At 37.9% G+C, this 72,089-nt stretch overlaps 2 protein-coding genes and 2 non-coding genes across 4 annotated transcripts; all 4 read right to left on the reverse strand.

The window, feature by feature from the left end:
* Positions 1–26,878: 26,878 nt before the first annotated feature.
* On the reverse strand, positions 26,879–26,962 carry TRNAR-UCU (transfer RNA arginine (anticodon UCU)). The gene is given in 2 exon segments: positions 26,879–26,914; positions 26,928–26,962. It is a non-coding gene; the product is annotated as a tRNA-Arg (tRNA).
* Positions 26,963–28,783: 1,821 nt separating this feature from the next.
* LOC142143112 (serine/threonine-protein kinase SBK1-like) lies at positions 28,784–30,972 on the reverse strand. The gene is made up of 3 exons (XM_075200828.1): positions 30,882–30,972; positions 30,565–30,767; positions 28,784–29,329 (listed from the first exon to the last, which is right to left on the reverse strand). Exons 1-3 carry the CDS (start codon positions 30,970–30,972, stop codon positions 28,784–28,786), a joined length of 840 nt encoding a protein of 279 aa, XP_075056929.1.
* Positions 30,973–67,716: 36,744 nt separating this feature from the next.
* On the reverse strand, positions 67,717–67,802 carry TRNAR-UCU (transfer RNA arginine (anticodon UCU)). The gene is given in 2 exon segments: positions 67,717–67,752; positions 67,766–67,802. It is a non-coding gene; the product is annotated as a tRNA-Arg (tRNA).
* A 1,821-nt stretch (positions 67,803–69,623) lies between these two features.
* LOC142143113 (serine/threonine-protein kinase SBK1-like) lies at positions 69,624–71,812 on the reverse strand. The gene is made up of 3 exons (XM_075200829.1): positions 71,722–71,812; positions 71,405–71,607; positions 69,624–70,169 (listed from the first exon to the last, which is right to left on the reverse strand). The coding sequence occupies exons 1-3, from the start codon at positions 71,810–71,812 to the stop codon at positions 69,624–69,626; spliced, it is 840 nt and encodes a 279-aa protein (XP_075056930.1).
* Between the last annotated feature and the right edge of the window lie 277 nt (positions 71,813–72,089).

A 72,089-nucleotide genomic window follows, 5' to 3' on the forward strand; every position in this document is an offset into this window, starting at 1 on the left:
TTGCGCATGCGCACTCAGAACCGGAAGTGGGGCAACTGTACATAAGCAGATCCCATCTCCCAGCGTTAACCATTAGGCCAATAAAAATATTAACATACAAAAACATATATATTGCTCAGGCAACATTCTGCCGAGCAAGTAAAGGACTTACTTTCAAATATGCATACAAATTGTGTCTCGCTCATGCGCGCATGCGCAATGGCGGCCGGAAGCGGGGCACACAGTCCTTTAGAACTCCATTTCTATAGATAGTGCTAAGCGCCATCTTGCGCATGGGCACTCCAAACCGGAAGCGGGGCAACTGCACTATTGCGGATCACCTCTCACGGTGTTACACCGTGATCCGCAATAGTGCAGTTGCCCCGCTTCCGGTTTGGAGTGCCCATGCGCAAGATGGCGCTTAGCACTATCTATAGAAATGGAGTTCTAAAGGACTGTGTGCCCCGCTTCCGGCCGCCATTGCGCATGCGCGCATGAGCGAGACACAATTTGTATGCATATTTGAAAGTAAGTCCTTTACTTGCTCGGCAGAATGTTGCCTGAGCAATATATATGTTTTTGTATGTTAATATTTTTATTGGCCTAATGGTTAACGCTGGGAGATGGGATCTGCTTATGTACAGTTGCCCCACTTCCGGTTCTGAGTGCGCATGCGCAAAATGGCGCTCGGCACTATTTATAGAAGTGCATTTTTGGATGGTTATATCTGTGTTTGCTCCTGATGAAGTCTGTTGTACAGACGAAACGCGTTGAGTTACTGCTACTACTACCATCTTTGATCAGATAGGCTTGTCATCTGCTTCTGGATGTGTAAGTTACTACTGTTTTTAATAAACTTGAATTTTTTTGGATACTATATCTGTGTACTTCTATATTGAGGTAACCTATGGGATAGCCAAGGGTGGCTGAAGATTGAATACATCCTCACAGCCTACGTGACATCCTGCAGATAAGCCATTAAACCATTGGCTTCCGGTACGAGTACATCTATATTGGTGTGACCTGTTTTTCTACCTTCTGAATGCCATTTGGCCGTGTGTGACTCTCTAGTCTATGAGTTTTATTTATCCATCTTAGATATAGGCGTTACCCACTTGGTGGGAAGCTCTCACTCATTTCTGGTGGTTTAGTTCTTTTTCTGGTTTGGTTCACCTGGCTCCATTGACTTGCCATATTACACTATTGTGCGCCTCCTCTCATTTACTTTTAGATATATATATATATATATATATTATATATCATAAAATTTCAAGGAAGGATTGGTCTGCACACAATAATTTTCAAATCTATTAAACAGCCTACACTGCTGTGACTTAAAGTACAATACACAGTACAAGAGGCAGGTGCACTCTTTAAGCACGAAGACCATATTATACATAATTAAAGACAGATACAGTCAAACTCAGCAGTAAAATAAACTCTATAATAGAACAATGAGAATCAACATGAGGTTCTTAGTGCACAGTTTGATCAAACAGTGGGTGTCCATCTATGACATCAAGGTCACCTATTTCACACTAACAATTGATAATTTTATTATATGGGACTTGCCTCATTTAGGCCTATAAACTACAAGGTAGGTAGGATCCAGACTGCTCTAATTAACAACACCTATGGATAGATGGATAGGGTGCTGGGCCAGAAATAAGGCAGAAACAAACTTCAAAATATACAACATTGGAAGAAAGGGTGATCTGGACACCCTAACCTCTAAATAAATTAAAGCTGCTACACTACTGTGATTGAAAGTACAATGCACAATCCAATATGCATATTCATACATAATTAAAGACAGATATAACTCTGCAGGAATATAGACTCTATAATAGAACAATGAGTAGAAACTTGAGGGGCCTGATTCATTAAGGAAAGTTAAAGCAAAAAAAAAGAAGCACCTTGGTAAAACCATGTTGCATTGGAGGGGGAGGTAAATTTAAAATGTGATTGCAGATGTATAGTTGAGGTAAGGCACGTCCTAGATTAACTTTAAATTTCAGTGTAAAAATAAAGCTATCAAGTATTTGTGTGCTACATGAAAAATAACGCCAGCATTTAACTAATGTGCAAAATAATAAACTAATTGGCACCCTTTGGATTTTAAAATTGGTTTGTCCCAGAGAAAATGTATTCCTCTTTTTTTGCCTTACTTTTTCTAATGAATCAGGCCTGAGGTTCATAGTTTGATCAAAATGTGTACAAAGAACCTCATGTTTATTATAGTTTTTCTATTATAGACTTTATATCATTGCAGAGTGTAAAATATATCTGTCTTTAATTATGTATAAATTGGTCTTCTTGCTTAAAGAGTGTACCTGCATCTTGAATTGTGTATCGTATCATAAGGGAACGACATTGCCAAATCCTAGCGTTGTATATCCTTAAAGGCGAAGAGAGAATGTTTGAGGACATTCTTAACAATTCTACTAATAATCAGTAAAAAGCAAGGTTTAAATTCCTTACTATTAGCAAATTTCATACTAAGGGCTATCACAAGTCTATTGCTATCCAAGAACTACATATTACCACCTTGTACTGCACAGTGTCAATAAAGTAAGTGTACATATTTCAAAAAGTATTACCAAAAATATGATGGAGATGAAACTTTAGAGCATTAAAATTGAACTTACCTAAGCAGTAAAATGTCAGGAGAAGTTGGATATTCAGAGAAGCTGCTCCAATGACTCACAGAACAGGTTTAGTCCAAGAAGTAGGGTAAAATCTTCCTTAGATGTCCAATCTTGTACAACTTGTCCTTGGTATCACAGAGAAGTCCTTAGTGTACAGTTACAACAGATAACTGAAGTACTTAAACTACATCATGATCAGCCTTATATTGGGAGTTCAGCCAGGGCCTTGAGGTCACTCCCCATCCAGAGATAATTGAAAGTTGATGAACCTCTATTAAGATGCAAATGAATGTATCACCTAGAACTTGCCCATTTATGATGTAGCTATTGTGGTTGCATTAGTTGTGGATTGGTCACAATGGATGGCAGGGAGGGGATTATGTTGTATTATTATTTCTTCTTCAATGTAATGCATACACATGATTTAAAGACTTTGCAATTGTTAAAATCTTTCCACCCTTAACAGTTATGCCCAAAACAGAAACTTACATGGGAAAAGTTCCTTCCACGCCTAAGTATTTAACATATGTTTCTGGATGCTACAAAAGGCTGTGCATATAGATTAAGTTACAAGGTATCTTTTGTTTTGTTTGCTAACTTAATTAACATTAACCTATTCATTCTTTGCTCCCAAGAGAGCCAAACAGGGTGGGAGCCAATGCCAAATGTTTTTTTTTACAGGAGACAAGCAGTTAATTTATTCGGTTTTAAATCAAGTAATTTAATCTAGTTTGAAACATATAGTTGAAATTGTTATAATATACTGATTATATTTTAATAATGTTTTTTTTCTCTCATTTCAATTAGGATACACCAACAGGATTCAAGGACTATTACTTAAAAAAAATGCTTTTCTTGGATATTACTAGGAAATTAATTGATAAAAGCATACTGTATACTAAATTTGGACATCTTTCTGTATCAATAGAATTTATATTTATATTTTAGTCAAATTTAAATAATCACTGATATAAGTACATTTGCTAGAAATAAGTAGATATATATTAGTGGATATTTATAAATTTTTTGAAAAAATAATTTTTGTTCTAGTTAATTTTAAGGTTTGAGCACATAGATTTAAGAAATAACAAATTGTGCAGAGATACAGTATTTGTGATATGCCTGATACACATGAATATATGAGATGTATGAATGCAGTATACAAGTATGATTTTAGAGATATATTGATAGAACTATTATCTGAACAAAGCATATGGGTAAGTGTGTTAATGAGTAAAAGGAAAAGACTAATTGAATATATATAAATTTTTCTACTTTATGAAATTTGGTAATTTGTAAAAAAAAACAGGTATAGTAAGATGGTGCATATCAGTGGTATATCACAGGAAATGTCCAAATTATGTTGATTTTTTTTTTCTTCTGTTCTCTCTCCTTTCCTTTGAGTAAGTGCCGGATATGTTTTAGAATGAAGCTGCTTATGAAAATATTAAATAATTATAAATGTTTGATAATGACAGAACTTTTTTTTTATAGTTAAATTGGGAATTAAGAATTAAAATTACTCATGTTTTAATAACCTTCTGTGGTCAATAGGGGCACTCTAACAGCTCAACTGGGGTTTGATGTATATGGTTGAGGGAAATTTATTTGTAACCCCCCTACTGTGGGGACCTGGTGAATTTGATTTATCCACTGAGAGTGAATAAGGTAGGAACATATCGTTCTATACTTTTATTAAATATTGTGTTGATAAACCGAATTCCTGCTTTGAGAGTCTATCAGAGGTGCTGGAGTGTTCCTAAAGGGACAGTGGTAATATTGGTATAAATAGTCCTAATGCGATTGTTATATACAGCATTGGTTTGTTTGCTTAGCATATACATATGTGTTCCTGTGTTGCCACATGTTTAAGCAGCTGCGTTGATAGATAGTCCTGTTGTATTTTATAGTAAAATCACTTGTTAAAGCCTCTGAAACGTTTTTACTATTGTTGGGAAGTTGATTTTCTGCGCAGAAAAGGTGTATATTGTGTGACTTTGTGACTTAAATACACTGTTTTATTGTTGAATGGTCTCAGTTTCTGTCTGACGAGGCAGGTTGCCCAACTTAAGGACGGAATACGGGGCAGGTATACTGGCGGCGAAAACAAAGGAGGTTTTCGCAAAGCGCGCCCAATAGTAATCACAACGTTTACTGATAGTTAGTATCTTTAAGCGGTGCGATCGGACCACACGTTAAGGCTATGATTGTGACTTGGGAGAGCAGCTTGGAGGAATTATGTTGGCAAGGCTGGTAATTGATTTTTCCAGATGCTGCCAGTTTTAATAGACTCAACAGATTTGTTGGAGATGCAGGGTATCAAGGAGCTGATAGTCTCGTGGTCCGCATTGATATTTCTGTGATAGGGGTCCTCGTTTGGTGCAAGAGGAAGCGAGTGGATGCGGCTTGAGCAAATACATCCACGGCCGTTAAAAATCTCTAGCGGTAGATTGCGTGTGGCAAAGTGTTGAAAGTATTCGTTGGAGCGGCAGGGTATCGAGGAGCTGATAGCCCTGTGGTCTGCAAAGATATTGACATTGTTCAACATGGGTGCTAAGCATACGCTAGAGATGGTCAATGTACTGCCTGAAAAAGGGCCTATTGGTCAGCAAGATTTCTTATGTGTAAGAAATATGGTGCATGTGCAACTGCATATTGCGACAAGATGACCAAGGATTGTGTTAGGCCTTTCCCAACGATAGGTAGTTTCAATTCAGAGGTACTGAATAACGTTAGCGATAAGGTACGATTGATTTAAATCAACAAAAATGAGAATTGAAAATGATGACTGTTTAACACTGTGGAAACTTCAAAAGGGCATGTAGCAGGATAGCGTGCAAAGCGAAAGGTAGCACAGCAAAATGAAGTGAGAGCAAGCTGGAAAGTTTAAACAAAATAAAAAAAAAAACTTATATAAATCAAAGGAAGTTGAGACATCTGGGTTAAGTACACAAAGCATGGCTACAAGTAAAGAGGTGATAACAGTAATTACAATAGTGAATATTACAAAAATTGTAAATGCTGATATGTAGAATCAACTCATGCGAGTTGTAACCTAGAGAAAAAATTAATGTTTAGAAATATGGCAACATAATGAAATCGAAAACAAAATATAGTTGCGGCAGCGTTTAGTGAGTAAGGATTATTTATGAGTTATTGGAAAATGCTTAATGTTAAACTGTTTATAAAACAGATTGTAGGGAAACTGTCATTATCAAATGTTCTAAATGAAAAAAAAATCCATATATATAGTATGCATGTCCTTGGAAAATGATATTAGTGTAATGTGTAATGGAATAACGTGTATAATGAATTCTCATATTTTCTCTCTATTATATATAAATTTGTTTACACAGGTCAGCAGCAGAAATCCTTGTTTGGTTGTTTGTTTTTCTCCTCCCCAATAGATATTAGGAGAAAAAGGGGGAATTTGAAAAGTTGTGATAAGAAGATGCTAAAATCTGCGATTTTTGGACGAATGACAAGACTCCATCTTACCTTGCCAAAGATTGACATCATGATGTCACAACAATGAAAGAAAATATTCTCTTAGACGTTTTTGACAGGGATAAGATATAGCCTAATTAGGAGTTGTTCAAATCTGTGTTTCACTATCCAAAGGTTAGCCTGGTGTCAGAAGCAAAATAAGGCAGACGTTTTGTTTTATCCCTGCATAGTGGAATAAGTTTGAGGACATTTTGTCTCTTCTCCTATAGTCAAAGATTACCGTCAATTGTAAAAATGTATCTGTATTACCACAACTAATTTCAAAATTGTATTATATGTATATCGTTGAGTCAACAATAGTCAACAAAATGCACACGGACACATTATGGATGATCTATATTTATATTAGAAATTATTGAGTAGATATCTGATTGCACCTTTGTGATATTGCTTGCACAGATTACTGTATTTTAGAATTTCTCGCCATTTATGTAGGGTGTGGGATTTGTGAAAACGTATGTGTATAGTACAGTAGATTATTCTAGTTTAGTGATATATATAGTAAAGGATTAATTATGTAGACCTGATCAGGAAAATGTTTTGCTGTATAACTGATTTAGAAAATGTTAAGTGAGTTGCCATATCTTAAGATGTTCTATTACAATTTAGTTCAGAAGGTTATCATTATGTCTTTACATTATGTGATTTTATCCGGATTTATACTGGTCATTATATAACATAGTACTGGATATATATATATATATTGCGAACAGTGTAAATTAGGCGAGGGATAGAAGTAAGATTGTTTAGATGGGTTAAAGTTAGTTTATTGTTTTGGGGCGAACCTGGTGCTTTATGGCCGTTATATAGATGATCTATTTATCATCTGGGAAGGAGGCCCTCAATTGGCTTCTGAATTTGTCTCTTTCCTCAATACTAACACTTATAATTTATTTTTTACTCACCAGTTTGATTTGTTCACTGTGAACTTCCTTGATATTACTCTGACAGTAGATCAAGACAATAATAAAATTATTTCAACCAATTACAATAAACCTGTTGATTGTAGTTCATATTTACATTTTCAGAGTGGCCATTATAAACCCTGGATTCATAACATCCCTAAGGGACAACTGTGCAGAATTAGACGTAACTGCACTATGGATAATGATTTTGCACTTCAATCTGAGAAAATGTCGGCGGAATTTTCCAAAAGGGGTTACCCAATATATCTGATAGATAAAGCCAAAGACTTTGCTCGAAAGAAAAATCGTAGCGATTTGTTAATACCGAAGACTAAGAGCTCTCTAAACACTAGTTTCAACAAAAAGGATACCTGTGACTCTCTTACTTACATCTCCAAATTTAATAATAAGTCGCATCTAATCAAACGAATTATTATTAACAACCATAAAATCTTACTTCAGGATACTATCCTGAGCAACATTCTTGATAAGGTTCCTAAAGTGGTATATAAAAGAAATAATAATCTTAAAAATATGTTGGCCCCAAGTGTACTAAAAAATGATACTAGTCATACTACAACGACATTTCAGTCCTGGCTACCAAATAAGAAACCAGGCTGTTATAAGTGCAATAGAAATATTTGCCTTACATGTAGATTTATTGGACAAGCAGTTACTTTTATTAAATCAAGAGCTAATAATATAGAATATGGTATCTCCCAATACATTAACTGTGAAACTTCATTTGTTATTTACGTACTGGAGTGCCCGTGTGGCCTCCAGTACGTAGGTAGAACCACTCGTTCTTTAAAAAGCCGCTTTAGAGAACATAGACAGAATGTGATCAAAGGTTATATGAAACATAGTGTATCCCGACACTTTAGTGAGAAACATGATAATAACCCAAAGGGCTTAAAAGTTATTGGTGTAGAGAGACTAGATCCAACACTGAGAGGAGGTGACCGTTATAAGAAACTTTGTAGAAGTGAAGTGTCTTGGATATTTAAGTTGCAAACCCTTTGCCCAGATGGCTTGAACGAGACTATGGATTTTAATGATTGGCAATCCTGATCCATACCATGATTGTTTCTATTTAGGTTTCTGTGTTTATATTAACATTTTTTGTCATCTGCTATATAAATATATGGTTTTGTTCATGCTTATATAAGTCTGATCTTATATGTATGTATGTATGTATGCATGTTTGTATGTATTCATGCATATTTATATGTGCATCCATATATCTATGCATATATATATATATATGTATATTTTTGTTTATTTTTTTTTTATTTATTTTTTTATTATTTTATTTATCTTAATTTTAATTTATTTGTATAAAAACTTTTTTTCAACAATATGTGTAATGTGTATTGATTTAATTGATCTAATTTTTAATTTTTAATTTTAATTAATACTAATTTTTTATGCATTTGTTGATCTATAAGAATGGTAATTTAATTGGCCATTTACATCTAAATATACACAGATTTCTTTTAATGTAAAATATATGTATATATTTGGGTTCCATATGAAAGCTGAATTAGCAGGTCTTATACACATGCATTAGTTAGCTTCAGTATCCAGACATGTGTTCTTAATTATGCTTGATGAGATTTCCTCTTTAAAAGGCAGCTCCCTAGTTAGGGTTCTACTGCTTGAGAAAGTCTGTATATCAGACGAAACGCGTCGCCTTATGTTTGCTGCCTGAATTGTAAATTAGACACTGTTCGTGCACTGATGGGAAAGAATTGTTCTCTGCTTGTGATGGAACTTCTATCTATTTGAGTTGCTATTTTTGCTATGCTTATATCACCTGAGTTATCGTGAGCCTAACAAAGGGATAAGTTAGTTTGTATCATAAACCGAACCCTTGGTCACGTGACTTGAAAAGCTTATCCGGATTGGTGCGCACCGAAGAGGACCTTTAACCTGTCTCCGGATTGTTCCATTAAACAGTGGCTTAATATAGCATTGTTCCTTGATGTGAGGACATTATCCGCTGGGGGTAAGAATACACTTATATCTATATATCTTATGTGGAGGGACGCAATGTCTGCCGATGTTTAGCCGTCCAGATGGTAAGAAGCTTTCATCTACCACAGTTCCTTACTACTCTTAAACCCCAGCTGCACGGATATTACTTGTATACGGACATATGAATATACAATTACCTTTGTAACATTGAAGTTATTGTATTCCTCTTCACTAAAAGAGTCAACATCGCAATATTAAAGTTACTGTACTCCTCTTTATCAAAAGAGACAACTTCTGTTTCTACAGATGATTTATTGGAATTGACATTCTATTGGTTTTCTCCACGACTGCTTAGGATCTTCTAAGGGTTACTAGCACCTGCAAATGTTATTGATTCAGCTGTTGGATACCCTTATCTAACTGGATACTGTCTAATAAGGGTTAATTATATATTGATAGCAATGTTTTTCTCTTTTGAAAGCCATGTAATATGATTGTTTTATGTCTTGCTTTTTATAAGCATAATTTTTATCTATATCTTTATATATTCTATATGCTATTACTGTTATAAGATCACTATTTAATGATCTATGAAAGCTTTACATTGGTTGCTCTCACATGATCTGATTTAATAAATGTTTTATCAGGCAATTCCTGCGCAACTCTCTGTTTGTTATTGTTTTATTACCTTAAAAAAAAGGTATTGATTTCATTGTTTTAAGAAAGATAGCATGCACCTTAGTTTAATGAAGGACAAGGGAATTGTGATCAATTATTGACTATATATATTAGGTACTGCTGTTAGAATTGAGCAAAGTAATGACTGAGCCAAGCTGTGGCCAGAGGGTTATCTTTTGGTTTTGCACAGCATCATAATCACTTTCAGACCTCTATCTAACTTTTCATTTTTTAAAACATTTTTGTTTAGGGAAGCAGCCACATGTAATGACATTTGAACTGTAACAATGAGTAACTGTCAAATATTTGATTAACATAAGTCTAACAACTGAAAGAAAAAAAAAAAGGAGTTTGAAGATCATCTCCCCAGACTTGTGAAACACTGACTGTTACAGGTAGAAATTTACTATGTTCTTGTTGTGTAATAAAGCAATAGGAAGGATATTACCAAGTGTTGAAGACTGCTGCCACATTACTGAAGGTTGTGAAAAGAGACACTTGGATCCACTCTACCATTTGTAGGAAGAACACCAAGCCATCAAAAGACCAAGCAGAAGAGGGAGAAATACTTCCACAGCTTGAGAATGTGTTCCAGGAAATGAAAGATTGATTGGTGCAAGAAAAACGAATCAGCGAAGAAGAATGAGCCGTACATGGTGGCCACCACCTGTTTGTTTTTCTCCTCATTGATTTCTATATGTTCCAGCATCATCTATTTTCAACTACAGAATGGGGGTTTTGAGAGTGATTCTTAAAATGCTGTTAAGGTTTTAGAAAGGTAACAAGTGAAGTCCAGTTCATTTCGTTGTTCAATCCTCAAATTTATTAGTTTAGAGATTAGATTTGGGATGATATATTGAGCATATTTCACTGGTTGAACAGATGAACAAAACAAGAAATTGATCAAAGAGAAAATATGTTTACATTGGGGAAACTTTTATTAGTGGTTCTAACTGAGCTGTTCGTGAAATATGTAGTAATATATATATAAATATTATATATAAATATATATATATATATATAATAAATAAATATATATAAATATACAAAAATAAAAAAAGGGAAATTGATAGAATAATCAATGTTAAAAATACATACTAGTAGAAACATCTGGTACAGGGGAAGGGTCATAATTAGGTTAGGATAAATTGAGTTAAGCACTACATGGTCAAATCAAAGGAAGATTTTTTTTTTATTATTATTATTATTAATACACTTTTTAAAATTATTGTAGTTTTGAGTACTACAAGAGAGTGGACTGTTAAAGTTGTATATATAATAATAATAACATTTATTGCCAGCAATCTGATCTGCAATATTATTATATATTATTGCTATAGTACATATTATTATTTTGAGGAATTGCTGGTACAATACTTTGAAAAGGCTAGGAACTATATCTTGAGCAAATATCTCTTCTAAGAAAGTAGATCCATGAAGTTAATCCTGATTGATTGTGAGCCATCCATGTGACCTCTGTGATGGCATCATTTTGTAAACACACCCACGTTTTTAAATTGACCTGCAGCCAACTGAGCGGACACTCTCTCTGCTAAGAAATCATGGTCTACAGGCTGTATGGTAAATTAACTCTGTCTTTGGTAACTATGTAACTTAAGATCTAAAACTGAAGTAAATCTCTTTTTATTGCAAAATCTACAATTGGACTGGATAATATTGATTTATTCTGGAAATTAATTCAACAGGTCATACTGAAGAGCTCCTTGACTTTCAATGTAACAATGTCATATGATACCACCTTTCCAATAAGCCAGTTTGTCACATATCTGCCCGGCTACGTCTGCCCCAGCCACATGTTATTGTAAAGTGGAAACATCTAAGAGCAAGAACAGCTCAGCCGTGAAGTGGCAGGCCACAAAAGATCACAAAATGCTGTGAGTTTGTCATTAACATATAGTGCCACGATGTCCCTTGATTTCTCGTTTTTAGAAACAAATATGACAATCCCTCTTAATTATGTACCCTTGTTTCCGGAATGGGCTATTCTAGTTATAATTACCATGCCCTCTAGAATGACCAACAGGAGGAGAAAACTTTTTGCTGATCTCCACTGTGGTCAAAAAAGACATCCTATACGTGTGGATTAACAACGAGTCTCCTACCATGTCCCTTTTCATAATTATCTATTCCATGCAATGCGCCTGGATTGGGTGGAATCCTCCATAAATAAGGAATTATGTACAAAGAACTTCTTGGAAATATGGAAAAGCTTTATTGATATAATGCTATGTATACACTCAACATATGTTCACATCTGCTTCATATACTGTACTTGGCATGAAACCAGAACATTATTAGATGATCCTCCAGTCTTATTGGAACACAACATTTAAAATACCTAAACGAAAATTAAAAATAAGAATTAAATTTAAATGAAAACAATTGATGAACACAATGGGTAAAACAGTGGTTTATTATAACTACAAATAGTTTGCTATATCAACAGTCAGGTAACAAGCACATCTTTTATCTGGGGATTATGGCCAGTTAAAATACTTTTACAGAACTATTCAGTGAATAATTATGGGGAACTCAATGGACCACACCTGGGAAGTGGGTATATTCCTTGTGACAATTTTTATTTACATCTTGTTATTTTATTTACGCTGTTAATTATACATATTTTCTTTGTTCTTCCTGTTAACATTTATCTACTCAGCATGATGTGATGTTCTTTCTATCGTTTTTTCTTTCTTTCTTTCTTACTCTAAAAAAAACATATTTTAACAAAAACATAAATTGGAATATATGGAACAGAGATTCCCTGCTTGGATCATAAAATATAGTTTGAAGCGCTACTAGAATAGCATTAATGGTATGTGAATATATGTGTGTGTGTGCATATATGTATATATATATATATATATATATATATATATATATATATGTATATGTGTGTGTGTGTGTGTGTGTAATAAATATATATTGTATTATGAGTGTGTCTTTAGGGTTTTACTGTCAGAGCTGAGGTTGTACCTTGCCTGTTTCAAATACAGCCAGTCCATAGCCTAAATCCTTGATGATCTATCTGTTTCATCACCCATCTCTTCCATGTATAGTTTCAGGTAGGGTTGTTTGGAAACCTATGAAGACTGCCCTCCATTGGGATCTTATATATTATCTGCAGATATACATTTAGAATATTGATCTCTGATCCAGCATAGGAAAGTCTATTGTCTGTCTAAATGCAAATTCCAACTAATGGTAAAGAGAAAACAGTCAGTCCAGGATGAGGGAAATAAAAATAAATCAGAAAGAATAGAAAGTGAGACATATGTTTGACATACAAGCAGTAAGAGCTTCTTTACTTTATGTATTACATTATATTCACACCCACAGAGATACATTTTAGACTAAACAAAGAATGCATTTCATGCACAGTTCATCAATTTACGGTTAGAGTACTGATCTGTAAGTCTGTTATTTGCAACAATTAAATTTTCAGGAGTTGTGGAATAATGTCTCTTAGTTGCAACTTATGTTCTCAATTGAGGGTGGTAACTGTCGAAGTCAGCAAATTGGATAAAGTCATTTCAATTAAAGTCTAGCAAACTTGGTTGTCTTTGTTTGAAAAGATGCGTACGGTACGCTTTGACGTACAAGGGCACGCTACGGCGTGAAAGGGCGTACGCACCCACTACACGTGGCAGCAACAGTAATTGGTCTTTTACCATACATTCGCACAAACACGCATACTTATAAAATAGTACACATTATTGGTAGTTGCAACACATAGTCAGTTATGTCGAAATATAGTAGTATTTATATGTTATATCAGAGTTACATGCATATTAGGAAAATACACAGAACGGGTTAAAGGAATAACATCATGAGTGGTATCATAATGAACCTTGTTACATATCCTACTGTTTGGTGCGCTCTGCGAGGGAATCGCAGAGTGCATACGCAAGTTATGAATGATAGGGAATTATGAACTACTTAAGACTAAGGAATTCTGGCGGGAAGAGCAGAGCATACCCCCTGCAGAGATGACCCCCTCCTTTGGATTCCTTAGGATGAACCAGCCAATGATTGACGACCCCTTGGACATTCCTGAGACCCGGACCAATAGATGCAAGCCATACCATCTTCATTGTATTACTGTACTTGATTGTGTATATAAGCAGCAGCTTGTGATCCAGAGTGCAGACTTCTTGTCCCCAGACTTCAGGATTGAATGACTGCACTGGATCCAGAGCGCCTGCGATAAGTAACGGCTGTATTTACTATTACATCGCTTGAGCATATTTTTTCCACTTATTGCGAATAAATCTTTGTGTGTTGGAAACACAAATCGAGGTTCGACAATCGTTATTGGTTAGCGACAATACGCACATTACAATTTGGGGGCTCGTGAGCTTTGGAGGTTTCGTTGCCGATGATACGCAAGACCAACGGATTTCGGTTCCTCAACAAAGGGTGGAGACGCGTCATAAACGGGTAAGAACGCATGGTGTTCAAAACCTGAATTTTACTCTGTGTTGCGAAACCGAATGTCCGTTTTGCATTATCTAGGGCACGCTAACTAGAACCTAGGGACAAAAGAGAAAACTGTTTCTTTTTTCTGTCATTGTGCGTTTTAACTGTATTGCATTGTTTAGCGTATGTGTACTTCCTGCTGTGCGTACGCGAACTTCCGGTAAACTTGCCACGTGGTTAAACAATCGTGTTGATAGTTATTATACATGCATAGTATAATTACTTGTGAAAGCCTCTGAGACATTATTACTATTGTTGGGAACTTTTGATTTTCTGCGCAGAAAAGGTGTATAGTGTGTGATGTTGTAACGTAGATACACTGTTTTATTGTTGAGGTGCTCAGTTGCTGTCTGACGAGGCGGATTGCCCAACTGAAGGACGGTATACAGGGCAGGTATACCGAATGCGAAAACTGGGTTTTCGCAAAGCGCTACCAATAGATCGCAAGGTTTGCTAATAATTAGTATTGGTAGGCAGTGCGATCCGGTCGCACCGTTAGTGCGAATTGGTGAAGCAGCTAGGAGGAATTATACTGGAAAGGCAGGTTGATTGTATCGACTTTGCGCTCCCAGCGATAATAAACTCAGCAGATTTTGTAGTTTAGCCAGGGTATCGAGGAGCTGATAGCCCTTGGGGCCCACAGTGATATTTCTGTATTAGGGATCCTCGCCAGGGGCGAGAAAAGCGAGTGAACGCGGCTAAAGGAAATACGTTCACCGAGGATTATAGATCTCTAGCGGTGAGTATAGCAACAGAGTTGAAATTATTAGGTGGAAAGAACAGAGCATTGCGGTGTGTCTGTATTTCACATTTGGCCGGAAGGAACAGAGCATTGCGGTGTGTCTGTGTTCCGGGTAGAAAGTATATTGTTCAACATGGGTGCTAAGCATACGCTAGAGATGGTCAGTGTACTGCCTAAGGAAGGCCCTATTGGTTCAGCGAGGTTTCTCATGTGTAAGAAGTATGGTGCATATGCAACTGTGTATTGTGACACGTGGGTCGGGATGACCAAAGCTTGTGATAGGCCTTTCCCAACAATAGGGAGTTTTAATGCAGAGGTACTGAATACTGTAAAAGATAAAATATGGTTGATCAAGTCAACGAAAAAGAGAAATAGACATAATGATTGTTTAAAATTGTGGCAAATGGAAGGTAACACGTGGCAGAGCAGCGAATACAAACCGGAAATAGGCGTGGCAAAAAGCGCGCGCAAGGCGGATGTAACCATTGAGAAGCGTGGCGAACTCAGCGCAAGCGCGCCCCCGCCACCTTATGTGGCGGGAGGGGTAAGTACAGCCGTTGTTAAAACTGAAAATAGAAAAATTACTAAGTTGTACCCTGTTTTAAATCAGTTTCAATCAAGTGTATCTGAAAATGAAGATGAACCCACTGTGATTTCGGCCATTGCCCATGCTGTTAATGTACTAGAGGCTCAGCGCAAGTATGAGAAAATGGCTGAGATAGGTGAGAGTAGCGTGATCACTAGGAGTGAAAGTGTTCTAAATCTAGGGCCTGTAAATCCTGTAGCGTCCCCTGAAGTTAGTGTACCAGAGGGTGTGTTCCCGGTCCGCACAATATCAGTTCCCAATGGGAAACCGGATAAGGATGGTGTAGTTCCTTTAAGAAATGTTACAATGCATTGTCCCTGGACTAGATCAGAATTACGTTCCATTATGACTGAATTCCCAGATCCTAGAAAAGAGTTAGCTAAATGTCAAAAATTTGTTAAAGACTTAGGGAATGCTCATGAACCAACCAGTAAGGATTGGCGGGTAGTGTTGAGGGCGTGTCTTCCTCCCAATACTAACATACAAAAATTTATTGGAGATTGTTTGTTGGAGGAAGATGACACCCTGACTGATGAGATTAACCAACGGAATATAGAACAAATTGTCAAACACTTAGCCATCTGTTTTCCAGTAGTAGTAAATTGGAGTAAGATTTTCACCATCAAACAAAAAGATAGTGAAACTGCCTCAGATTACTTTGCTAGAGCTATAACAGCGATTGCACGATTTACTGGGATATCCAACATAAGTGAGGACCCACATCACAGAGAGGTAGCTGTAGGGGTACTGATGGATGGCCTTAGGGAAAATTTAAAGACGAGAGTACAAACCACATTACCTAATTGGAGAGGCGTCACGGTAGACTCCCTTAGGGAGTCTGCTGTGGAGCATGACAAGAACCTTTTTAAAAAAAGGGAAGAGAAAAGTGATAGGTTAATGACGGTAAGTATACAGGCTCTAGAAGGGGTGCATACACGACCACCAGCATACAACCCATATAACAGGAAACCTAAAGTGATCAGGTGTTTCAACTGTAACGAGGAAGGACATTACGTTAGAGATTGTAATAAAGAAAGACTCAATACACATAAGGGTGGGTCACATAGATATCCTCCAAGAAAGGATTCACATAGACTAGAAGACTCACATCTACCCGCGCATATTACGGCAGCAAATGCTGCGCGGGAAATCACTAGTCAGCGCTAGGGGTCAGGTCATACCTGTAGTCTACAGCCAGTGAGATTAACTGAGAGTCACAGTGAAGAACCAACAATGATAGTTGACATAGCTGGCAGGAAACAAACTTTTCTTGTAGATACAGGGGCGGCCCGATCTGTGATAACCTCTCCTTTCAATCTACAGGTGACCAGAAAAACTATTCCAGCTATGGGGGTGACGGGAAAAGTGTTACATTATCCTCTAACTAAACCCGCCAAAGTTACTATCGGGCCTCTGCATACTAAGCATTCGTTTCTCTTGGCTGCAGCGGCTCCTACTAACTTGCTAGGGAGAGACTTGTTATGTAAAATGGGATGTGTCATATACTGTACTTCAGATGGTGTGTTCCTAGATACACCCGAGAGGGTTGCACATGAGGTACAGGACATATTGGACACCCCTCCAAGGTTAATGTTACACTCTCCTGTTATAGAACAAAGTCCATCTCAAGTAAAGGGGATGTTGCTGGAAATACCAGGTTCCCTATGGACCAGAGATGGACAGGACACTGGACTGATGGCAAACGTAGCCCCTGTCATGGTCAATCTAAAAAGTGGTAGGATAGCTCCAAAAATCCCACAGTATCCATTAAAACTGGAGGTGGAACTAGGGGTATATCCTGTTATTGAGAGGCTGTTACAACAAGGGATTTTAATTCGTACAGCCAGTACAGCAAATAGTCCCATTTTCCCTGTGAAGAAGAGTGGGGGAAGGGGCTATAGATTAGTCCAGGACTTAAGGGGAATTAACAAAGTTGTTGAGAGCCAATTCCCCGTAGTGCCGAATCCAGCTGTCATCCTCATGCAGATTCCACCGTCTGCCAGTCATTTTACTGTCATTGATCTATGTTCTGCTTTCTTTTCAGTCCCTCTTCACCCTGACTGCCAATACCTTTTTGCATTCTCCTACAGGGGAGTGCAATACACATGGACCAGACTACCCCAGGGGTTCATTGACAGCCCCAGTATTTTCTCCCAAGCCTTACATGACTGTTTGCAATCCTTTCAACCCCACAATGGGTCTGTTCTAATTCAATATGTGGACGATTTGTTGTTGTGTTCTGATTCTTTTATGTCATGTTTACATGATACTAAATTGTTGTTGCTTCATCTTTCACAAACAGGGCACAAGGTGGCAAAGGATAAATTACAGCCATGTCAGACTAAGGTCAAATACTTAGGACACTGCCTCACTAAGGGGCTAAGACACCTGACAACCGACAGAATTGAGGCCATACAACACATGACCCTGCCGCAGAGCCAGAAGCAGATTCGTACTTTCTTGGGGATGTGTGGATACTGTAGGTCCTGGATCCCAGGTTTTTCTATTCTGGCATTACCATTGCAGGAGCTAGTCTCTTCCTCAAAACCAGAACGTGTCGTACACACAGAAGAGTCGGAGCAAGCGTTCTTTAATCTTAAAGATAGTCTAACAAGAGCACCTGCATTGGGAATACCTGATTATGAAAAGCCTTTTGAGCTATTTTGTACAGAAGCTGATGGCTGTGCAGCAGGTGTCCTCACACAGAAACATGGTGACGCTAGCAGACCGGTAGCATACTACAGTGCACAATTAGACAATGTGGCAAGGTCACTCCCAACATGTCTCAGAAGTGTAGCAGCAACGGCCCTTCTAGTAAGTAAGAGCGAGGATGTAGTATTAGGACATAATTCAACCATCTATACACCCCATGCTGTATCAGCTCTGTTAAATTCAGCCCAAACCAGACATGTTTCTTCAGCTAGATTCACAAAGTGGGAACTAGCCCTGATGGCACCCTCAAACATCACCATCAAACGATGTAGCACCCTAAATCCAGCTACATACCTTCCGTATGTGTCTCAAGAGACACAAAGGGTGGGAGGTGAGGAGACCCTGGTTGATGATGAGTTAGGCAAGAATACTGACACGCATGACTGTATGGAACACCTGAATCAGACCTTTACTGAAAGGCCCGACATATGTGACACCCCCTTAGAAAATGTAGATTTTACGTTTTATACAGACGGAAGTTGCCATAGACAGACAGAGACAGGAGAGCTATGTACTGGTTACGCTGTTGTAGACGATCAGGATGTGGTAGAAGCTGAACCCCTTGGTCCACCTCACTCAGCCCAGGTGGCGGAACTAGTAGCACTAAGGAGAGCGTGTGAATTGGCAGAGGGTAAATCAGCCAACATATATACTGACTCTAGGTACGCCTTCGGGGTAGTGCATGATTTTGGGGCCCTTTGGCGTCTTAGAAACTTTACGACAGCAGCAGGTACACCAGTGGCACACTCACAACACATAAAAGGACTTCTGACAGCGATACAGTTACCCAGAACAGTAGCCGTCATAAAGTGCAAAGCCCATACCTTTGAAGAAGACCCAGTGTCATTGGGCAACAACAGGGCAGACGAAGCTGCTAAATGGGCAGCAGGGCAACCTATGACTGTATCGACCGAGACTATGATGGTTTTTCAGACATTAGACACGCAGAAATTAATTGAAATGCAAGATTTGTGTTCCCTGCAGGAGAAGGCGGTCTGGAAGGCGAAGGGATGTGGTCAAGAGTCCTCAGGACTCTGGAGGGATGGACAAGGTAAGCCTGTAGCTCCCCGAACATACTATCCAAGCCTGGCTGAAGCAGCACACGGCCTGACTCACCTGGGTAAAGAAGGTATGTGCAAACTGGTGAGAGCATACTGGTGTGCTCCCGGATTTTCCTCTCAAGCTGGTAAGAAAGCAATGTCATGTCTTACTTGTTTGAGGAAAAATGTTGGGAAAACTATTCCAACTGAGCCATCCCACATCCCTCCTACAGACGGACCTTTTCAGGTAATACAAATTGACTATATCCAACTACCACCGTGCAGGAATCTGAAGTATGTGTTAGTGTGTATTGATGTGTTTTCCGGTTGGGTAGAAGCATATCCGGCAGCCACTAATACTGCTGTGTTCACTGCAAAGAAAATTGTACAAGACTTTGTGTGTAGGTTCGGTATCCCTAGAATCATTGAAAGTGATAGGGGTACCCATTTTACTGGTGATGTCTTCCAAAATATGTGTAAACTCATGGGAATCAGTAGCAGACTTCACACCCCTTACCGACCACAAGCCAGTGGTAAGGTGGAGAGAGTAAACGGTACTATCAAGAACAAACTAGGTAAGATAATGGCTGAAACTGGGTTGGCATGGCCTGAGGCTTTGCCGTTGGTCCTCCACAGCATTCGAACCACTCCTAGACCTCCTCTTAATCTGTCCCCCTTTGAGATACTGTTCGGACGACAACCTCATTTGATCGTGAGTCCACAAGACGACTTAAAGTGTAATAATGAAGTGACTGTACAATATCTTATAAGAATGAGTAGACAGCTGAAACAACAACAACAAAAACTAAAAATGCTGTCACCTGGTATGCCAGAAACGAACTGTCATGATGTTGAACCTGGAGACTATGTTATGATCCGCAATTTCTTACGTTCAGGTTGTTTAACAGACCGTTGGGAAGGCCCGTACCAAGTGCTGCTGACCAGTACTACATCACTGAAGGTTGCAGAGAGAGACACTTGGGTCCATTCCACCCACTGCAGGAGAGTCCATAATCCGGAGAAAGTGCAAGACAAGACTCAGACCGACGACATAGAGCTGTCACTTGTGAGCCTGTTCCGGGAGACCTAAAGCCTGCAGTTAAGACACCTGAACCAGAGACGTTGCCTCAGAACTATCTTTCCAGCGATGGAGTGGCGGTTTTTGTTTTTCTTTTGTTCCAGGATTTTCCTTGTTTTTACTTTTTCTAGGACATTCTATTTTTGTGAAGGAGAATGGAGGATGGAGGAGAGTTCTGGGAGTGATACGGATGAAATGGAGGCCGAAGAAAAGTTAATAGGATATCCTGAGCAGCCCATTATCAAACTTGGTCCAGGGGTTATGAAAAGGTCTGCTAGCTCAGGAACTCGGAGGCAGTGTGAGGGGCTATTGTCTGATGAGTATTGTATCTGCAAGTTCTGCAACTCCCTAGTTGACGAGAGATGCATCCAACGATGCCAGTCCCCCAGTACTCTGAATATAGGCGGGCATCCATTGGAGGATTATCACTCCCTGGTGGGTAAGGTGCTAAACCAAACTGAGTGTTGGGTGTGCTCTCACGTGCCTCAAGGGCAGCATAACATAGGACTAGTGCCATTCCCGCTAAACATATCCGAAGTACTCGAATTAAGGGGTGGGAGGCCCATAGAAGGGAGGTACAATAACACTAGGTCCCCTAGTCTGACGCTTCGACAATACTCCATAGGCAGATCGTTGCTGTGCCTAAACATATCTCATGCAAAGCGCCTGGAGAATTGGGAGGCTGACCTATCAGATCAGACAATGGCTCGCCACACTCATTTAAGAGAGAGACCCACAAGGTCACTACTATGCAGGAATGCTGATGGAAGTCACAAGTTAGGGCGTATAACCAAACATAAGAAGGTATCTATTGGAAAAGTCTCTACAGATAAATGTGAAAATATCATTAATGCCGACACGTGTCTAGAGCAGATGGAGACACTAGGCATGGGTAGTTTTATCAAAACTCTGTGTGATATAATTCATGGGCATACTGTTCCTTATGTTCTCCCTGATGATGTGTATTTTGTTTGTGGGAGGAAAGCTTATTCCTGGGTGACTCCGAGTTCCAAGGGCTTGTGTTTCTTAGCTAAACTGGTTCCTGAAATCATGACTATTACTCATGAAGAAATGGTAGATATTCACAAGACTACATCACCACCATACATACACACACAGTATGAACACCGTGGCAAGAGAAATATGATTCCTGGTGAGGAACCCATAGCTACAAAATTGATTAGTGAAACTGCTGGTTTCCAAGTTATGGTTGCTCTAGATCTCACCAGGACCGCTCGGGGAACATTAAACTTTAAATATATCCAAGACCTAGCTAAATTAATAGATAATATCACCGAGATGTATGATGACACTTTCAGGTATACTGGAAGGGAGCTACAAGCGTACAAGAAGGAGTTGGTGCAACATAGACTGGTACTAAATTATCTCACCTCCATTACTGGTGGGGACTGTGTGACACTGGCCACCCAGTTCGGTGTCAAATGTTGCACGTACATTACTAATAATACGGAAGACCCTAAAGAGGTTATAGACCGGAAGATGGATGAAATTTTGCAGCTGAAATGGGAATTTCGAAAGAGCCATAATTCTTCGTTATATGAGGTCGGGGAAAAGGTGGCGGGTTGGTTCTCATGGTTGAACCCAGCAAAATGGTTCTCCGGTCTGGGGGAGTGGGTACAGGAAATGGTTGCTAGTGTAGGTAAGCTCCTTCTCCTTATACTGGGTGTCATCTTAGCAATTGGTTTAGTTGTCAAATGTGTTCCTACTGTGTTGAAGTGTGGAAAACGGTCTCATGGGAGTAACACTAAGAAAGAGACGGAAAGGGTGGTACCAGATACCGAGATCATGGTCTGTGAAGAAGTATTGTATAATCCTGAACTTGAAACGGTGATTGGGTGATAGTTTATTACACTATCAAAGGGTGGAACTGTCGAAGTCAGCAAATTGGATAAAGTCATTTCAATTAAAGTCTAGCAAACTTGGTTGTCTTTGTTTGAAAAGATGCGTACGGTACGCTTTGACGTACAAGGGCACGCTACGGCGTGAAAGGGCGTACGCACCCACTACACGTGGCAGCAACAGTAATTGGTCTTTTACCATACATTCGCACAAACACGCATACTTATAAAATAGTACACATTATTGGTAGTTGCAACACATAGTCAGTTATGTCGAAATATAGTAGTATTTATATGTTATATCAGAGTTACATGCATATTAGGAAAATACACAGAACGGGTTAAAGGAATAACATCATGAGTGGTATCATAATGAACCTTGTTACATATCCTACTGTTTGGTGCGCTCTGCGAGGGAATCGCAGAGTGCATATGCAAGTTATGAATGATAGGGAATTATGAACTACTTAAGACTAAGGAATTCTGGCGGGAAGAGCAGAGCATACCCCCTGCAGAGATGACCCCCTCCTTTGGATTCCTTAGGATGAACCAGCCAATGATTGACGACCCCTTGGACATTCCTGAGACCCGGACCAATAGATGCAAGCCATACCATCTTCATTGTATTACTGTACTTGATTGTGTATATAAGCAGCAGCTTGTGATCCAGAGTGCAGACTTCTTGTCCCCAGACTTCAGGATTGAATGACTGCACTGGATCCAGAGCGCCTGCGATAAGTAACGGCTGTATTTACTATTACATCGCTTGAGCATATTTTTTTCCACTTATTGCGAATAAATCTTTGTGCGTTGGAAACACAAATCGAGGTTCGACAATCGTTATTGGTTAGCGACAATACGCACATTACATAACCCAAACACATGAAGAGGGCTTCAGCAAGAACTAGAGTAGGTTTCCAGCCAGGTTCATGCTGGGATAATATGGATTTGCTCTCAGTGTAAAGATTAGAAAACAACGTCGTCCATCCACATCATACACAACACAATCATATGGTCACTACATAGAAGTGTCCTGGGAGGGGAATGTATTCAGATGCTGATGTACAGGCCAAGTAACAAGAATTGTGCTGGATAGTCACAAGCCCATTGTCCTGTAACCATATGTTTTACTACTAGTGATAACTAATCCCAGGTGGGATAATGAGCTGTGAGTGACTTGCTTCCTCTATCTTTCACTTTTTGCTTTATAGGCTGTTTCTATTAAATGTATTCTTACAGTTGTTTCAAAGGTAGGATTGGTTCCTTTAGGGCATGGACTCCCAGCTCTTGTCTGGAGACAAAGGTGGACACACCTGGAGTAATGTGGAAAGGGGGCATTTTGTATTTCTGTTTTGGTATGTAAATATGCTAAAAAAAATCAGGTTTTCTATCAGACTTTTTTATACCCCAATACTTGATATTTAGAGAATGGAAATTTGAAATTAATGCATAAACACATACGGTGTAACGTGTCTATTTATGTAACAGAAAATCCCAACCCTTCTATTTAGGCTCTCATTCAATCAAGGTGAATATATTCATCTTACTTAGAGGTTATATGAATTATTACCAATTAATGTATCAAAAGTATATAATCTTAAAGCAATATATAAGAAATGCATACAGTATGTATGCAATTAAACCAAAACACAAATAAAGCAACATTGGTCAATAAAAAATTGTGAAATATAGCTAAAATAGTGCCATTTAAGCTGTTTTTACTCATGTATTACTATTTATAGCATTAGCACTCATTTCCAGTCTATTTTAACAATGGTCTCAATTTTCAACAATTTTGGCAAAAGTCTCTAGTGAGCTTTCTTAATGAAAGCTTTTCTAACTTTGGCATCATTGCATTTGCTTTCTCTGATTCAATTCAAAAATGATTAACCATACTTTATGGTTCCTTAAATCCATCACATAGCAAAAATCATTATCCATCATATCTTTCTATTGCATTGTCAAGAACACTGGCTCCTCTTGTGCCTGGTCTGTTTACCCTCCCTTAGGATGTAAGCTCGTATGAGCAGGGCCCCTCCCCTCCTGTCTCCATACCTGTTCTTCCGCTCCGTCTTTACTGCATATGACTAGCCGGAGTTTCTGAAGTATTGGTACTTTTTGTTCATTGTTCTGTATGGTTTCACCCTGTATAGTCTACTGTTAGTACTGTGTGCGGCCCTGCGGATACCTTGTGCCGCCTAACAAATAAATGATAATAATAATAATAATAATAATAATATTTTGGGCAACCAAATCTGCATCAATGTAAGTATTATACATGCATGTGTGGGAAGGGGGACTATTGGCCTATCTGAACTGTATATTTTACATATATCTTACATGTTAATAATACAATATATAAATATAATTTATATACAATCCATATTTATATACATGGGTCTAGGGAACAACCTCAGCTGCAAGTCTTGGGCAGTCCCCTTTACCCCGGGGTTGGACAAAACTTACCTCTGGGAAATGATTTTCCTCCCTCCCTCCCCCATAAGCATATATGAGTCCCATGGTTTGATTCAGAAGGGCAGCATTATGGCACAGAGCATATAAGTAAACCAAGGTATTGAAAGCCATGCTCTTGCATCCAATGAATATTGTGGCAATGTATTGTGTGGCTAATATTTGAATTTTTGTTCAATGGGTGCAGGCCACATTCATCTATTAGCAACCTTATTTATTTATATAGTGACAGCAAATTAAGTAGATCTTTACAATTTCATGCCTCTTTCCATCTAATGACAATTATTACTGCCTCTTAATTCTCCATAATGCCTGTATGATGTTTCAGATTTAGTGTGTGCGTATCATTGCAACATTTTTATCTCTTGCCCCTTATACTATTTTTTTTATTTAATTTATCCAATGGGCTTGCTTCAGTTGGTTTCATGGCAAATTACATTTTTTATGCAGCTGCTGCAATGTTCTACAAGCGGTCACTGAATTTTGAAAATTCCCGGTAAAAAACCCTCTAACAAAAAAATCCCCTTTCAAATATAGATTTCCCCGAATGACCCTTTCAAAATATACAATAGAAAAGATTAGAATATATGATCATTTTTTTTGAGAGGGGGTTGTGGGGGGGGAGTCCAGCTGCTTGCTGACCATCACAAATACCCTTCTTTAAATATAGATTTTACTTTATGACCCCTCCAAAACAGACAAGTATTGAAAAATAGAAAAGATCAAAATATATAGCCCTTTTTCGGTGGTTTAGCTGCGTGCTGACCCTTACTATCAGCTTTCTTTAAATATAGATTTCACTGAATGACCCTTCTAAAATATAAAAATATTGAAAATAGAAACAATTAGAATATATAGCTTTTTTAGGTGCGTGCAACTGCTGCTGAATCTCACACACAAACACCCATCTTTTTTCTAAATTATTTCACATGTCACTACCCCACACAAGATTGCATTTACTTAAACTTTCAATTTTAAAAGAAGGAAATCTGTTTGTTTTTGGATTCTGCTGCTAAAAGTCTGACAGCAAAAGCACTGTTTTCTCTAGAATTTGCTAGGTAGTTCCCAATGATATCTATCTAACTCAGTCTGTATATACTGTCTTTTACTATCAGATATATGGAATGCATTAAAAACAACTAGTAGCCACTAGTCTGCATAAAGTGTATTAAGATTGAAATTAAAAGCAATTGATCAGCTAACTATTGTAGCTGACTATTTTCTACAGAACTGCTTTACAATGATGACAGGATACTATTGCTTTCCTATGTCCCTGGTTCACCTTGAGCGCTATTTTCTGAGTATAACCTAACCTCCTCCCTACACACTGTCTCTTCTAAAATGGCACCTTAGAGAACGAATGCGAACTATATATACAAAAGATGGTGATCCAAAACTCGCAAGAGTTTTGCAAAAATAATCACGCAAATGACGCTTCACCTAATTTTGAAAACTTCATTTGGCGGAAGAAACCGAGTCACTATTTGGTTTCACTAGTATCCCCAACGTCAGATTTTGACGAGTTTCACATAATCTGAACCACTCATCTCTAGAAGAAATACGCTTTAAAAATTTATTTTAATTCAACACAGGTTACAGTATTGGAAATTTTCCAGGAAACACAGGACTGTGTGCTAGAGTTTGTGTTTGTTTTGCAATACAAAATGCAGACAGAAACATTTTCCAATATTTACATAGTTTTTGTCTGCTTTCAAGTGGAGATACAAGTCTTAATTCATGCTATCATTATTATCTTTTTAGAAGTGGGTGTATGCCACAGACATAGTTCTTAAATTATTATTGGTAACAATGGGTTCAAGTGGTGGATTGAAAAAATGTTTCCATTGTTCCAAATTTTTAAAAGAGTTTCAGATATTCACAAGTCTGCTAAATGGGACAAAAAGCCATGTCTGAATTTTCCAACTGCCAATTTTCCCTACAAATACTATTTCAAGTATCAGGAATTATTCCAGTATTTTGTGCTACCCAGGTTGAGGATCTTAGGTAGAAAAGCTCATTTCTTTTATCACACTGAAAAGATTTTGATCTAACAACAACCTGTTGTATATAGCAGCTATTTGAATGATTATAAGGATTTATTACTTAATACATCTTTGATAGATTTGAAACCTACAATCTGTAAGTTACATCCAGACATATGTGAATTTGAAAAGTTCACAATTGAATTTATGCATTGACTCTGGTGGGACTCGAACCCACAACCTTTGAATAATTACAACACGCTAGAAGTCCAATGCGCTATCCATTGCGCCACAGCCACTGTGGCTGGGTATTTTCCTTTTGCTTTTACTGCTTGGGGTATACAATATTGAAATAGATAAAACGATCTCTAATGTAACAATTCTCTAGTTTATATTTTTTAACACATATAGGTTGATGGCAGACATATAGCAGGAAAGAGAATCGTTGGTATTGAGTAGGAGCTTATAGAGTGTTTGCAAAATCATGTGTAGCTTTAATACAGATTAGTTATACGAAAAGTAGTGTGGAGGTTTCTGAATTTCACTAGATATCCTTCTGCTTTCTCTAACACCTGCCAGGTGACAAATGACTGGGAATCTTGGATACAAGACATTCAGCTAAGAGGTGAATGTCTGAGTTTTAAATAAAAAGGTTTATTGTATTGCAACTCTGTAGCTAGCTCTTGTCATAGATTATATATTAATGGCCAATGCAGTAAAATCTCTGGCACTGTTGGGTAAAGAGTTAAAGACAAGGTACAACAAATTTAGGTTTTCTTTACTCTGACATCCTACTGTAATCTAATAACTCACTTACTCATCACAACAAATAAAATTTACTTTTTAATACCTTTTATTCTTTCAGCAATATTCATACAGTGATGTGTAACGCCCCCTCTGATGTTGGTATTTACAGTTCCCGATGACTGAATATGTGGCCCCAGCTCCAGGCCCCATAGAAGACACACCAGCAATATAAGGTTGGTATGAGGGGAGGAGAAGTGAGTGCTGAGGGAGTGACAGCCAGGGACACGGGACAGAGGGGAGGAGGTACCGGCATCCCCCCTGTAATATGGGGAGTGGGTCCATGGCCTGCAACAATGAGGGGCCACAGAATATGATATCTGAGAGAAGATGAGTGACATGGGACAGATGTTATGGAGAAATTACCTCAGAATGTGACTGAGGAGAGCTAAGTAAGGGGGTATATACCACATTACCTCAAAATATTACAGTATGGCTGAGAGACAGCAGCCAAAGACTGATTGTGACATCTGAAGAGATAGATGGCACCAGATTAGAGAGACAGTGTTATGTGTCATACTGAGACACCCATCATACATGTGAGTGTGTGAGCAGAGCTTGAGAGTGCACCAGAGTTAATGCAATAGACAGGTAAATGCAGATATCACCCATACGTGTGTCCCCATTTAACAGCCATAGGTGTAAAACCTGCATGTGCAGGGACCCTCTGCTCATTTATGCCCACACCCAAAAGCTAGCCAGAGCTGAGGAAATTGCAAGTGAGGAAGTGCATTGACCATCTGCACTCCAGGGGGTAAATGTATCAAGCTGAGAGTTTTCTGGTGGGTTTGAAAAGTGGAGATATTGCCTATAGCTACCGAACAGATTCTAGCTTTCATATTGTAGAATGTATTAATTAAATGATAGCTAGAATCTGATTGATTTTTCAAACCTGCTAAAAAGCTCTCAGCTTGATACATTTATCTTCAGGACTGCAGATACACTGACAGGGAATTATATTTCTATGTAACAAACATATTTTCTCTGGTTTATAGAAGCATTATTTTTAAACTGCTGGTGTGCTTTTAGACAATCTGCTTAATTTAGATATTCAAGCAAAGGAAGTGACAAAAAAATAACTTTGAAGAGCATATGTTTGCTTTTATTAAACACTGAAATGTACAACTAGTTTTTGGTGTAAGAAATGACCCCAGAGTCCGTGTAATGTTTCCTTCCAGATCCATTAGGGCTGAATTGCAGGGATCCATTCTATGATATATTATGTTGGTCTCTTGTAGGATTACAGCCTGATGGTTGCCCTCATCCATTTGTGTTATCCATCTCCACTATCTCTCTTGTAGCCTTCAAATTGTCTTAGCACAGGTAATGAATATTCCAAGGACAATGAAGATAGTTTAACACACACAGAATTGATGGTCGATCAGAACAGTTCCGTGAGAGGAGCTTATTAAACATGGCTAAGGCCTCTCTTGTAAACCTTTGCCAGGAAGGTGGTGGAGGAATAAGATGGCAGTGTTTCTGCCAGTGAAGATAGACGTGGTACTCCATGTCCCACTCCACAGCGTTCATCCAGGGAAGGTATCCAGTGAGTGCAAAGTACAGTAGAACACCAAGTGCCCAGGTGTCTACACTAAAGGAGAGGACCAAGTACTCATCATTCTTCACGTCACACAACTCTGGGGACATATACGGGATGATATGTGACCTGGTGGACACAAAACTGCCAGCTTTTCGACTCAAACCAAAGTCACAAAGTTTAATGTTATAATATTCTTTGTCCATGAGAAGCACATTGTCTGGCTTTAAGTCCATGTGCACCAACCCAATGCCGTGCATGTAATCCAGAGCTTGGGACAACTGTAATGCACAGCGCTTCACCACACCCTCTGGCATGCCAACCTGCAGAAGGAGACAGATAGATGTTATGAGACATACTTGTACAGCACCCTAAAGAAGTCAGTATATTTAAGCATGTTATTCGTAATTTTTAAAAGGTTAAACTGCATGCAGATCTGAAATATAGACACACCAACATTTTTAAAGCCTTCCCATATGATTTAGCTGATGGAGCTATGTATTGCTGAGACAGTCAAAAAAGAGGCTTGAAAAAGCTGAAGGAACAACAAACAAATATATAACATATATATAGAGCATTTAAATATTAACCTGAAACACCATCAGAAACTGCTATATTTCAGTAGTAAGATGGAAAATTTAGTATGTCACGTTCCTTTATATATATACATGTTTTACTGTATATGCAACAGCAATGAGTCTCACTGTGGACACTCAATATCTGATCATTTAATAATGTGAGACTAGATACTGTCCACATATAGACCATAATAAAGATAATAAAGTGGAGAACGATCAGAACAAAACACTAAACATAATATATATAATAATAAAATATATTAAAAACTGTGCATGTTCTTTCAATAAATTAAATTGTGATGTTCAGTTATTTAACACAAAGGACACAATTCACGAACGGGGTGTGATTAAAAAAAATGGTCTTAACATGACCTGGTTGTAGAAAAGAACAACAAATAATAATAATCTTTTCAAATTATGTCAAATAAAATGTAGTTTTTCTATTTAAATATTTGTGAATTTTTTGCCCTAAAGATGTGATATTAAGATGCCTCAAAAGCTCTCTTTTTACTGGTTATTTTTATGGTAAGTAGTTATCTGTTAAAAGTAAAATTCACAAAAATAAATTTCACAATTATTCTGTAGAATATTAAGTCTCAAAAAGTTTAAAGACAATCTTTAATAATTTACAATGAAGATGGTAAAACGTTAATTTTCAAAACTGTTCCACATTGATTTACTAATTTTTGCACATTCCGCTTGCGGAATTTGGCCTTAGGTGTTCTGAGGCCGATCCCAACTACTACACTCAGCAGACTGAACTAAGTGTTATTGTCCCATTTCTAGACATAGACTAATTTCTCAGCATTCTAACATTAATGAATTTGAAGTTTGTTTTAGCCTCCATTTTTTACACCCGCAGCTTTAGTGATCGTGTCCTATATGTAAAAAATTGTGTTATAATGATAATTTAAGTGGATGTAGTGCACAATGTGAAGATGAAAAAGACCTGCAAAAAATTTCACAATGGTGCTTTTTACCTTAGGTTGGATAAGGTCCCGAAGAGTCCCTGCAGGGGCCAGCTCTTGGGGCAGGATATAGTAATCCATTGTGTTATAGAACATTGGGTATGTGGTTATAAAGCCATGGCAGCCGGAGAGAGCAATTGATATGCCAAGCTCTCGGAGGAAGTCTTTCAGCTGGGTTCTGTCCTTCCTCACCAACTTGAGCGCTACTGCTTCACCTAAAAACAAGAGGAAAGAAATTGTAATATCTTTCTAATCAGGACTTCAAGAAAGTTTATGATATAATAGTCTACATGATGTGATCTCCAGTCTCTAGTCAGATGCTTACATACCTGTTATCTTGTCCTGGGCAAGCAGAACCATTCCAAAGGTCCCTTGACCAAGAGTCTCAAAGACCTGGTAGATGTCAGAAATCGCCTCCATTTCCAGAGTTTGGCTGAATTGCAGTTTGGACACAGGTGATGGATGTCCTCTATCAGACGATACAAAATTTATATATTTAAATGCTTGTTAAATGGAGTTTTAAATGTGGTTAATTTTATCATGATTTATTTAGACACTTTCAAAACATCACAAGCTGGAACAGAGCCACCTAATGGCCAAACTGTTAAGAAAATAGTATAGTCTGTTACCAAGCATTATTTAGTGTTTTCTGAAAATATGTTGTTCTTTAGCATAAGGACCAAACATGTACAAGAGCATAGTCACAATCTACGGTTTCTATGTAGTGCAGTTACATATGACTGACAAATGGAAACTGCACTGAACAGCAATTTATAACTTGATATCATGAACACCAAGCAACAAGGTAAGAGTAAAATAACGTCAGATTGTTCTATAAAGAGGGAAATGATAGTCTGATTAATTACTAATTATATAGCATCTAATTTTAGAGCATTAAACCCTTTAAACAAACCAGAAGTTGGATAAACCATAGAAAGTGGTCTCACCTGGGCAGGAAGGAGTCCTGTGGAGATGAGGTATCAGTGGAGAAGTTGCTCCTGTGGGTCACAAAGCAGGATCAGTATAATACAGCCAGGGAAATCAGCTCCTAAGAGGTCCAATCTGCACAGCATGCTGTACGGGAATCAGTGAAGGGTCTTGAAGACAGTGTTCAGTTCACAAGGAGTGAATGTGTGAGATGCATGAGCTACAACTGTCTTTTATGGGGAGCTCAGACATAGGTTACTCCCATTCCAGGTATAATGGAAGTCCATGGACCTCTATTAAAATGCAAATTAAGGCATCACCTAGCAGTTAACTATTTGTGAAGCCTCTATTGTGATTGGACTAGGTGTGAATAGACAAAAGCAGAAGAGAGAACAAGTGTTACATTGTGGTGCACAAATACAAACAATCTGAATTTATTACATATAATTTAAAATATTTAAAAAAATACAAATTTATTTCTCTTTATTGAAATATGGACTTTTATAATGTCAGTGAAGATAATGTTTCATCGAAATTTTACATTGTAATGTGTCCTCAAGATAGAAATCAGTGCAGGCTAATTATAGCTGTAGTTAACGCCATGGTAATTGTAGATAAAGAGCTGTTAGTTATGCTCTTGGATCAGGGAGTTATTGGTTAGATGTGGATTTTTATATTAGTGTTTAGCAGATTAGTTAAAAATTATACTCTACCAACTGTGAATCACTAATTGTATAGCACCAATAGGGGAGTTGGGAAATACACTCACCTGTTTTTGGATTAATTGATCATTTTGGGTTTTCTGATAATATTACACAAAGTGGTCTCTGGTTCATGGATTAGCTGTTTCTCATAAGTAGAGAGTCACAGAATTATGAGTAGTTATATTAAGTTATCTCTTGCAGACTATGTCCCAATCTAATTCTCTGCTAAAACGTTGTTAGTGTGCGGGTATATAAGTTCAATGATACTTAATATTGCGGTGAGTAAACTATCTCGCACAGAGAGCGAATCACCAAATAACATAAAAAGTAACACAGTAACTATCCCTCACGGACCTAAGCCGTATTGTAATCCTACACTGATGTTATTTCATTTTATTAATCTGCAACATATAGGTTATTGGTCTAATTCACTTTAACATATACATTGAGGACATAAGATCCCCAGTGTACACACACAATTTATATGATAAAAGTGAATTACACAACTAATCTATATGTGTTTAGTTTACTACACTTTGCATATTTTAATACATTTGTCACTGAGATAATATAAGTCCATCTTTTAATAAAGAGAAATAGAATTGTGTGTTTTAAGTTATTCTAAACTGTATATAATATTATTCAGATTGTTTTTGCACCACAAAATAACACTTGTTCTTTCTTCTACCTTTGTGAATGTATACTCTTTCATGTGGTAGTACCAACACTTGATTATAAAGAAAATGTTTAAAATAAACTGATAGGATATTACCAATATTATGTAACTTTAAGATCTGGGAGTTAACTAAAAAACTATATTCCTTAATAGATCTAGTGGGTGGGTACCCTTTTGTTTGCCTAGGTGTGAGTAGTGTAAGGAGCCTGAGAAGTCACAGTGGTTGATAGGGAGGGGCCATGTGTGTATTGTTATTACTGATTGTAAGGTGTTAATGTAAATCAGTCAGACATGATTACATTATTTATTAACATATTCAAATTTCCCCACCTGCTACTATTCTGTCCAATACAGAATCTTCCCACAGGATGTCATCTGAATAGTGTTATTATGTTTTTCTGCTCTGTAATAAACCATTTTTTCCAGCAGATAATTCAATTAATCACAAGATCAAAATGTAAGTATTTATGCAATACAATTGGATGTTTCTTATCGATATGGCCCTAAAATATATATACATGTTGTTATTTTTTAAAATCTTCATTGTATTTATTGTTCTTTGTTTCTTTTTTTCTCTCAGGCCAACTACAATCTTTTGATACATATTGCTAACCAATGTATTACGTAATTATTATTGTGTTTCAATCTATTGTTATAGATTTTAAAGAATAATTTTCAACCATTAAAACAACTAGTGCACAAAAATTTCAACCACAAGATAATCTGCATCATGAAATTCTATTGGACCTAATTGTCTACAACTGTGTACAGACGTCTTCACCAGATCTGTCCCATCACTTTGGACATTACAGATGAAAATCCCTAACCAAGACACAACATGAAGAAACTGAGGACATTTTTAAAGCATTAAATGTATCTTATGTTATGGTGTAACACATGCTCACTACTATTGTTTGGACAGCAAATATCATATGTACTGTCTGAGTATAGTCTATAATATCTTTATGAGAAATGTAATTGAATGAAAATAAATAGGAAACTTACTGTTTAATCATTGTTGTCTTTTAATAATAAATCATTTTAAATAATATAATTTGTGTCTGCACAATACATTTATTCTAACTTTATTTCAGAAGTATATATATTAATATAGATAAATTTACCAAGTGTGTAATATAGACAGGAATAGAGAGGGGCCAGTGTACATGAACACCCCTTGTGGAAGGAAAAGATATAATATAGACAGGAATATAGAGGGGCCAGTGTACATGAACCCCACTTGTGGAAGAAAAATATATAATTTAGAAAGAAATCTAGAGGGACCAGTGTACATGAACATCCATTTTAGAAGGAAAATGTATGATATAGACAGGAATAGAGATGGCCCAGTGGACATAAACATCACTTTTAGAAAATATATGGATGGATTCCACCAAATTATCCTACCAACAACTGTAATTTATAACTGTATGGATACTTAAAATATGTATTGTGAATGTAAGTAAAGTTATCTCAATGCGCCAAACAACTAAAATATCAATATAAATAACCTTCGACCATAATGAAAGAAAATGTAACTCATGTAGACATTTTAAAGTAATAAAATTGAATAGAGTAGAAAGCATTGACAAATCAGTGAATTAAAGTAAGTTAGTTTTCTTATTGTCAAATGTATAGTGTTGCCTCAAAATGAAGACCTTTTGGAGTAATAAAAAGCAGTTTAAAATAAACTATTTTGAATATTTTAAATTTTTTACAAAACGTACATGATAGATATCTGTACATTTACAAGTAATATTCAGATGTGAAACATTGCCATGCCCCCTCCCAATCCAATGAGCATTTTCAATTTCCAAAACACAATCCAACAAATAAAATACAACGTATAATTTATTCTAAATATAAAATGTTATTTTATAAATATAACAAGATAGTGTATTTAGAATCCAATTTAGATGGACTCACGTGCATCTAACAAAAAGCATGTCATCTAATCTTGAAATATGCTAATAGACCAAAATGCGAATATTGATTGTGAAGAAGCACCATGTACAGGGCCTGATTAAGGGTTCCGGCCGCCCTAGGCTATTTCAGCTGTAGCGCCCCCCCCCCCTATCCAGCCACCTCACCTGCCACCTTTGTCCTACTCACCTGCCCATCTGCTGCCCCTCCCCCCGAGACATTAGAATGGACTTACCTGCTGTGGAGTCCTCTCTTCAGCGCTGTGTATGACAGGCAGTCTGGCAGCGCTCGCTGCTAGCCACCTGTCAGTGTGGCCGCGGGCGCTTCTTACTCTGGTAACGTGAGATGTGGAAGTCCTGATCTCACATGACCAGAGTAAGAAGCGCCTGTGGCCACACTGTACCATGTGATAGTGACAGTCGGGACCGCTCCTTTAGACCAGGGGCGGTCCCGATGAATCCGGCTGCCACATTTAGATAAAAAGCAAACAAAAAAAAACATCTTGTCATCGCTGCGCCCCCCCTGGCTCCAGCGCCCCAGGCTGCAGCCTGGTCAGCCTATTGGCTGATCAGGCACTGACCATGTATCTGTTCATTGCAGTCTGCCCGTATTCTCACACTGAAAAATTGTCACCAGCTTGACAAGGTAATAAAATTCTCGCAACATTTTCTCTCTTTAAAATTATTTCTTCTATCACACTGAAAAGATTTTGATCTAATAAAAACAGTCAAATTGTTGTATATAGCAGCTATTTTAATGTTTATCAGGATTTATTCCTTAATACATTCATACTATCATTATTATGTTTATAATAATGGGTGTATGCCCAAGACACATTTCTTAAATTATTATCGGTAACAATGGGTTCAAGTGGTGGATTGAATAAATGTTTCCATTGTTACACATTTTTAAACAAGTGTCAGATATTCACAACAAGTCAGCTAAATGGCACTAAAATCCATATCTAAATTATCCAACTGCCAATTTTGCCTACAAGCACTATTTCAAATATGAGGAATTATTCCAGTAATTTGTGCTCCCCAGGTTGAGGATCTTATGTAGAAAAGCTTATTTCTTTTATCACACTGAAAAGAGTTTGATCCAAAAACCTATAAAGACTGTCAAATTGCTGTATATAGCAGCTTTTTGAATGATTATGAGGATTTATTGCTTAATTTATCTTTCATAGATTTCAAACCTACAATCTGTAAGGTACTTCCAGACGTATGTGAATTTTAAAAGTTCACAATTGAATTGAAGAAATTAATCTGGTGGGACTGGAACCCACAACCTTTTAATAACTACAACATACTAAAAGGCCAATGCACTCTCCATTGAACCACAGAGTAACTGGGGTTTGTTTATTTCCTTTTTATCCGAGTTTATCGACAGTAAGGGGGAGGGTCAGTCAGTCCCGTCTTGAAAGCAAGTAATATAGAAATTGTTGGGAAAATGGCCTTTTTACAGAGAGAAAAATGTCACTCAGTGTGAAGAACCTGAAATGCTCTGTGATCTTTCCGCATCCTGTAATGTGACAGAGGTATGTGAGGGTGAGAAGCAGATAGGTGGCAGTGGTATTGTTTGCAATTAAGTGGATTTATGCAAAGCTCCAGATGTAACTGGGGATCATTTAGAAACCCTTAATAATAGAATGATGTGTAATGGTGTGAATGTCACCCATGGCACTGTGGTAGAATCTAAACCTGTTTTTCCACTGCCCTCTTCATGAGGTAGGGACAGGTGACAATGTTCCTGCAACTGTGTTAGAATCTGCTGAGGGTACCCCTGTTTGTACACAGATACCAGGATATGACAGTGAAAATTTAGGTTCCATTGTACATGGAATGTGTAAGCAAGGAAGTCACAGGAAAAATGTAGGTCTTAGTATACCTCATATGTGTAAACTGAAGTATCAGTGTTCACATGCCAGCAAGTAGTGCAGGCCAAGTCCTCAGATTTAACCCCTGAGGGGGAGGGAAGGGGGATGCCAGAAGGTAACACTGACCCTGAACCAGTTTCTCTAACCCCCCTTCCTCCAGCTCCTGCACTGCTAGAGGTGTCTGATGACAATATGGTAAATTGTGTTGTTTTGCAATCTAACCCCTCTTTACAGACCTCCTGTTCTGTGATAAAAGAAGCTTGTGTATTAGCTGTGTGTATTCTGCCTGACAGCGATCAGGAATTTGACCCCTTTGTGGGTGTAGCAGCTGTTGCTAAATAGGCAGGGTCCCTAGCAAACGCTCACTGCAGTGAAGAGCTGTCTGACTCTCAGATGGAGCAGCTAGCTGACATGCTACGGCCTTATCAGTCCCATTTTACAGGGAAACCTGGAAAAAACGCACTTGGTCACACAACATGTAAACACAGGCAACTTCCCTTTACAATGCAGCGCCGCTTGAAATTTAATCGCCGAACAAGCTGAACACGCAGGTGTTGAAGAACCCGCATGTTCATACATTTACCCCCTAAGGTTTTGGCTTCCTGGGATTTTTCTTATGAAATCTTTTCAACAGAGCTGGTGCATGAACATCGGAGGCTTCGATCCAAGAACGCTCCTCAGGACGGTATCCCATCCAGTCGACTAGATATTTTATTTTGCCTCGTGAGATCTTAGAATCCAATATCTGTGAAATCTCAAATTCAAATCACAAATCTCAAATTCATCTGAATGCTGCACCACCGGAGGAGATGAAGTTGCCGGAGTAGAGGAAAACCGATTAATAATAATAAGAGGTTTAATGAGAGACATATGGAACGAATTAGCAATCCGTAGTGAATCTGGTAATTTCAGCTTAACTGACACATGATTAATCACTCTGAGGATTTTAAAAGGACAGATATAATGGGCTGCAAATTTCATGGATGCAACTCGAAGGCAAATGTTCTTGGTTGATAACCAACCTCTGTCTCCCACTTTCAGTGGAGGTACGGCTCGGCATCTTCTATCTGCAAACCGTTTATATTGATGAGATGCCTTCTTAAGACATTTCAGATTCCGATCCCATATGGACAAGAAATCTCGGTGGAGTTCATTGGCAGCTCTAACTTGAGTTGGAGAAACGGTCTGGACCTGGGTAGATCAGGATGTAACCCATACATGGGGTGGATAGCGTGGATTCATGGGGTGGATAGCGTGGATTCATGATAAAGATTGTTATGGGCAAACTCGGCCCATGGTAGAAGGTCCACCCAATTGTCTTGTGAAGCAGATGAGTATAGCCAAATAAAAAAGTCTCTAGATCCTGATTTACCCTCTCGGTTTGACCATTGGACTGAAGATGATAGGATGAGGAAAAGTTTAACTGAATATCCAACAATTTACACAATGATCTCCAGAATTTCGCCGTGAATTGTACTCCCCGATCACAGACAATATCGAGAGGGCATCCATGTAGGCGGAATATCTCTTTGATAAATAATTGTGCAAGCAGCGGAGCTGAAGGCAGACCAGTCAGCAGAATAAAATGTGCCATTTTCGAAAAGCAGTCAACAATCACCCATGAAGTATTAAATTTCTTGCATGGCGGAACGTCTGGCACAAAATCCATGGAGATGTGCGCCCAAGGTTTGGAAGGAATTGGAAGCGGCACCAGAGAACCAACTGGAGACCGACGAGGAGTTTTAATGTTGCACACAGATTTGACAGGCTGCCACAAATTATTTAACATCTGCTCTAAGAGTAGGCCACCAATAGTTTCGCTATGCTGGTTAGGAGGTACAAAGCTTTTCCCCGGAGGAGGCATCGGGGGAGGAGATACTGATGAAACTTGTAAAAATTTTGGTTCCAAGATGGGACGGTTAGTGATATTGGACAGTTCTGCTTCACATGAAAAAGCTCTGGACAATGCATCTGCCTTCTTATTTTTTAATCCTGGGCGAAATGTAACATACAAGTTAAAACGTGAAAAGAAGAGAGACCAACAAGTCTGTCTGGGATTCATGCATTGAGCTGTCTGAAGGTAAAGTATATTTTTGTGGTCAGTAAAAACCATCACAGGTAACAACGCTCCTTCAAACAGATATCTCCATTCTGTCAAAGTCAATTTCATATCTAAAAGTTCCTTATCCCCAATTGAATAATTCTTCTCGGCCTGTAGAAATTTACGAGAGAAGAAGGCACATGGGTGAAGTTGTTTCTCTGGAGGAAACCGGCGGTGGAATAGTATATTGGGTGAGAAGAATTTAGGTGTCTACAACCTGATCACCTATTTCATCAAAGGACAGAACACGACAAAAGCCCATATAGAGAAGGTGACTGCCAACACTCAAAGGACACAACCACGAAGGGAGCAAAAAGCAAGGGAAACTGTTTTACAAACTTGCATCAACCAAATAAATAATGTGGACCTGATGACATTTTTAAGAGGGATAGCATACCATTTATAAATTTGTGGTACATGCTAGTCATTAACTATGGGAATATTCACAACTACAAAATTCAATGTGAGTTTGTACTACTGAAAAATGTCTGTGCATTCACAAAGATATGCACTGTTCAGAGATGTAAATTTATTTTATATTTTACAGATCTTGTCTTCACCTTAAACAAAGTAATGTGTTGGCGTGTAACTTCAAATGGGTGTGTTGAGCATCCCTCAGACAAATTGCCTTTAAGTGAGCCTTTTGAGCAATGTTGGAACATGTGCAATATTGACCGCAGTGCTACCTAAAAGGAACAACCAAGAGATGTGTTTTTTTTAAAAAAATGTGTTTTGCCTGTAGGAAATCGTGTGCCTGAGGTGGTCTTCAAACAAGTCTTGATGTCAAGATTCCCTCCCGCGAGATGCCCATAAGTGTGCCTTTTGAGCAATGTCAGAAAACTGCGCTACCACATGGTCAAAAAACTTTTTTAGGAAACTTTGACATTAACTGTGACTTTTTTCTACATAGCAAAAAAAGGACATGTTGTATGCTAAGAAGAAGGTGTTGAATGAGAATTACCTCAAGCCTATGAGCATTTCAACAATTGAAAGGACCTATAAAATATTCTGGATGGAAAGTATTTAATGACCGATTTACTTAGACTATTTTTATACTAAATTGTGTATTTTGATTTTGTAGGATATAGGGAAGAAAATATGAGACAAAGAGACAAGTTTCTTTTATATTTCATTAAAGGATTAATGAATACACATGGAGAATAATATGAACATTAAATTAATTTGGACCACAACCAGGGTGAGTATATGTATTCGAGTTGCGATTAAAAATGTAATATAATCTTTAACACATTACCATTATTAGGACATAAATTACATTGGATGGAGAATATGAGTTTTTCTTATAGGATCCAAAATAGAGTAAAGAAGAATAACATAGTTATTATAATCTCTATTCCATACAGACAAATAATACAAACACAACACGGTATCCATCACTACTATCCATGAATATAACTGGCCTATCATGGAGTGATGGCATAAGGCCTTCCATTTTTTTAAAAATAATGTAAATATTTATATATTGAAATCTATGATGATGAACTCTCATCAAATGTTTATGTTGATATTTAAAAATATGTATAAATAAGTTGTTTTTGCAAAAGCAAAATAAATTACTATGGAAGTTTTGAATTTTGTTAATATTTTTATTATAGTTATATATGGTAACAGTATCCCTTTTATGTATTCTCAATACAGTGAAAAAGATGGATGGTCAAAAAGAGATTTCACTTCACAATCAATGGATTCGATGTTGACATATATGATGTGTACATTTATTGAATTAAAACAAGAATTTAAAATCATAGAAATATTTGACATAAATAAAATCATACATTTAATATTACATGTGCCTGTGCTATGCTTACATTAGACATCTATAGAATTTATATCATACTTTGGTTAGGCATAAAACAATTAAACATTTATATAGCAGATATAACAGTAGTGAACACAAAGGTAAAATTGAACAAATTTAATAAAAATGGTGGACAAAATCCAGCAAAAAAGCATACTTTAAATGAATAATACAATGATATTCAAAGGTGTTGAAACAAATACAAAATGTATAATCATTATCACAATAAACAATAACAATTATACATCAAATACTGCAGTGTACCAAAAATATTGGTTATTAACATCACTTCCTCACAGACCATAGATGAAAGTATAACACAATAAAACTCATATACATACAACAAGACAGCATAGGCATAATTAAAATTACATCCATAACAAGTGCAGGAATTATTTGGAAGTATGGCATTAAATGGTAGAAAGAAATGCAGGTAGAGAATACAATACAATAACAAATAGACCACAAAGACCATTTAATTTTTATAAGATTATTATTATTATTATTATTATTAATTTTTATTTATAAGGTGCCACTCAGTGTCCGTAGCGCCGTACAGGGACAAACAAGTACAATACAAGGTGGGACGGCACGGTAAAGTAAACAATAAGCACAGTAACTCAGTAAGCTCAAAGCACAGCTAGAGAGAGGGGGGAGGGAAGACCAGCAGGCGCCGGAGCCCAAGAGGAAGGGCGCGGATGACCCCCAGAGGGGTGGGGGGAAAGGTAACTGGAGAGCAGAGTTAAAGGTGCAGGAAACAGGAGGAGAGATGGCCCTGCTCAAGGGAGCATACAATCTAAGGGTAGGGGTAGACAGACAGAGAGACACGGGGTGAGAGGGAGAGAAGGGGGAACGGAGGCAGATTCAGGGGAGGGGGAAGAGGGGAGTGAGGCAGAAAAAGGTAGGAAGTTAAGATACTTAAAAAATATGTTAACATTTATATATAATGTAATTTGTAATAAACCAAGTTATTAGATGAGGAAATAGGGTACATATGTAACCACATCTCAATTGATATGATTTATTTTCATATTAACAGGTAATAGATTTGGATGGTTATTACCTTGCTTCTTAAAAGTTTAGGCTTGTAAATCGTCAAGGGTTTTTAGATGTATTTTTTGTGTGCTTTTAATATTTATATGTCGAAATTTGTTCTTCTAGGTAATCTAAATATGTATCAATTTGGTGTGTTGGTAATTTAGTATTGTCGGTAGTATTGTATGTCGCAATTTATTATGCAGTTGTTTTGGATTGTTTGGAAATTACATATAACTTGGGATGTTGGGTGTAGATATTTCTGTTATATCGGAATTACTGATTGTAGGCATTTGTTTGTTGTTAGATTGGATTTGTCTGCAATTATATCTAGTCGGATTTTTTTGTTCACACATTTCTATTCTGTCAGTACTATTGATTGTAGGCATTTATTGTGTTATGAATGTCATTTTGTAAATAATGTCGGGATAGTATGTGTTGGCATATGTTGCTTTTATTTTTCATTGCATCTACTATATAGCTGTCACAATTCAGGACATGTCTTCATTCTCGCATTGTATATTATGTTGTCGGCTATTCCAGTGTCGGAAATTCCTACTCAACCCTATATTTTTTTGGTAAGATAGACAATGTGGCGTTTGACGTTCCTGCCTATATATACATGTTTTATACTATATGCAACAGCAATGAGTCTTTATGTGGATGTTCAATATCTGATCATTTAATAATGGGAGACTAAATACTGTCCACAAATAGACCAACCTAAAGAGGAGAACCATCAGAACAAAACACTAAACATAAGACATATAAAAATAAAATGTATTAAAAACTATGCATGCTTTTCTGTTAAATAAATTGTGATATTCAGTTATTTAACATAAAGGGCACAATTCACAAACATGGTGTGGTTGAAATAAAATGGTCTTAACATGACCTGATTGTAGTTATAGTGACAAAAGAACAACAAATATTTGTGAAATTATGTCTTTTCAAATAATTTAAAATATAATATATTTTTTCTCTATAAATATTTGTGAAATTGTTGCCCTAAAGATGTGACATTAATATCCATCAAAAGCTCTGTTTTTACTGGTTGTTTTTATGTTAAGTAGTTAACTGTTAAATATACTATTCACAAAAATACATTTCACAATTATTCTGGGGAATATTAAGTCTGAACAAGTTTTAACATTATATTTAACAGTTTATAATGGTATAATGTTAATTTTTGAAATTTTCAAAACTGTTACACATTGATCTGTAATTTTTTGCATATTTCGCTGGCAGAATTTGGCCTTAAGTGTTCTGAGGCCGACCCTAACTATTACACTCAGAGTACCGAACTAACTGTTATTGTCCCATTTCTAGGGATAGACTAATTTCTCAGTATTCTAACAATCATGAATTTCAAGTTTGTTTTATCCTCCATTTTCTACAACTGCAGCTTTAGAGATTGAACCCTATATGTAGAAAACATTATTTTATTGTTAATTTAATTGGATATAGTGCAGTGTGAAGATGTTGCAAACCTGCTTATAATATGACAATGGTCCTTATTACATTTTGTCGGATAAGGTCCTGAAGAGTCACTGTAGGTGCCAGCTCTTGGGGCAGGATAAAGAAATCCATAATGTTATAGAACATTGGGTAGGTGGTTATTAAACCTTTGCAACTGGAGAGGGCAAAGCTCTTTGAGAAATTCTTTCAGCTGGGCTCTGTCCTTCCTCACTAACTTGAGGGCTACTGGTTCACCTAAGTGCAAGGGCAAAAAAATATACAATATCCTTTTAGACAGGATATCAAGAAAAGTTATGATATAGTAGTCTACATGATGTGATCTCCAGTCTATAGTCTGATGATTACATACCTGTTATCTTGTCCTGGGCAAGCAGAACCATTCCAAAGGTCCATTGACCAAGCATTTTGATGACCTCATAGATGTCAAAAATCTCCTGTATTTCCAAAGTTTGACTGAATTGCAGTTTGGATATAGGTGACTGTTGTCCTCTATCTGATGATACAAAATTTATATATTCAAATGTTTGTTAAATGGAATTTTAAACGTGGTTCATTTTAACATAATTTATTTAGATACTTGTAAGACATCACAAGTTAGACCAGTCTTTGGAAAGTGATTTTCTGTATATTTGCATTCATTAACATTATTTACACTGGCAAATTAAAATAAAATGTGACCAATTGAACAGAGCAACCCAGTGGTCAAACTGTTAAGACTAATAGTATAATGTGTTACCAAGCATTATACTACAATATAATAAAGCATATTGCGGGATCTAGTACTTTAATAGAGTTTTATTTGCAATTATTAACATTATTTCCACTCGCAGGCTAAAATGAAATAGAACCAGTTGAACAGAGCCATCCATTGGCCAACTTCTTAAGAAAAAAAGTATATTGTGTTACCAAGCAGTTTACTAGAATGTAACAAAGCATATTAGGGAATCTAGTATTTTAACCAGAAAATATGTTGTTCTTCAGCATAAGGACCAAACATGCATGTGACAAAACGAGTGTCATAACCCTGTAACAATTCTGTTTCTCGTTTCTCACATAATGTGGATTATAGCAAGTACTTTTTATAGCCCTTGCTTTTGTTCCCCAGCTCACCAAACTACAACTGCATTGTCCAATTACATGTGGTTAAGGGGACATTGTAGCTCAGTGTAAATATGTATATTGTGTATTGTACATTGATGACTTGCAGTAAGGTTATTCATTGTCTTTAAAGTGAAGCCAGGGGGATTATGGGTAGGGGTCTGGTTGCAAGATGCTGGAGTGGGAGAACTAATTAGTGTCTCAGGTTCTCACCAGGCTAGTACAGACAGGCCATCTAACAGGGGAGGTTCTGTGGAAGGACAGCTCATCTTCACTCCCCTGTCCAACCGCCCCAGGGGCGGGCTGGCCCAGGGGGCATGGGGGCAACGCCCCCCCAGGCCGCTGGGTCAGACGGCTATTAGGACCGGGGGGTAGGCTGGCCGGCCGCCCCCCCGGATGCAAAAAACATAGTTTTCCCCCCGCGCCCGCATCTGATGACATCAGATGCGACCGTGTCAGCGCACAGGTGGCCGCATCATGATGACGCGGTCGCATCCCCTGTCATATGATGCGGCCGCCTGTGTGCCCCCCGACCATCCCCCCCCCATTCCAGCACAGACCAATGGTTAAGAAGAATAGACCCAGGGGTTTGCCCAGGGAGGGGAAAGACTGTGGAAATTAGACCTGAGATATAAGGAGCCACTCCAGGGGGAGGGGGTGTTCATTCTGGGATTTCATTCATGAAGACTGCAAGCTCTAGCTTTTGAGTTGTCGTTTTCTAACTAGAGTCTATATATGCAGCTGAGAGAGATCCATGGGTCGTGAAGTCTGGACAGCCAGGTGACTATTGCTCCTTAACCTATTGGGGGTGAGGTGGTAATCCTGCCTGGCATTTATTTACTGTGTGTACGTAATATTCTAGTGTTGTTTGTATGACAATAAATATACTGTTGTATTTTTATAACTGCATTTGCCTGAGTGACCATACGAATCCTAGAAGGTACTGGGTAGACTTCCCTGGCATAGGAAGGCACCCGAGGGTGGCCAGCCAGCGTGAAGTGGGTAGCATTGGGCCAGATAAACCTGGTATATTCACAATGCACAAGAGATTACTCACGTTATGGTTTCTTTGTAGTGCAGTTATATATAGCTGACAAATGGAAACTACTGAAAAATCCATTTATAACTTGATATCATGAACACAAAGCAACAAAGTAAGAGTGAAATATTGTCAGATCTTTTGGTAAAGAGATTAAATGACAGTCTGATTAGTTACTAATTATATAGCAGCAATCTATACAGCACTAATCCCATTAAACATACCAGGATCTGAATAAACCATCTCACCTGGGCAGGAAGGAGTCCGATGGAGATGAGGTATCAGTGGAAAAATTGCTCCTGTGGGTCACAGAGCAGGATTAGTACAATAAAGCCAGGGAAATCAGCTCCTAAGAGGTCCAATCTGCACAGTGTGCTGCATGGGAATCAGAGAAGGGTCTTGAAGACAGTGTTCACTTCACCAGGAGTGAATGTGTGTGAGGTGCATGAGCTACAGCTGTATTTTATGGGGAGCTCAGATAGCGGTTACTCCCATTCCATGTATAATAGAAGCCCATGGACCTCTATTAAAATGCAAGCTTCTAGAGAGAATTGCCTACACTCGCCTCACACGCTTCCTTTCCGCAAACAACCTACTGGATCCTCTTCAGTCTGGCTTTCGTTCTCAACACTCCACAGAGACTGCGTTGACTAAGGTTGTCAATGATCTGATCACTGCTAAAACTAGACGCCATTACTCTCTCCTAATTCTCCTGGATCTCTCGGCTGCATTTGACACCGTTGACCACTCTCTTCTCATACAAACGCTGCAGTCGCTAGGGCTTCAAGACACTCTTCTATCCTGGTTCTCCTCCTACCTTTCTAATCGCTCTTTCACTGTTAATTTCTCTGGGGCCACCTTTGCTCCTCTTCCTTTATCAGCTGGAGTACTGCAAGGCTCAGTGCTAGGTCCTCTGCTTTTCTCTATCTATACCGCTTCTCTTGGAAATCTAATAAGTTCCTTTGGATTTCAGTATCATCTCTATGCAGATGATACCCAAATTTATCTATCCTCTCCTGATCTCTCACCATCTGTGTTGTCCCGTGTAACTGAATGTGTTTCTGCCATTTCATCTTGGATGTCCTCTCGCCATCTCAAACTTAATCTTACTAAAACAGAGTTAATAATATTCCCACCCACCAACAAGAGCATACCTGACATTTATATCTCTGTTGATAACATGACCATAAATCCCACCCCACAATCTCACTGCCTAGGTGTAATGCTTGACTCACACCTATCCTTTGTTCCCCACATTGACTCTATATCTAAGTCATGTTACATACATCTCAAAAACATTTCCAGAATTTGCACATATCTCACACAAGACACTGCTGAAACCTTAATTCATGCACTTATTATCTCCTGCATTGACTATTGCAACTCCCTACTTACTGGCCTTCCCAAAAGCAGACTCAAACCTCTACAATCTATATTGCATGCTGCGGCAAGATTGATTTTTCCTTGCAAATCGTTATTCCTCTGTTGAATCACTCTGTATGTTTCTACACTGGTTGCCTGTTTTCTACCGAATCCAATATATAACACTCTTACTAACCTACAAGGCCATCAACAAAGCTGCACCAACATACATCTCCTCTCTTGTCTCAAAATATCTCCCAACTCGGCAACTCCATTTTGCACAAGATCTGCGTCTCTCTCATCCACACTCATTACATCCTCCCATTCCCGGTTACAGGACTTTTTCCAGGCTGCACCCACTCTATGGAATTCTCTCCCTCGCACAATAAGACTTTCCTCTAGTCTACAAGCTTTCAAGCGTTCTCTGAAAACCCACCTCTTCAGACAAGCTTATAATATTCCTCAACCACCCTCTTAAACTCACTACACTACCCTATTACCACCTGTTATACAACTACCCCTTGACCAACATTGTTGTGTGACAGGATCATTTAGCTTATGAGTCACTTTTACCTTTGCAGTCTGGCTGGGCAGAAAGTGTTGAATCTGATGTCACAGAGAATCAGTTTATTTAGATGTCATAATTAAAGACAGATAGTCTAGGGACAGATGACATGGAGATACAGATACTATGCCGAGTTAAATATTAGAGAGAAATTTCTTGTATGTGATGCTGACACATTTGGAGAATAGTTACTTTTTAGGATATTCAAACACCCACTTGTCTAAAGACTGTTGAACCTTTAGCTCGTTAATAGAAGAAAAGAACAGTGATTGCAATAAAGTATAATGTAATTGCATCAATGTTTAACAGAAGTCTATACTTTTTACATTAAAAATGCTGGAATCTATTTTATAAATCTATATAATTAAAAGTTGGAGTTTATCTTTTTTATTATTAATAAAAATGTTGGTGGGATCAGAAACCAAACTGTTATCTAAACATTAATTCTATATCTCAGCCACAATGTTAAAATCATCTTTCACCTTCCAATAACTACATTGAGTTACATTTAATATGGTAATCAAAATATATTGCATATATGCAAACCACAAAAATGAGTTAAAACAGGTGCAATGAAGAGATAACAGTAAGACAAATATAGAATATTACTTAATATTGAGAAAAATCACCCATATGACAAACTCCACCACTCTGTCACGAGCCGCGGTGGTACTCACAGCCGCTGCGGCTCGGTTCCTGTGCCCCCTGGCGTCCCGGCCGCCACCTTGACGACTGTGACATCATTTCCGCCTAGTACCCAACCATTGCCAATGCAAGGGCCGGACGCTCTTCACTGTAGCGCTGCGTCCCGTCAACAGAGGACAGCCGGGCGCGTGCGCAAAGCTAAGTAATAGCTGTAGGCTATTAAGGTTTAATTTATTAATTAGCAGGGGCCTGTGTGCAATTTCAGAGCTAGGCTCTGGTTGGCTGACTGGTGTATTTAGGGCAGTGATGTCTGCAGCCTCACTGCCGGTTAAAGCTTTCTGCCCAGTCTTGCTGACCTGCTCCTATTTGCTACTCCCTGTCCTGTGGATACTCTGTTTGATTCTCTGTGTATGACCCCTGCTTGGATTACTGGACTCTGCTTGTTTTGCCGGTGACCCTGACACTTCTTACCTGTACCTTGGACCTTGCTACCGTGCCTGTGAGCATGACCTCTGGCGTGTTTTACGATTACCCTACTTGCCTGTAACCCTTGACCTTGGCTATCGTTTTGACTACCCGCTGCCTTTTACCAGTCTCCGGCCCCGCCACTGTGGTCCTGCATTACCAACCCACACTACACTTGGAGCTAAGTTCTGGAGGCATCCGAGTACCGATGAGCGCGTCAAGCTCTAAGGGAAAGGCGGCGCTATAGGCGAAGATCTCCATCATCTAGCTCTGTGGGCTGCTCAGGGCCAGCAGCCTAACATTATAACTGGCCATACAGACATTCCGGAGACGAAATTGGGATGAATGGAAGCGGAACCAAATTGTCTCCATTTCAAGCTCTAGCGGGTCCCTGTATCAAATGATCCAGGGATTGTCCCAGCGTTTGTCCGCTCAAGAGGAGAACTCCAGGACTACACTAGCCATTTCCGGTTCCGCTAATGAACCCAAGTTAAATTTGCCAGACCGGTTCTCCGGAAATAGAGCCCTGTTCCAGAACTTTAAGGAGAGCTGTAAGCTCTACTTTCAGCTGAGACCTCGGTCTTCTGGTTCGGAACAGCAGAGGGTCAGGATTGTCATCTCCCTTCTTCAGGGTGACCCTCAGTCCTAGGCCTTCACCCTGCCTCAGACGAGTCCTATCATGCAATCTATGGAAGCCTTCTTTAATGCATTGGGTCTGCTCTACGACGACCCTGACCGAGTTGCCTCCGCTGAGGCTCATTTACACTAAAGCAAGGACAATGTTCTGCAGAGGAATACTGTGCTGAGTTCCGCCGATGGTCATCTGACAGTGAATAGAATGATCCAGCATTACACAGCCAGTTTTGTCTAGGACTGTCAGAGCAGATCAAAGATTCACTGGTGCAGTATCCTTCTCCCACCTCGTTGGAGACCCTTATGTAACTCGCCATTAAAATTGACAGGAGAATTAAGGAGAGGAAGACCGAGAAAGAGACATTTTCCTTTCCCCCTGCATATTCCCGTTCTTACGGATATTAAGAAACCCATGCAGTTAGAGGCATATCACCTCTCTCCTGAGGAAAGAAACAGAAGGCAATCACAAGGTCTCTGTCTCTACAGTGGTAATAAAGGCCACTTCTCCCATTTTTGTCCTAACAAACCTGAAAAAGGAGCATGCCTAGGGAACGAGGGGACGGTTCACTTAGGTTTGCAAATTGTTTCCTCAAAGAATGCTGTCCTTATTCCTGCATAAGTCACTTTCGATGCCTGTTCCGTGGCTCTGTCAGCCTTCATAGATAGTGGATCTGCGGGCAACTTTCTTGACATTGGGTTTGCCCGCTCTGCTGGAATTCCGACTGTGAAGCGCAAGTCTGCTATTACTGTCTGTGGCTTAGATGGGAGTTCATTGCCTAGTGGCAAGATTATCTGGGAGACCCCGCTACTGCAATTAAACATAGGAGGTCTCCATTCAGAGTCCATGACCTTCTTCCTTATCGACTGTTCGTCAGTTCCGTTGATTCTGGGCCATCCTTGGCTTTCCCGTCATAACCCTGTTGTGGATTGGGTGAAAGGAGAAATTATCCAGTGGAGCTCTTAGTGTACATAGTCTTGCTTAACTATGCCTCTGCGAATCATTCAGTCAATTCCTGAGCAGCTTCCCTCACAATATCATGAGTTCTGGGATGTGTTCTCCAAAAAGGCTGCTGACACTTTACCACCTCACCGTGACTTTGACTGTGCTATCGAGCTTATTCCTGGTTCCAAGTTACCCAAGGGACGCTTGTGCTCTCTGTCTGGTCCGGAGACCAAATCCATGCAGGAATATATTGATGAAAACTTAGAGAAAGGTTTCATCAAGCCATCTAAATCTCCAGTAGAAGCTGGATGCTTCTTCGTATCTAAAAAAGATGGAGGACTAAGACCCTGTATCGACTATCGAGGACTGAATCTCATTACAGTCAAGAACACCTATCCCCTTCCTCTCATCTCCGTACTATTCGATCATGTAAAAGGCGCTACAGTCTTCACTAAAATCGATCTTCGGGGAGCATATAAAATCATCCGTATCAAAGAAGTAGATGAATGGAAGACGGCGTTCAATACACATTCTGGCCACTATGAATATCTGGTCATGCCGTTTGGTCTTAGCAACGCACCTGCAGTGTTCCAAGATCTGTTTAACGAAGTTCTTCGGGAGTTCCTTGACTATTTTGTGGTGGTCTATTTAGACGACATCTTCATATATTAAAAATCATTATCTATACATCGGGGTTACGTCAAACAGGTTCTACAGAAGTTACGAGAACACCACCTTTACGCCAGACTTGAAAAGTGTAAGTTTGAGGTGCAGAAGGTATCCTTCCTGGGTTACATAATCTCTTCTGAGGGATTCTCCATGGATCCAACCAAGGTCCAAGCTATTCTGGATTGGGTGCAACCAAATAATCTCAAGGCGGTACAGAGGCTCCTGGGCTTCGCCAATTATTATAGAAGGTTCATTTGTGGCTTTGCTGACATTGTGCCTCCTATTGTCGCCCTGACCCGCAAAGGAATGGACCCAACTAACTGGTTGCCTCAAGCAGTATCCACATTTGAAAGCTTGAAGAAAGTCTTTGTATCCGCTCAGGTCCTTAGACACCCGGATCCTGAAAAACCATTTGTTCTTGAAGTCGATGCCTCTGACGTCGGTGCTGGTGCTATCTTATCTCAGAAGGACTCTCATACTCACCGCCTACACCCATGTGTCTACTTCTCCCGTAAGTTCTCATCAGCAGAAGCCAAATACAATGTGGGCAATAGAGAACTATTAGCAATTAAATGGGCCTTTGAGGAGAGGCGACATTGGCTGGAGGGTGCTACACATCGAATCTCTGTCATTACGGACCATAAGAATTTACAATACATACAGTCGGCCAAACGCCTGAACCCCAGACAGGGCTGTTGGTCTTTATTCTTCACCCGTTTAAATTTTGTGATCACCTACCGACCAGGTTCTAAACATGTCCGAGCTGATGCTTGGTCCCGAAGCTTCTTGGCACACGATGTTCCAGTTACAAATCCGGAGCCTATAATTCCCTCTTCCGTAATCCATGCTGGGCTAACCCAAGACCTGAGCATCACACTTCAAAAGGTTTCAAAGATTAGCTCCTGATAATATCCCGGAGGGACGTTTATTTGTTCCAGTCCATTTAAGGAAGGTAGTTCTTGCAGAAGCACATAATAGTAAAACTGTTGGACATCCTGGAATTCAGAAATCCTCGGAAATCCTCCCCCGTACCGTATGGTGGCCATCATTACCTGCTGACGTCAGGAAATATGTCCTCTCTTGCGAGGAACAAAATTCCCAGGAATCGCCCTGTAGGCCAGTTGGTTCCATTGCCCATTCCTGCAAAACCCTGGACACACTTGTCCATGGACTTTATAGTCGATCTGCGTCTCTCTGCAGGACACAACATCATATGGGTCGTGGTAGACAGATTCAGAAAGATGTCACACTTCATACCATTAACCAAGCTTCCTAGTGCTCGAGATTTGGCTATCCTGTTCATCCAGCATATTTTCTGTCTACATGGACTTCCTATTGATATCGCTTCTGATCGTGGGTCCCAATCCATAGCACTATTCTGGAGATCTTTCTGTACCCTTCTTGGAATCAAGATCAGTCTTTCATCTCCATACCACCCTCAGTTTAATGGGCAAACTGAAAGGGTTAACCAGTCCTTAGAACAGTTCTTATGATGTTATACTTCAGAATTTCACGACAACTGGTCCTCTTTGTTACTCTGGGTGGAGTTTGCCTACAATAATTCATGTCATTCATTTACTCAAACCTCCCCATTCTACTGTAATTTTGGTTTTCATCCTAGGTCCAACTCCTTGTATTCCCTCAAATCCGCTGGTATTCCGGACATTTGTTCCACAGCTGCTGGTGTTAAGGTCATCTGGAAAAAAGTTCAGTCCTCTTTTAGAAGAGCCTCGTTCATTGAAAAAAAAAATTTGGATCGCCACCGTACCACCTGCTCCCTTAAAGTGGGCCAGAAAGTGTGGCTTTCTACATGAAATATTAGGCTCAGACAGCCTTGCAGGAAACTGGGGCCTAAATTCATAGGTCCCTTCCTCATTGTCAAGCAGATTAATTCCGTAGCTTTTAGATTGCAAATTTCTGGTTCGTTGAGGATCCCCAACACATTCCATTGCTCCCTGCTTAAACCTGTGCTATACCTAAATCAATCCCAGCCTCCAAGTTCGCATGTATGGAATCGGAACAAACCTCAAAGATATATCATTCAGAAGATTCTCGATTCTAAGAAGGTGCAGGGTCAGGTGAACTTCCTAGTACAGTGGAGGAATTGCGGTTTGGAAGATCGCTCCTGGGCTCCGCGAAGACTACTTCATGCTACAAGACATCTGAAGGAGTTCTTTAAAAAATTCCCTAAGAAACCTGGGTGTCGGGGTCCCTTAACCCCTCTTCACGTGGGGGTAGGTACTGTAATGAGCCGCGGCGGTACTCACAGCCACCGCGGCTTGCTTCCTGTGCCACATGGCGTCCCGGTCATCGCCTTGATGACCGGGATGTCATTTCCGCCTAGTACCCAACCGTTGGCAAGACAACGGCCGAACGCTCTTCACTGTAGCGCCGCGTCCCGGCAATAGAGGACAAATGTTCACATGAACAATTCCAGTGATAGCAGTTACTATACTTACATTAGTAATAGGTTGCATTGGGTTTGAAATTGTCCAAAAACTTAACGTTGAGGGACTATAATTAGAGAAGGATTCTTCTGAGGTATAGGTCACAATGATATAGTCCACATCACTGGGGCTTTCAACAATAATAAATTCATCTTCTCCCTCTATTATGATGCCTTGGGCTTCGTCGTCTCTGATTTCATTATCTTCTTCTTCTATCACAATCTGAAAGACTTCCTCTGGAATATCTTCAACTCCCCATTGAAAGTCAAGATTATTCAGGACAACACCTACTGGATACCTGATGGTAGGATCTTTGGAGAGCAGAACATGGAACATATCCTGAGCCTTCCTACTGAATTTCTGCCAGGATCTTGGAGATGCAATTTGTCGTACAAGACTTTGCCAGTTGATGAACTCCTGAAAAATTGGGTCTTCATCCACAGCTCTTCTCCACGGAAAGGATCCAGTGAATGCAACAAAGAGAAGCACACCAAAAGCCCAGACATCAACACTTGGATCCAAGGCTAAGAAACTGCCATATTTCAAGTCACAGAGTTCCGGGGACATGTATGGTATGATGGGTGACATAGATGGAACAAGGGTCCCTGCACGCTGAGTTAATCCAAAGTCACTCAGCTTGATGTGGTGGCAATCTTTGTCCATTAGAAGCACATTATCTGGTTTCACGTCCCTGTGCACCAGTGATTTACTGTGCATGTACTCTAGAGCTCTGGCCAGCTGCAATGCGCATCGTTTCACCATCTCTTCTGGAATTCCAACCTGAAAAATTAGAATACATAATTTTAGAAGTGTCTCCGTTAGAGAAGATCTTATAAACTTCTTTATGAAACTTTTAGATGGCAAATATTAAGATAGTGGGGAGATAGATATTTTCTACTGTGATACATAAATGTCACTGATTATCAATGATAATAATAATATATAACCTATGAAATATTAGTGAAATTGAAGTCAGCATTTTATCCTCATATTAAAAAATATCCAATTTGTATTATATTATTCCAAAATTTTAAGGACATTTACACATGATAACATATTGGTTCATATTTATCAACCAAATATAAAAACAAATATAAATATAAAAACACAAAGGATAAATGTATCATGTAGCACTTTTCACATTAAGGAGATCTGAATTTTGCTCTACTTACACCACGCTGAATGAGAGAATGAAGGGATCCGGCAGGTGCCAGCTCCTGGGTCATAGTGTAGTGGTTATTAGTCTGAATGAAGGTGGGATGAGTAGAGATGATGCCTTCACAGCTTGACAGATAGATGGATACAAAGAGCTCATGGAAGAACGATTCCTGTGTGGTCTGGTTCTTCTTCACTTTTTTTAAAGCAACAGATTTACCTGATCAGAAAAAGTACAATGTTGTACAATGATTAATATACATTAGTTAAACAATTTCCTATCAGTAGCTTCTGCAGGAAACCATCTCATTTCTAGTATGCAATCCAAAAAAAAGCCACATTTGAGGTAACACATGCATTAGACATTTACAGAGCAAGAATTGTACTTACACTTCATAAGACAAACACATTTAGCGGTACCCACATGTTATGGATCAATTGTTATCTGTGCCCATTGCTGAACTCTTTCTAGAACCTATTTATGACTATTATCTTACCAGTTTCCCTCTCTCGAGCCATTACAACTTGACCATAAGTCCCCTGGCCCAGCTGTTTCAACACTTGAAAGTTGTCTTTTGATACCTGCTGGATCTCAAAATGTTGATTGTCCTCCATGTTAATCTAGAAGATGATTGCACAAGTCCTCAAGTTTGAGGTTAGACTCTATCTGTAACCACAAAATACAAAAATGTTTAGAGCAAATGTGTGAAAGTTTTTTATATAGATATCTATATATATATATATATATATATATATATATATATATTATATATCATAAAATTTCAAGGAAGGATTGGTCTGCACACAATAATTTTAAAAATCTATTAAACAGCCTACACTGCTGTGACTTAAAGTACAATACACAGTACAAGAGGCAGGTGCACTCTTTAAGCACGAAGACCATATTATACATAATTAAAGACAGATACAGTCAAACTCAGCAGTAAAATAAACTCTATAATAGAACAATGAGAATCAACATGAGGTTCTTAGTGCACAGTTTGATCAAACAGTGGGTGTCCATCTATGACATCAAGGTCACCTATTTCACACTAACAATTGATAATTTTATTATATGGGACTTGCCTCATTTAGGCCTATAAACTACAAGGTAGGTAGGATCCAGACTGCTCTAATTAACAACACCTATGGATAGATGGATAGGGTGCTGGGCCAGAAATAAGGCAGAAACAAACTTCAAAATATACAACATTGGAAGAAAGGGTGATCTGGACACCCTAACCTCCAAATAAATTAAAGCTGCTACACTACTGTGATTGAAAGTACAATGCACAATCCAATATGCATATTCATACATAATTAAAGACAGATATAACTCTGCAGGAATATAGACTCTATAATAGAACAATGAGAAGAAACTTGAGGGGCCTGATTCATTAAGGAAAGTTAAAGCAAAAAAAAAGAAGCACCTTGGTAAAACCATGTTGCATTGGAGGGGGAGGTAAATTTAAAATGTGATTGCAGATGTATAGTTGAGGTAAGGCACGTCCTAGATTAACTTTAAATTTCAGTGTAAAAACAAAGCTATCAAGTATTTGTGTGCTACGGGAAAAATAACGCCAGTATTTAACTAATGTGCAAAATAATAAACTAATTGGCACCCTTTGGATTTTAAAATTGGTTTGTCCCAGAGAAAATGTATTCCTCTTTTTTTGCCTTACTTTTCCTAATGAATCAGGCCTGAGGTTCATAGTTTGATCAAAATGTGTACAAAGAACCTCATGTTTATTATAGTTTTTCTATTATAGACTTTATATCATTGCAGAGTGTAAAATATATCTGTCTTTTAATTATGTATAAATTGGTCTTCTTGCTTAAAGAGTGTACCTGCATCTTGGATTGTGTATCGTATCATAAAGGAACGACATTGCCAAATCCTAGAGTTGTATATCCTTAAAGGTGAAGAGAGGATGTATGAGGACATTCTTAACAATTCTACTAATAATCAGTAAAAAGCAAGTTTTAAATTCCTTACTATTAGCAAATTTCATACTAGGGGCTATCACAAGTCTATTGCTATCCAAGAACTACATATTACCACCTTGTACTGCACAGTGTCAATAAAGTAAGTGTACATATTTCAAAACATATTACCAAAAATATGATGGAGATGAAACTTTAGAGCATTAAAATTTAACTTACCTAAGCAGTAAAATGTCAGGAGAAGTTGGATATTCAGAGAAGCTGCTCCAATGACTCACAGAACAGGTTTAGTCCAAGAAGTTGGGTAAAATCTTCTTCAGATGTCCAATCTTGTACAACTTGTCCTTGGTATCACAGAGAAGTCCTTAGTGTACAGTTACAACAGATAACTGAAGTACTTAAACTATATCATGATCAGCCTTATATTGGGAGTTCAGCCAGGGCCTTGAGGTCACTCCCCATCCAGAGATAATTGAAAGTTGATGAACCTCTATTAAGATGCAAATGAATGTATCACCTAGAACTTGCCCATTTATGATGTAGCTATTGTGATTGCATTAGTTGTGGATTGGTCACAATGGATGGCAGGGAGGGGATTATGTTGTATTATTATTTCTTCTTCAATGTAATGCATACACATGATTTAAAGACTTTGCAATTGTTAAGATCTTTCCACCCTTAACAGTTATGCCCAAAACAGAAACTTACATGGGAAAATTTCCTTCCACACCTAAGTATTTAACATATGTTTCTGGATGCTACAAAAGGCTGTGCATATAGATTAAGTTACAAGGTATCTTTTGTTTTGTTTGCTAACTTAATTAACATTAACCTATTCATTCTTTGCTCCCAAGAGAGCCAAACAGGGTGGGAGCCAATGCCAAATGTTTTTTTTTTACAGGAGACAAGCAGTTAATTTATTCGGTTTTAAATCAAGTAATTTAATCTAGTTTGAAACATATAGTTCAAATTGTTATAATATACTGATTATATTTTAATAATGTTTTTTTTCTCTCATTTCAATTAGGATACACCAACAGGATTCAAGGACTATTACTTAAAAAAAATGCTTTTCTTGGATATTACTAGGAAATTAATTGATAAAAGCATACTGTTTACTAAATTTGGACATCTTTCTGTATCAATAGAATTTATATTTTAGTCAAATTTAAATAATCACTGATATAAGTACATTTGCTAGAAATAAGTAGATATATATTAGTGGATATTTATAAATTTTTTGAAAAAATAACTTTTGTTCTAGTTAATTTTAAGGTTTGAGCACATAGATTTAAGAAATAACAAATTGTGCAGAGATACAGTATTTGTGATATGCCTGATACACATGAATATATGAGATGTATGAATGCAGTATACAAGTATGATTTTAGAGATATATTGATAGAACTATTATCTAAACAAAGCATATGGGTAAGTGTGTTAATGAGTAAAAGGAAAAGACTAATTGAATATATATATATTTTGCTACTCTATGAAATTTGGTAGTTTGTAAAAAAACAGGTATAGTAAGATGGTGCATATCAGTGGTATATCACAGGAAATGTCCAAATTATGTTGATTTTATTCTTTTTTTCTTCTGTTCTCTCTCCTTTCCTTTGAGTAAGTGCCGGATATGTTTTAGAATGAAGCTGCTTATGAAAATATTAAATAATTATAAATGTTTGATAATGACAGAACTTTTTGTTTATAGTTAAATTGGGAATTAAGAATTAAAATTACTCATGTTGTAATAACCTTCTGTGGTCAATAGGGGCACTCTAACAGCTCAACTGGGGTTTGATGTATATGGTTGAGGGGAATTTATTTGTAACCCCCCTACTGTGGGGACCTGGGGAATTTGATTTATCCACTGAGAGTGAATAAGATAGGAACATATCGTTCTATACTTTTATTAAATATTGTGTTGATAAACCGAATTCCTGCTTTGAGAGTCTATCAGAGGTGCTGGAGTGTTCCTAAAGGGACAGTGGTAATATTGGTATAAATAGTCCTAATGCGATTGTTATATACAGCATTGGTTTGTTTGCTTAGCATACACATATGTGTTCCTGTGTTGCCACATGTTTAAGCAGCTGCTTTGATAGATAGTCCTGTTGTATTTTATAGTGAAATCACTTGTTAAAGCCTCTGAAACGTTTTTTACTATTGTTGGGAAGTTGATTTTCTGCGCAGAAAAGGTGTATATTGTGTGACTTTGTGACTTAAATACACTGTTTTATTGTTGAGTGGTCTCAGTTTCTGTCTGACGAGGCAGGTTGCCCAACTTAAGGACCGAATACGGGGCAGGTATACTGGCGGCGAAAACAAAGGAGGTTTTCGCAAAGCGCGCCCAATAGTAATCGCAACGTTTACTGATAGTATCTTTAAGCGGTGCGATCGGACCACACAGTAATGCAGTGATTGTGACTTGGGAGAGCAGCTTGGAGGAATTATGTTGGCAAGGCTGGTAATTGATTTTGCCAGATGCTGCCAGTTTTAATAGACTCAACAGATTTGTTGGAGAGGCAGGGTATCAAGGAGCTGATAGTCTTGTGGTCCGCATTGATATTTCTGTGATAGGGGTCCTCATTTGGTGCAAGAGGAAGCAAGTGGATGCGGCTTGAGCAAATACGTCCACGGCCGTTTAAAATTTCTAGCGGTAGATTGCGTGTGGCAAAATGTTGAAAGTATTCATTGGAGAGGCAGGGTATCGAGGAGCTGATAGCCCTGTGGTCTGCAAAGATATTGACATTGTTCAACATGGGTGCTAAGCATACGCTAGAGATGGTCAATGTACTGCCTGAAAAAGGGCCTATTGGTCAGCGAGATTTCCTATGTGTAAGAAATATGGTGCATGTGCAAATGCATATTGCGACAAGTGGGTCAAGATGACCAAGGATTGTGTTAGGCCTTTCCCAACGATAGGTAGTTTCAATTCAGAGGTAGTGAATAATGTTAGAGATAAGGTACAATTGATTTAAATCAACAAAAATGAGAATTGAAAATGATGACTGTTTAACACTGTGGAAACTTCAAAAGGGCATGTAGCAGGATAGCGTGCAAAGCGAAAGGTAGCACAGCAAAATGACGTGAGAGCAAGCTGGAAAGTTCAAACAAAATAAAAAAAAAAACTTATATAAATCAAATTTGTATTTTAAGCTCACAAAAAAATAAAAGTGTGACAAACATAATTGCGTGTTTAAATTTTTGGCAGTATGCGTCCGCCAATACCCTTGTGCTCCACAGCCAAAGTGGCCGACCAGAGCAGAGGGGAGGAGCAGTGCACGGCTCAGCCCCAAAACTATGGTTGACCATCAGGAAGTTGGGACATCTGGGTTAAGTACACAAAGCATGGCTACAAGTAAATAGGTGATAACAGTAATTACAATAGTGAATATTACAAAAATTGTAAATGCTAAAATGTAGAATCAACTCATGCGAGTTGTAACCTAGAGAAAAAATTAATGTTTTTAGAAATATGGCAACAGGATGAAATTGAAAACAAAATATAGTTGCGCCAGCGTTTAGTGAGTAAGGATTATTTATGAGTTATTGGAAAATGCTTAATGTTAAACTGTTTATATAACAGATTGTAGGGGAACTGTCGTTATCAAATGTTCTAAATGAAAAATCCATATATATTGAATGTGTGTCCTGGGAAAAGGATATTAGTGTAATGTGTAATGGAATAAAGTGTATTATGAATTCTCATATTTTCTCTCTATTATATATAAATTTGTTTACAAATGTCAGCCACAGAAATCCTTGTTTAGTTGTTTGTTTTTCTCCTCCCCAATAGATATTAGGAGAAAAAGGGGGGGTTTGAAAAGTTGTGATAAGAAGATGCTAAAATCTGCGATTTTTGGACTAATGACAAGACTCCATCTTACCTTGCCAAAGAATGACATCATGATGTCACAACAATGAAAGAAAATATTCTCTTAGACGTTTTTGACAGGGATAAGATATAGCTTAATTAGGAGTTGTTCAAATGTGTGATCACTATTCTGGTGTCAGAAGCAAAATAAGGCAGACGTTTTTGTTTTATCTCTGCATAGTGGAATGAGTTTAAAGACATTTTGTCTCTTCTCCTATAGTCAAAGATTACCATGAATTGTAAAAATTTATCTGTATTACCACAACTAATTTCAAAATTGTATTATATGTATATCATTGAGTCAACAATAGTCAACAAAATGCACACGGACACATTATATCTATATTGATCTATATTTGTATTAGAAATTATTGAGTAGATATCTGATTGCACCTTTGTGATATTGCTTGCACAGATTACTGTATTTTAGAATTTCTCGCCATTTATGCAGGGTGTGGGATTTGTGAAAACGTATGAGTATAGTACAGTAGATTATTCTAGTTTAGTGATATATATAGTAAAGGATTAATTATGTAGACCTGATCAGGAAAATGTTTTTGCTGTATAATAGATTTCGAAAATGTTAAGTAGGTTGTCATATCTTAGGATGTCCTATTACAATTTAGTTCAGAAGGTTATCATTATGTCTTTTACATTATGTGATTTCATCCGGATTTATACTGGTCATTATATAACATAATACTGGATATATATATATATATATATTGTGAACAGTGTAAATTAGGCGAGGGATAGAAGTAAGATTGTTTAGACGGGTTAAAGTTAGTTTATTGTTTTATTACCTTAAAAAAAAGGTATTGATTTCATTGTTTTAAGAAAGATAGCATGCACCTTAGTTTAATGAAGGACAAGGGAATTGTGATCAATTATTGACTATATATATTAGGTACTGCCGTTAGAATTGAGCAAAGTAATGACTGAGCCAAGCTGTGGCCAGAGGGTTATCTTTTGGTTTTGCACAGCATCATAATCACTTTCAGAACTCTATCTAACTTTTCATTTTTTAAAACATTTTTGTTTAGGAAAGCAGCCACATGTAATGACATTTGAACTGTAACAATGAGTAACTGTTAAATATTTGATTAACATAAGTCTAACAACTGAAAGAAAAAAAAAAGGAGTTTGAAGATCCTCTCACCAGACTTGTGAAACACTGACTGTTACAAGTAGAAATTTACTGTGTTCTGGTTGTGTAATAAAGCAATGGGAAGGATATTACCAGGTGTTGAAGACTGCTGTCACATTAATGAAGGTTGTGAAAAGAGACACTTGGATCCACTCTACCATTTGTAAGAAGAACACCAAGCCACCAAAAGACCAAGCAGAAGAGGGAGAAATTCTTCCACAGCTTGACAATGTGTTCCAGGAAAGGAAAGATTGATTGGTGCAAGAAAAACGAATCAGCGAAGAAGAATTAGCCGTACATGGTGGCCACCACCTGTTTGTTTTTCTCCTCATTGATTTCTATATGTTCCAGCATCATCTATTTTCAACTACAGAATGGGGGTTTTGAGAGTGATTCTGAAAATGCTGTTGAGGTTTTAGAAAGGTAACAAGTGAAGTCCAGTTCATTTCTTTGTTCAATCCACAAATTTAAAAGAAATTCATTAGTTTAGAGATTAGATTTGGGATGATATATATATCTCACTGGTTGAACAGATGAACAAAATAAGAAATTGATCAAAAAGAAAATATGTCTACATTGGGGAAACTTTTATTAGTGGTTCTAACTGATCTGTTCGGGAAGGGTCATACTTAGGTTAGGACAAATTGAGTTAAGCACTACATGGTCAAATCAAGGGAAGAATTATTTTATTACTCTTATTAATACACTTTTTAAAATTATTGTATTGGGTACTACAAGAGAGTGGACTGTTAAAGTTGTGTATAGATAATAATAATAACATTTATTGTCAGCAACCTGATCTGCAATATTATTATATATTATTGTTATAATACATAATATTATTTTGAGGAATTGCTGGTACAATACTGTGAAAAGGCTAGGAACTATATCTTGTGCAAATATCTCTTCAAAAGAAAGTAGATCCGTGAAGTTAATCCTGATTCATTGTGAGCCATCCATGTGACCTCTGTGATGACATCATTTTGTAAACACGTCCACCATTGTAAAAGTTTTTAAATTGACCGGCAGCCAACTGAACGGACACTCTCTCTGCTAAGAAATCATGGTCTGCAGGCTGTGTGGTTAACTAACTCTGTCTTTGGTAACTATGGTACTTAAGATCTAAAAATTAAGTAAATCTCTTTTTATTGCAAAATCTACAATTGGACTGGACAATATTGATTTAACCTGGAAATTAATTCAACAGGTCATACTGAAGAGCTCCTTGACTTTCAATGTAACAATGTCATATGATAACACCTTTCCAATAAGCCAGTTTGTCACATATCTGACCGGCTACGTCTGCCCCGGCCACATGTAAGTTCTGTTATTGTAAAGTGGAAACATCTAAGAGCAAGAACAGCTCAGCCGTAAAGTGGCAGGCCACACAAGATCAGAAAACGCTGTGAATTCGTCATTAACATATAGTGCCACGATGTCCCTTGATTTTCCGTTTTTGGAAACAAATATGACAATCCCTCTTAATTATGTACCCTTGTTTCTGGAATGGGTTTTTCTAGTTATAATTACCATGCCCTTTAGAATGACCAACAGGAGGAGAAAACTTTTTGCTGATCTCCACAGTGGTCAAAAAAGGCATCCTATACGTGTGAATTAACAACGAGTCTCCTACCATGTCCCTTTTCATAATAATCTATTCCATGCATTGCGCCTGGATTGGGTGGAATCCTCCTAAAATAAGGAATTATGTACAAAGAACTTCTTTGAAATATGGAAAAGCTTTATTGACATAATGCTATGTATACTTTCCACACATGTTCACATCTGCTTCATATACTGTACTTGTCACGAAACCAGAGCATTATTAGATGGTCCTCCAGTCTTGTTGGAGCACAACATTTTAAATACCTAAACAAAAATAAAAAATAAGAATGAAATTAAATGAAAACAATTGATGAACACAATGGTTAAAACAGTGGTTTATTATAACTACAAATAGTTTGCTATATCAACAGTCAGTTAACAAGCACATATTTTATCTGGGGATTATGGCCACTTAATTTACTTTTACAGAACTGTTCAGTGAATAATTATGGGGAACTCAATGGCCCACACCTGAGAAGTGGCTATATTCCTCGGGACAATTTTTATTTACATCTTATTTTATTTACACTTTTAATTATACGTATTTTCTTTGTTCTTCCTGTTAACATTTTCTACTCAGAGTGATGTTCTTTCTTTCTCTAAAAGAAACATTTTAACAAAAGCATACATTACAATATATGGAACTGAGATTCCCTGCTTGGACCGGTAGGGTTTTACTGTCAGAGCTGAGGTTGTACCATGTCTGTGTGAAATACAGCCAGTCCATAGACTAAATCCTTGATGATCTATCCGTCTCATCACCTATCTCTTCCATGTACAGGTTCAGGGAGGGTTGTTGTCTGGAAACCTATAAAGGCTGCCCTTCATTGGGATCTTATATATTATCTGCAGATATACATTTAGAATATTGATCTCTGATCCAGCATAGGAAAGTGTATTGTCTGTCTAAATGCAAATTCCAACTAATGGTAAAGAGAGAACACTCAGTCCAAGGTGAGGGAAATAAAAATAAATCAGTAAGAATAGAAAGTGAGATATATGTTTGACATACAAGCAGTAAGAGCTTGTTTACACTTTATGTGTTACATTATATTCACACCCACAGAGATACATTTCAGAATAAACAAAGAATGCATTTCATAAACAGTTCATCAATTTACGGTTTCATCTGTAAGTTTGTTATTTGTAACAATTACATTTTCAGGAGTTGTGGAATAATGTCTCTTAGTTGCAACTTATGTTCTCAATTGAGGGTGGTAACCCAGACACATGAAGAGGGCTTCAGCAAGAACTAGAGAAGGTTTCCAGCCAGGTTCATGCTGGGAGAATATGGATTTGCTCTCAGTGTAAAGATCTGAAAACAACGTCGTCCATCCACATCATACACAACACAATCATATGGTCACTACATAGAAGTGTCCTGGGAGGGGAATGTATTCAGATGCTGATGTACATGCCAAGTAACAAGAATTGTGCTGGATAGTCACAAGCCCATTGTCCTGTAACCATATGTTATTCTACTAGTGATAACTAATCCCAGGTGGGATAATAAGCTGTGAGTGACTTGCTTCCTCTATCTTTCACTCTTTGCTTTATAGGCTGTTTCTATTAAATGTATTCTTACAGTTGTTTCAAAGGTAGGATTGGTTCCTTTAGGGCATGGACTCCCAGCTCTTGTCTGGAGACAAAGGTGGACACACCTGGTGTAATGTGGAAAGGGGGCATTTTGTATTTCTGTTTTGGTATGTAAATAAATATGCTAAAAAAAAAAATCAGGTTTTCTATCAGACTTTTTTATACCCCAATACTTGTTATTTAGAGAACAGAAATTTGAAATTAATTCATAAACACATACGGTGTAACGTGTCTATTTATGTAACAGAAAATCCCAAACCTTCTATTTAGGCTCTCATTCAATCAAGGTGAATATATTCATCTTACTTAGAGGTTATATGAATTATTACCAATTAATGTATCAAAAGTATATAATCTTATAGCAATATATAAGAAATGCATACAGTATGTATGCAATTAAACCAAAACACAAATAAAACAACATTAGGTCAATAAAAAATTGTGAAATATAGCTAAAATAGTGCCATTTAAGCTGTTTTTACTCATGTATTACTATTTATAGCATTAGCACTCATTTCCAGTCTATTTTAACAATGGTCTCAATTTTCAACAATTTTGGCAAAAGTCTCTAGTGAGCTGTCTTAATGAAAGCTTTTCTAACTTTGGCATCATTGCATTTGCTTTCTCTGATTCAATTCAAAAAGGATTAACCATACTTTATGGTTCCTTAAATCCATCACATAGCAAAAATCATTATCCATCATATCTTTCTATTGCATTGTCAGGACAACTGGCTCCTCTTGTGCCTGGTCTGTTTACCCTCCCTTAGGATGTAAGCTCGTATGAGCAGGGCCCCTCCCCTCCTGTCTCCATACCTGTTCTTCCGCTCCGTCTTTACTGCATATGACTAGCCGGAGTTTCTGAAGTATTGGTACTTTTTGTTCATTGTTCTGTATGGTTTCACCCTGTATAGTCTACTGTTAGTACTGTGTGCGGCCCTGCGGATACCTTGTGCTGCCTAACAAATAAATGATAATAATAATAATATTTTGAGCAACCAAATCTGCATCAATGTAAGTATTATACATGCATGTGTGGGAAGGGGGACTATTGGCCTATCTGAACTGTATATTTTACATATATCTTACATGTCAATAATACAATATATAAATATAATTTATATACAATCCATATTTATATACATGGGTCTAGGGAACAACCTCAGCTGCTAGTCTTGGGCAGTCCCCTTTACCCCGGGGTTGGACAAAACTTACCTCTGGGACATGATTTTCCTCCCTCCCCCCCCATAAGCATATATGAGTCCCATGGTTTGATTCAGAAGGGCAGCATTATGGCACAGAGCATATAAGTAAACCAAGGTATTGAAAGCCATACTCTTGCATCCGATGAATATTGTGGCAATGTATTGTGTGGCTAATATTTGAATTTTTGTTCAATGGGTGCAGGCCACATTCATCTATCAGCAACCTTATTTATTTATAAAGTGACAACAAATTAAGTAGATCTTTACAATTTCATGCCTCTTTCCATCTAATGACAATTATTACTGCCTCTTAATTCTTCATAATGCCTGTATGAAGTTTCAGATTTAGTGTGTGTGCGTATTATTGCAACATTTTTATCTCTTGCCCCTTATACTATTTTTTTTATTTAATTTATCCAATGGGCTTGCTTCAATTGGTTTCATGGCAAATGACATTTTTTATGCAGCCGCTGCAATGTTCTACAAGCGGTCACTGAATTTTGAAAATTCCCAGTAAAAAACCCTCTAACAAAAAAATCCCCTTTCAAATATAGATTTCCCCGAATGAACCTTTCAAAATATACGAAAAGATTACAATATATAATATTTTTTTTTGGGGGGTGGGAGGGTGGGGGGGGGGAGTCCAGCTGCTTGCTGACCATCATAAATACCCTTCTTTAAATATAGATTTTACTGTATGACCCCTCCAAAACAGACAAGTATTGAAAAATAGAAAAGATCAAAATATATAGCCCTTTTTCGGTGGGTTAGCTGCGTGCTGACCCTTACTATCAGCTTTTTTTAAATATAGATTTCACTGAATGACCCTTCTAAAATATAAAAATATTGAAAATAGAAACAATTAGAATATATAGCTTTTTTAGGTGCGTGCAACTGCTGCTGAATCTCACACGCAAACACCCATCTTTTTTCTAAATTATTTCACATGTCACTACCCCACACAAGATTGCATTTACTTAAACTTTCAATTTTAAAAGAAGGAAATCTGTTTGTTTTTGGATTCTGCTGCTAAAAGTCTGACAGCAAAAGCACTGTTTTTCTTTAGAATTTGCTAGTTAGTTCCCAATGATATCTATCTAACTCAGTCTGTATATACTGTCTTTTACTATCAGATATATGGAATGCATTAAAAACACCTAGTAGCCACTAGTCTGCATAAAGTGTATTAAGATTGAAATTAAAAGCAATTGATCAGCTAACTATTGTAGCTGACTATTTTCTACAGAACTGCTTTACAATGATAACAGGATACTATTGCTTTCCTATTGCTTTATTATGTCCCTGGTTCACCTTGAGCGCTATTTTCTGAGTATAACCTAACCTCCTCCCTACACACTGTCTCTTCTAAGATGGCACCTTAGAGAACGAATGCGAACTATATATACAAAAGATGGTGATCCAAAACTCGCAAGAGTTTTGCAAAAATAATCACGCAAATGACGCTTCACCTAATTTTGAGAACCTCATTTGGCGGAAGAAACCGAGTCACTATTTGGTTTCACTAGTATCCCCAACGTCAGATTTTGACGAGTTTCACATAATCTGAACCACTCATCTCTAGAAGAAATACGCTTTAAAAATTTATTTTAATTCAACACAGGTTACAGTATTGGAAATTTTCCAGGAAACACAGGACTGTGTGCTAGAGTTTGTGTTTGTTTTGCAATACAAAATGCAGACAGAAACATTTTCCAATATTTACATAGTTTTTGTCTGCTTTCAAGTGGAGATACAAGTCTTAATTCATGCTATCATTATTATCTTTTTAGAAGTGGATGTATGCCACAGACATAGTTCTTAAATTATTATTGGTAACAATGGGTTCAAGTGGTGGATTGAAAAAATGTTTCCATTGTTCCAAATTTTTAAAAGAGTTTCAGATATTCACAACAAGTCTGCTAAATGGGACAAAAAGCCATGTCTGAATTTTCCAACTGCCAATTTTCCCTACAAATACTATTTCAAGTATCAGGAATTATTCCAGTATTTTGTGCTACCCAGGTTGAGGATCTTAGGTAGAAAAGCTCATTTCTTTTATCACACTGAAAAGATTTTGATCTAACAACAACCTGTTGTATATAGCAGCTATTTGAATGCTTATAAGGATTTATTACTTAATATATCTTTGATAGATTTGAAACCTACAATCTGTAAGTTACATCCAGACATATGTGAATTTGAAAAGTTCACAATTGAATTGAAGCAATGACTCTGGTGGGACTCGAACCCACAACCTTTGAATAATTACAACATGGTAGAAGTCCAATGCGCTATCCATTGCGCCACAGAGCCATTGTGGTTGGGTATTTTCCTTTTGCTTTTACTGCTTGGGGTATACAATATTGAAATGGATAAAACAATCTCTAATGTAACAATTCTCTAGTTAATATTTTTTAACACATATAGGTTGATGGCAGACATATAGCAGGAAAGAGAATGGTTGGTATTGAGTAGGAGCTTATAGCGTGTTTGCAAAATCATGGGTAGCTTTAATACAGATTAGTTATACGAAAAGTAGTGTGGATGTTTCTGAATTTCACTAGATATCCTTCTGCTTTCTCTAACACCTGCCAGGTGACAAATGACTGGGAATCTTGGATACAAGACATTCAGCTAAGAGGTGAATGTCTGAGTTTTAAATAAAAAGGTTTATTGTATTGCAACTCTGTAGCTAGCTCTTGTCATAGATTTTATATTAATGGCCAATGCAGTAAAATCTCTGGCACTGTTGGGTAAAGGGTTAAAGACGAGGTACAACAAATTTAGGTTTTCTTTACTCTGACATCCTACTGTAATCTAATAACTCACTTACTCATCACAACAAATAAAATTTACTTTTTAATACCTTTTATTCTTTCAGCAATATTCACACAGTGATGTGTAACGCCCCCTCTGATGTTGGTATATACAGTTCCCGATGACTGAATATGTGGCCCCAGCTCTAGGCCCCATAGAAGACACACCAGCAACATAAGGTTGGTATGAGGGGAGGAGAAGTGAGTGCTGAGGGAGTGACAGCCAGGGACACGGGACAGAGGGGAGGAGGTACCGGCATCCCCCCTGTAATATGGGGAGTGGGTCCATGGCCTGCAACAATGAGGGGCCACAGAATATGATATCTGAGAGAAGATGAGTGACATGGGACAGATGTTATGGAGAAATTACCTCAGAATGTGACTGAGGAGAGCTAAGTAAGGGGGTATATACCACATTACCTCAGAATATTACAGTATGTCTGAGAGAAAGCAGCCAAAGACTGATTGTCACATCTGAAGAGATAGATGGCACCAGATTAGAGAGACAGTGTTATGTGTCATACTGAGACACCCATCATACATGTGAGTGGGTGAGCAGAGCTTGAGAGTGCACCAGAGTTAATGCAATAGACAGGTAAATGCAGATATCACCCATACATGTGTCCCCATTTAACAGCCATAGGTGTAAAACCTGCATGTGCAGGGACCCTCTACTCATTTATGCCCACACCCAAAAGCTAGCCAGAGCTGAGGAAATTGCAAGTGAGGAAGTGCATTGACCTGTGCACTCCAGGGGGTAAATGTATCAAGCTGAGAGTTTTCTGGTGGGTTTAAAAAGTGGAGATATTGCCTATAGCTACCGAACAGATTCTAGCTTTCATATTGTAGAATGTATTAATTAAATGATAGCTAGAATCTGATTGATTTTTCAAACCTGCTGAAAAGCTCTCAGCTTGACACATTTACCTCCAGGACTGCACATACACTGACAGGGGATTATATTTCTATGTAACAAACATATTTTCCCTCGTTTATAGAAGCATTATTTTTAAACTGCTGGTGTGCTTTAAAGACAATCTGCTTAATATAGATATTCAAGCAAAGGAAGTGACAAAAAAATAACTTTGAAGAGCATATGTTTGTTTTTATTAAACACTGAAATGTACAACTAGTTTTTGGTGTAAGAAATGACCCCAGAGTCCGTGTAATGTTTCCTTCCAGATCCATTAGGGCTAAATTGCAGGGATCCATTCTATGATATATTGTGTTGGTCTCTTGTAGGATTACAGCCTGATGGTTGCCCTCATCCATTTGTGTTATCCATCTCCACTATCTCTCTTGTAGCCTTCAAATTGTCTTAGCACAGGTAATGAATATTCCAAGGACAATGAAGATAGTTTAACACACACAGAATTGATGGTCGATCAGAACAGTTCCGTGAGAGGAGCTTATTAAACATGGCTAAGGCCTCTCTTGTAAACCTTTGCCAGGAAGGTGGTGGAGGAATAAGATGGCAGTGTTTCTGCCAGTGAAGATAGACGTGGTACTCCATGTCCCACTCCACAGCGTTCATCCAGGGAAGGTATCCAGTGAGTGCAAAGTACAGTAGAACACCAAGTGCCCAGGTGTCTACACTAAAGGAGAGGACCAAGTACTCATCATTCTTCACGTCACACAACTCTGGGGACATATACGGGATGATATGTGACCTGGTGGACACAAAACTGCCAGCTTTTCGACTCAAACCAAAGTCACAAAGTTTAATGTTATAATATTCTTTGTCCATGAGAAGCACATTGTCTGGCTTCAAGTCCATGTGCACCAACCCAATGCCGTGCATGTAATCCAGAGCTTGGGACAACTGTAATGCACAGCGCTTCACCACACCCTCTGGCATGCCAACCTGCAGAAGGAGACAGATAGATGTTATGAGACGTATTTGTACAGCTCCCTACAGAAGTCAGTATATTTAAGCATGTTATTTCCTAATTTTTAAAAGGTTAAACTGCATGCAGATCTGAAATATAGACACACCAACATTTTTAAAGCCTTCCCATATGATTTAGCTGATGGAGCTATGTATTTTTGAGACAGTCAAAAAAGAGGCTTGAAAACACTGAAGGAACAACAAACAAATATATAACATATATATATATAGAGCATTTAAATATTAACCTGAAACACCATCAGAAACTGCTATATTTCGGTAGTAAGATGGAAAATTTGGTATTTCACGTTCCTTCATATATATACATGTTTTACTGTATATGCAACAGCAATGAGTCTCACTGTGGACACTCAATATCTGATCATTTAATAATGTGAGACTAGAAACTGTCCACATATAGACCATAATAAAGTGGAGAACCATCAGAACAAAACACTAAACATAATATATATAATAATAATAAAATATATGAAAAACTGTGCATGTTCTTACAATAAATTAAATTGTGATGTTCAGTTATTTAACACAAAGGACACAATTCACGAACGGGATGTGATTTAAAAAAAATGGTCTTAACATGACCTGGTTGTAGAAAAGAACAACAAATAATAATAATCTTTTCAAATTATGTCAAATAAAATGTAGTTTTTCTATTTAAATATTTGTGAATTTGTGGTCCTAAAGATGTGATATTAAGATGCCTCAAAAGCTCTCTTTTTACTAGTTAGTTTTATGGTAAGTAGTTATCTGTTAAAAGTAACATTCACAAAAAAAAATTTCACAATTATTCTGTAGAATATTAAGTCTCAAAAAGTTTTAAGACAATCTTTAATAATTTACAATGAAGATGGTAAAACGTTAATTTTCAAAACTGTTCCACATTGATTTGCTAATTATTGCACATTCCGCTTGCGGAATTTGGCCTTAGGTGTTCTGAGGCCGATCCCAACTACTACACTCAGCAGACTGAACTAAGTGTTATTGTCCAATTTCTAGGCATAGACTAATTTCTCAGCATTCTAACATTAATGAATTTGAAGTTTGCTTTAGCCTCCATTTTTTACACCCGCAGCTTTAGTGATAGTGTCCTATATGTAAAAAATTGTGTTATAATGATAATTTAAGTGGATGTAGTACACAGTGTGAAGATGAAAAAGACCTGCAAAAAAATTCACAATGGTGCTTTTTACCTTTGGTTGGATAAGGTCCCGAAGAGTCCCTGCAGGGGCCAGCTCTTGGGGCAGGATATAGTAATCCATTGTGTTATAGAACATTGGGTATGTGGTTATAAAGCCATGGCAGCCGGAGAGAGCAATTGATATGCCAAGCTCTCGGAGGAAGTCTTTCAGCTGGGTTCTGTCCTTCCTCACCAACTTGAGCGCTACTGCTTCACCTAAAAACAAGAGGAAAGAAATTGTAATATCTTTCTAATCAGGACTTCAAGAAAGTTTATGATATAATAGTCTACATGATGTGATCTCCAGTCTCTAGTCAGATGCTTACATACCTGTTATCTTGTCCTGGGCAAGCAGAACCATTCCAAAGGTCCCTTGACCAAGAGTCTCGATGACCTGGTAGATGTCAGAAATCGCCTCCATTTCCAGAGTTTGGCTGAATTGCAGTTTGGACACAGGTGATGGATGTCCTCTATCAGACGATACAAAATTTATATATTTAAATGCTTGTTAAATGGAGTTTTAAATGTGGTTAATTTTATCATAATTTATTTAGACACTTTCAAGACATCACAAGCTGGAACAGAGCCACCCAATGGCCAAACTGTTAAGAAAATAGTATAGTCTGTTACCAAGCATTATTTAGTGTTTTCTGAAAATATGTTGTTCTTCAGCATAAGGACCAAACATGTAAAAGAGC

Source organism: Mixophyes fleayi, chromosome 3, assembly GCF_038048845.1.
Source record: "Mixophyes fleayi isolate aMixFle1 chromosome 3, aMixFle1.hap1, whole genome shotgun sequence".
Lineage (NCBI taxonomy): Eukaryota > Metazoa > Chordata > Amphibia > Anura > Limnodynastidae > Mixophyes > Mixophyes fleayi.

What these genes read in the sequence shown, in the direction of transcription:
- LOC142143112 (XM_075200828.1), bottom strand. Translation starts at nt 30,972, where the DNA reads ATGGAGGCGATTTCTGACATCTACCAGGTCTTTGAGACTCTTGGTCAA. An exon ending in TGCCCAGGACAAGATAACAG is followed by an intron (nt 30,768 to 30,881) that starts GTATGTAAGCAT and finishes TCTTGTTTTTAG; the next exon opens with GTGAAGCAGTAGCGCTCAAG. An exon ending in GGGACCTTATCCAACCTAAG is followed by an intron (nt 29,330 to 30,564) that starts GTAAAAAGCACC and finishes CTCCTTCTGCAG; the next exon opens with GTTGGCATGCCAGAGGGTGT.
- LOC142143113 (XM_075200829.1), bottom strand. Translation starts at nt 71,812, where the DNA reads ATGGAGGCGATTTCTGACATCTACCAGGTCATCGAGACTCTTGGTCAA. An exon ending in TGCCCAGGACAAGATAACAG is followed by an intron (nt 71,608 to 71,721) that starts GTATGTAAGCAT and finishes TCTTGTTTTTAG; the next exon opens with GTGAAGCAGTAGCGCTCAAG. An exon ending in GGGACCTTATCCAACCAAAG is followed by an intron (nt 70,170 to 71,404) that starts GTAAAAAGCACC and finishes CTCCTTCTGCAG; the next exon opens with GTTGGCATGCCAGAGGGTGT.